Raw genomic sequence first — 72,089 nt, forward strand, 5'->3', positions numbered from 1 at the left:
CCAAATTAAAGTTTTTGGAAAAGAACTAAAGGCGTAATGATATTGAAAGAAGACACACCACGAGCCAGAAACATTTGTTTAGTTTATTCCAGCACATCCTGTCGTGTGGAAATATTAGCTGAAATCAGTGGTGTAACCGTCAGGGCCAGCAAGGCCTTTTCTGCTGGCGTTTACATAATCAGAAATCATGATCATAATTAAAGATAAAAGTCATTTTTTACTTACTTTCCCTAAATATCTAAAAGTATTCATATTCTCTTCATGTCATATTATGCTCCTTCCAGCGCTGTTGTTTTTAGGTTATAGAGTTTTTATAGATGGGCGGTATAGCTCGGTTGGTAGAGTGGCCGTGCCAGCAACTTCAGGGTTCTAGGTTCGATTCCAGCTTCTGCCATCCAAGTCGCTGTCGTTGTGTCCTTGGGCAAGACACTTTACCCACCTGCTCCCAGTGCCACCCACATTGGTTTAAACAGTGACGTGTGGTGAGGTTGATGGCTGGTGAGGCACTGACTTCATCACAGTCAGATTTACAAACATATGAACCCTAAAGAGTATCTTATTCACCATTTGATTGGCAGCAGTTAACGGGTTATGTTTAAAAGCTCATACCAGCATTCTTCCCTGCTTGGCACTCAGCATCAAGGGTTGGAATTGGGGGTTAAATCGCCAAAAAATATTCCCGGGCGTGGCGCCGCTGCTGCCCACTGCTGCCCACTGCTCCCCTCACCTCCCAGGGAGTGATCAAGGGGATGGGTCAAATGCAGAGGACACATTTCATTACACCTAGTGTGTGTGTGACAATCATTGGTACTTTAACTTAACTTTAACTTTACACATACAAACTGTAGCACACAAAAAAGCACATTTAATTTAAAAAACGTTATTATGGTCTTACCTTTACTTATAAGTGCGGGAACAGTGGTGTTCGTGTTGGAGGAGTTGTGAATGAATGAAATATGAAATCCGTGCTGCAGTCTGCAGGTGTACCTAATGTTGTGTCCCTGCAGTCGTTCACGCTTCTCCGGCGCTAGCATTGTTGTTTTTGCACTTTTTGGCTTCTTGTTAAGTGACTTTTTTTGGGTGGATTCGGTCTTGCACGTGGAGGGTTTGGGTGTGGGCTTTGGTTGGGGGTGGCGCTCCCGTCGGGGGGTGCACTCTGCGGCGGGGGTGCATTAACCGGCACCAGGAGGCGGGATTACGCGAGCCTCACACAGTGTGTCTTCGCATTCGCAGCAGTTTTATGATTGCTCAGCACAATAAATATGTTACACACATACAGTTGTTGACAAAATACAGTGTACATTATATACTTCAGCTAACTAAACTATGGAAATGTATAATATAATTCATATAGCAATACGGTCTCACTGCACAGCAGGCCAGCAGTTAGCCGAGTCCGCAATCCATGTTGAGGCACTCAGTGACGTGCCTCGACTGGCTGCTGTTCACCGCACCGTCTCTTCTCAGTATTTGAACGGCAAATGTGAAAAGTCAGCGATTTTGAATTTAAAACTGGTGAAGTTAAATGGAAAATAACTTTATAGTATAATCACTGAATACATATAACAATTTAATAGATTTTTTTTCTTTTTACATTTTTTTTCTTTCCATGATGGCAGGTGAGGCCCTGCCTTACCTGCCTCCAGTGACCGCACGTCACTGGGTTTAAATGTAACTTAGATATTGGGTTTCACTATGTACAGTGCTTTGAGTCACTAGAGAAAAGCGCTACATAAATATAATTCACTTTACTTCACATTTATCCAATCAGAATTCAGCTAGCTTATGTTGCCATGCTGTACCAAATCTGCCCGAGGCCTTCAGAACCAACAATGCGGGCGTCTGTGCACTGTAAGTGAACGGGGACATACAGTTGATAGATAGTTGCGATAGCCAATCAGATCACGAGTTGTTGTCGGTAAGGCCTTCTCGCTGGCCTAAGGCAGATATATATTGTGATGTTATGAGCTAGGTAACATAAGAGCGCCATTACCCAGCATGCCACAGTAGTGAAGAGCATGCGCAGTAGCCCCGTTTAGGTTGAGCTGGATGTGTTTGATGAGCACGCTGTGGAGTAAACTTTAAGAACTCAGCCAACATGCCTCGTCTGCATCTTGTATGATTAGACAAGACAACACATGTATTTGCAAGGCCATTTTCAAGAAGGATATTTAAAGAGAAACTAGATCTTGTGAGACCATGTCGGCCAACCCCGGAAGCTCGAATGGGTGCTACTAATTGTGAGTTCAGGTATTTTATTTATTTATTTTTTCACGTTTAATATGATTTTTGCAATATTAATTTTGACAGTACCACATAAGATATGTTTTAATTGCTGATGCAGGTTTATTGATTTTTAAATGCGCCAGAAAATAACCTGTTTTGTACACTGTTGGTGGTGATCCAATGCCCAGTAGTGCGTAAATGTGTTTCTGTAGAGTATTTCTCCAGCAATGGTCATGTGGGGACATTATTGATGGTATTTTGAGAGGTAATCATTGAAGTCGGACATCACTGAAGGCCGAGGTGGGAAACGCACGGCCCGCTACTGGCTGAAATGCAACCACAGAGCAGAATGGCTGCATTTTGTGTGAACACTATATGGAGCCTCTGAGTTGCTGATATAATGCCAGCTATTATGTTGTCATGTTGTGGCCAGAGAGAGACCAAATGGCCCGAAAATTTGCTCTACACAGGCCGGCTGAACATATTGTTATTCTTACAAGTGATACAAGTTATTACTCCTCACTACTTTACAGATGAACAGTCAGACATTCAGGATTTGACATCACTACATAGAAAAGAGTGTTTATTTTTAGTATAGCTTCTATCTTATTGTTGTAATTGCTTTTATTAATTGGAATTATTATGAATTGAATGTTTTCATAACCAGAGCATAAAAACCTTCAAAAATTCTTTTTTTTTTTTTTTTTTTTTTTTTTTTTATTAATTAATTTATTTATTTATTTATTTATTTATTTTTTAAATATATTTTATTAATATTATTTTTTAATTTTTCCCCTCCCTCAGGGGGGGGGCTCGGCGGGGCGGTTGCTGGTTGTTCCATCTCCATCGTTGGGGTCCCTGCGGGTGGGGTGGGTGGTTCCCGTGGCCCTGTGCCTGGGTGGTCCTGCGGCGGCCGGTTTGGGTGGGGTGGCCGGGGGCTGGCCTCGCCGCGCTCTCCGGGGGTGGGGGGTGGGCTCGTGGGGGCCCGGTTGCCGGTGGGGCGGGGGCGGTCTTCCCGTCCGGTTGCGGGGAGTCTCTGGGTCCTTCGGGCGGGGCGTCTCGCCTTTCTGCCCGTGTGGGGTGTGGTCTCTCGCTGGCTTGGGGTCTGGCTGTCCCCTGCTTTTCTCGTGCCCTGTCCTCCGCCGGGTGCGTCTGTCTGCGGCCTGCTGCTGGCCCTTGTGGGCGGTACGGTGGGTCGGGCTCTGGGGTTCCTGTCGCTGGCCGGCTTGGCTGCGTGGGGGCGGTGGTCCCTGGTTCCCTGGGCACCACGCCTCCTGTTTGTGGGTTGGGCTCTCGGGGGTGATGGGGCCGTGCTCTGGCTCCCACGCACTCTGGGAGTCGAATGTATTGTACATGCAAATTCACGTATGCTCACATACGTACATAGGTACCTACGCTCCCACATACATACACAAATACAGTACATATTTACCTACCTAATGTTCGTACATCCACACGCACATTCAATATACAAACATACACATACACATACTGTACATATACATTCACTGTACAAACACATATACACATTCTGTACATATACATTCATTGTACAAACACATATACACATTCTGTACATATACAAGTACATATGCATACTTACACTCATGCACATAATCACGTTTCATCAAACATATATTAACGTTGTTGCCCTAGGGTAAACTGGGTGTAACACATGGCACACTGACAAAGCTTAACCTATTGTGACTATAACAATCTACAAGGTTAATGTAGGTTGCTTCTCTTTCTCCCCCTCCATTTTTCTGCATTCTTTCGTATCTCAAGTTATCATTACGTATATGTATTGTTGCATTTAAACAACTGTATTGTTGATAATAAAGGTAAATTATTGGTATTGTTCATTATCAATAGCGCTATTTCTATTGGTATTTGTATTGATCCATTTGTAGTGTAATAATGCTCATTGTCATTTCTGTATTATTTTTTATTTTTCGCTAACTGCTTATTTGCTATTACTTTTACCATCATATTTGTACATGTCATATTTGCTGATGTTGCTCTATTGTTGTTGTTGTTGTTGTTTGCTGTTGTTGTTTTTGTCTCTCTGTCTAATCCCCCTCTTGTCCCCACAATTTCCCCCTCTGTCTTCTTTTTTTTTCTCTTTCTATCCCCTCCTGCTCCGGCCCGGCTGCACTAAATGATAATATAAATACATTTAATAAAGTCAAATACAAATAAGGCAACAAGAGAAGTATCCTACACTTCTCTTTTGTAAAGTAAATCTGAACAGCCGACATGGGCATCTACATCAACTATATGATTTGCCTGAGAAGCTGGACAGGACATAAAAAAAGAAAAAAAAAAAAAAAAAAAAAAAAAGAAAAAAAAAAAAAAAAAAAAAAATGTGTGGGGGTTTTTTTACATCATGAGGGCCCTGTAGACATGAAACAACACTCAAATAGTCACCTTTACACTCTTTTAATCCATAAGCCGATTAATGCTGGCTGAGGCTGAGCCAATCAGTGACCACGATGCTGAACAGCGCGCTACGATTGGTTTAGCCTCATCTGGTGGTCAATACTACTGTAGTCAGGGCCCTAAACGCAGAACACGCACTGTGCATAGGGAAGCTCATGGGCAATGTCAATTAATGACAGGGCGCTTCGTAGGAAATGTTATCGCAAGCGTATTCCTAGCAGCTTCCTGTTACTGTTAGTAATGTACAAACCCCGTTTCCATATGAGTTGGGAAATTGTGTTAGATGTAAATATAAACGGAATACAATGATTTGTAAATCCTTTTCAACCCATATTCAATTGAATGCACTACAAAGACAACATATTTGATGTTCAAACTCATAAACTTTATTTTTATTTTTGCAAATAATAATTAACTTAGAATTTCATGGCTGCAACACGTGCCAAAGTAGTTGGGAAAGGGCATGTTCACCACTGTGTTCACCTTTTCTTTTAACAACACTCAATAAACGATTGGGAACTGAGGAAACTAATTGTTGAAGCTTTGAAAATGGAATTCTTTCCCATTCTTGTTTTATGTAGAGCTTCAGTCGTTCAACAGTCCAGGGTCTCCGCTGTCGTATTTTACGCTTCATAATGCGCCACACATTTTCGATGGGAGACAGGTCTGGACTGCAGGCGGACCAGGAAAGTACCCGCACTCTTTTTTTACGAAGCCACGCTGTTGTAACATGTGCTGAATATGGCTTGGCATTGTCTTGCTGAAATAAGCAGGGGCGTCCATGAAAAAGACGGTGCTTAGATGGCAGCATATGTTGTTCCAAAACCTGTAAGTACCTTTCAGCATTAATGGTGCCTTCACAGATGTGTAAGTTACCCCTGTCTTGGGCACTAATACACCCCCATACCATCACAGATGCTGGCTTTTGAACTTTGCGTCGATAACAGTCTGGATGGTTAGCTTCCCCTTTGGTCCGGATGACACGATGTCGAATATTTCCAAAAACAATTTGAAATGTGGACTCGTCAGACCACAGAACACTTTTCCACTTTGCATGAGTCCATCTTAGAGGGCGTTTCTGGATGTTGTTGATAAATGGCTTTAGCTTTGCATAGTAGAGCTTTAACTTGCACTTACAGATGTAGCGACGAACTGTATTTAGTGACAGTGGTTTTCTGAAGTGTTCCCGAGCCCATGTGGTGATATCTTTTAGAGATTGATGTCGGTTTTTGATACAGTGCCGTCTGAGGGATCGAAGGTCACGGTCATTCAATGTTGGTTTCCGGCCATGCCGCTTACGTGGAGTGATTTCTCCAGATTCTCTGAACCTTTTGATGATATTATGGACCGTAGATGTTGAAATCCCTAAATTTCTTGCAATTGCACTTTGAGAAACGTTGTTCTTAAACTGTTTGACTATTTGCTCACGCAGTTGTGGACAAAGGGGTGTACCTCGCCCCATCCTTTCTTGTGAAAGACTGAGCATTTTTTGGGAAGCTGTTTTTATACCCAATCATGGCACCCACCTGTTCCCAATTAGCCTGCACACCTGTGGGATGTTCCAAATAAGTGTTTGATGAGCATTCCTCAACTTTATCAGTATTTATTGCCACCTTTCCCAACTTCTTTGTCACGTGTTGCTGGCATCAAATTCTAAAGTTAATGATTATTTGCAAAAAAAGAAAACTCTATCAGTTTGAACATCAAATATGTTGTCTTTGTAGCATATTCAACTGAATATGGGTTGAAAATGATTTGCAAATCATTGTATTCCATTTATATTTACATCTAACACAGTTTCCCAACTCATATGGAAACGGGGTTTGTACAGGCAAATTTCCTCTCCAAGTAGAAGGGAAAGTCAAACACAAATACAATTAGACAGAGTAGACATTGAAAAGGTAAAAGAAAACACATTTTTGGGTGTAATAATAGACAATGAAATGAACTGGAAATCTCATGTACATGTAATCTCATGTAACATAAAGTAGCAAGAAACATGTCAATAATGAATAAAGCAAAACATGTTCTCGACCAAAAATCACTTGATATTCTTTACTGCTCCCGAGTGTTACCATATCGGAGGTATTGTGTAGAAAATATGGGGAAACAACTACAAATGTGCGCTTCATTCACTAACTGTGTTACAAAAAAGATCAATTAGAATAATACATAATGTTGGATATAGATAACATACAAACCCTTTATTTATTGAATCATACATATTGAAATTCAAGGATTTGGTGCATTTGCAATCAGCTAAAATGATGTATAAAGCAAACTATTACCTGCTACCCAAGAATGTACAACAATTCTTCTCAAGAAAAGAGGAGAAATATAACCTTAGAGAAAAATCTAATTTAAAACATTTGTATGCTCGTACAACACTTAAAACCTTTAGTATATCAGTATGTGGAATTAAACTATGGAATGGATTAACCAAAGAAATTAAACAAAGCACCAATATGATTCAGTTTAAGAGACTGTTCAAACTACAAGTGTTCACAAAGTACACAGAACAAGAATCATGATGAACATCTTGTAGCTGAGATAGGCTCCAGCGCCCCCCAAGACCCCGAAGGGAATAAGCGGTAGAAAATGGATGGATGGATGGATCTTGAACCCTTTTATTTTCTTTCGAGATAATATTATGTATTTAATATTTGTTTACTTACTATGGTATATAGTTAATGTAATATTTATTTATTCACTGTTCTGTTACAGAGAACAAGGAAATGGGATAAAATTGCTGTGGTATGAAAAGGGGTAGGATTAATTGTCATGACTTGGACTGTGGCGTGGTTTGTTCTCCCGAGGTGCAAAAGATTTGGACCAGATATGACTTGAAGGGGAGTACATGATTTATTTTTAACACTCAAAAAAAGAAACAAACAAAAGGCGCTCACAGCGGAGGTACAAAACTTGGCTATAAACACAAAACTTGCACAAAGGCAGAAACTATGAACAATGAAACAAAAACACTAACTGTGGCATTAATAAACAAAAACTTACTTGGCATGGACTATGAAGAAAGCAGCGTGAACTGAGCATTAAGTAGAGTGTCAGGTGTGTGTCAGGGGTATGAATGCGGGATGTCGCCAGAAAGACAAACTGAAAACAATGAACTTAAATACTACAGACGTGATTAGTGAAAACAGGTACGTGACTCAAAACGTGAAACAGTTGCGTGACGTAAACAAACAAAACAAAAACAAACAAAAGTGCACAAAAAGTCCAAAAACAAAACCGAACATGACTAAAACAAAACATGATCAGACAGACATGACATTAAAAAGCTCTGCTTCTTCCTACTCCTTTTCGGACGTGCTGTAATGAAACAACAGGAAATGTGGGATGCATTACATTATATTGTATGTATGTTGGAAATAAACTGGAACTGAACTGAACTGAAACTGAAGTCTCAGTGGCTCTGGTGGCACGCAGCATTAGTGCTCGTCTTATAAGGCAGACAGCACAGGGCTCCTATCCAGGTTAGTGTTAAGGTTGTATGGTTTATCAATTCATGTTCTAATTATGCAACAATTGTTATTTTGCACTGAAAAAAATATCATTGAACATTTTCTTTATAGTTATGTTGTTTAAGTAAAAAAAAAAAATCTAAAAAGTATAAAAGTTGTTTCACATATATGAAAAAGTGAGGTTTGTTTACAATTCTGCATTGGGCCCTAATTGTAGTGTTTGTATTCATAGTTTATTTAGCCATGTTTATACTTGGAAAGGTTAAATTCAGGCCAAAAATAAGTAGAATGTGCTTGAAAAAAGATAAGAAAATTGGCAATGGAGTGCAGCCGCAAACTATGTGAGATTGGAAGCTGCTGACACTTACTGAGATGACAAAGTCTGTTTTTTAGACGTGTGGTGAAGTCTAACATGACCTGAGCTGAACATGAAACTCCTTCACTGTCAGGACTTTGGTTAACTGTAAATGAACTAAATTCAAAATGAAGTCATCATAATATACAAAACCCAAAACCAGTGAAGTTGGCACGTGTGTAATTCGTAAATAAAAACAGAATACGATGATTTGCAAATCCTTTTCAACTTATATTCAATTGAATAGACTGCAAATACAAGATATTTAATGTTCGACCTGAGAAAATTATTATTATTTTTGCAAATAATCATTAACTTAGAATTTAATGGCAGCAACACGTTGCAAAAAAGTTGGCACTTGGGCATTTTTACCACTGTGTTACATGGCCTTTCCTTTTAACAACACTCAGTAAACGTTTGGGAACTGAAGAGAGCAAATTTTGAACCTTTTCAGGTGGAATTATTTTCCATTCTTGCTTGATGTACAGCTTAAGTTGTTCAACAGTCCGGAGGTCTCCGTTGTGGTATTTTAGGCTTTATTATGCGCCACACATTTTCAATGGGAGACCGGTCTGGACTACAGGCAGGCCAGTCTAGTACCCGCACTCTTTTACTATGAAGCCACGCTGTTGTAACACGTGGCTTGGCATTGTCTTGCTGAAATAAGCAGGGGCGTCCATGGTAACGTTGCTTGGATGGTAACATATGTTGCTCCAAAACCTGTATGTACCTTTCAGAAGTAATGGTGCCTTTACAGATGTGTAAGTTACCCATGCCTTGGGCACTAATACACCCCCATACCATCACAGATGCTGGCTTTTCAACTTTGCGCCTATAACAATCCGGATGCTTCTTTTCCTCTTTGGTCCGACGTCCACAGTTTCCAAAAACAATTTGAAATGTGGACTTCGTCAGACCACAAAACACTTTTCCACTTTGCATCAGTCCATCTTAGATGAGCCCGGGCCCAGCAAAGCCGGCGGCGTTTCTGGGTGTTGTTGATAAATGGCTTTCGCTTTCCATAGTAGAGTTTTAACTTGCACTTACAGATGTAGGGACAAACTGTAGTTACTGAGAGTGGTTTTCTTAAGTGTTCCTGGGTGGTATAGCTCGGTTGGTAGAGTGGCTGTACCAGCAACTTCAGGGTTCCAGGTTCGATCCCCACTTCTGCCAACCTAGTCACTGCTGTTGTGTCCTTGGGCAAGACACTTTACCCACCTGCTCCCAGTGCCACCCACACTGGTTTGAAAATGTAACTTAGATATTGGGTTTCACTATGTAAAGCGCTTTGAGTCACTAGAGAAATGCGCTGTATAAATATAATTCACTTCACTGAGCCCATGTGGTGATATCCTTTACACACTGATGTTGCTTTTTGATGCAGTAGCACCTGAGGGATCGAAGGTCCGTAATATCATCGCTTACGTGCAGTGATTTCTCCAGATTCTCTGAACCTTTTGATGATATTACGGACCATGACTTCATTCCTCAACTTTCTCAGTCTTTTTTGCCTCTTGTGCCAGCTTTTTTGACACATGTTGCAGGCCTCAAATTTCAAATGAGCTAATATTTGCAAAAAAATAACAAAGTTTTCCAGTTCGAAACGTTAAGTATCTTGTCTTTGCAGTGTATGAATATAAGCTGAAAAGGACCAAGGCCCCTCAGTGTTGATTTTTCCTTTGTGTGTGTGTGTGTGTGTGTGTGTGTGTGTGTGTGTGTGTGTGTGTGTGTGTGTGTGTGTGTGTGTGTGTGTGGCTATTTTTAGCATACTGTCGCTCATTTTGGGTGGAGTGCAATGTTCCATCCATCCACCCATTTCCTACCGCTTGTCCCTCTCTGTGTCGTGGGGGTGGCTGGAGCCTATCCCAGCTGCACTCGGGCGGAAGGTGGCGTACACCCTGTACATGTCGCCACTTTATCACAGGGCCAACGCAGATAGACAACATTTTTATTTTGGAAAACCGAAAGGGATTCATGGGGACTTTCAACAATACTGTAAGTACTGTGGTCTTACATAACATGTGTATTCTTTACTTGAATAGTACAGACAATAATCTCTGGAAAGTGTGTTTTTAATGATTGGTAGACACTGGCCAACTTTGTCCAAAAAAACCCTAAATCAGTCTGACACCTAAAAATAGCAAAAATAGTCAAACAAGTTTCAACTGCTGAGGTCTTTGATGAGTCCTAGAAGAACAATAGTTTTTTGTAATACTTATTGGAATTCATTGTTTTTGTTTTGATTTCGAATTAAGGAGATTTTGTTTTTGATATGAATTAATTAGGTGTTGCTTAACCAACTACAACAAATGGATCTATAACTCTTAAAAAACAACAACTTTGTGGACCTTTAAATATTGTATTTGAGTACCCATAGTCTTCTACTATGTTGTTTCAGATGGAGGTGTTACAGATTGATGTCTTGATAAATGTTTCTATCATTGTAAAAATAAATGAAGTTATGGTTGGACATACTGTACTTCGGTGGAAAAAATACGACATTGCGGCAGGAAAGTGACAATGTCAAGGGCCGGTGTTTTGGCAGGACGTGCCAACATTGGAATTTGTGCGCGCCTTGCATCTGCACATGTGTATGAATCCAATGCGGACATGTAATTCCGCATTTAAGGGATCTTTACAAACGCTACATTAAACAACAATATATTTTTAGATTTTGTCATTTAACCCTCAGGGGACAAAGACTGACATTTTTGTTTTTTTCAGTAACTTTTTACTGTATTTTGGTCAAATTTGTTGTTGGATTGTTTCACTATATACAAACCCTGTTTCCATATGAGTTGGGAAATTGTGTTAGATGTAAATATAAACGGAATACAATGATTTGCAAATCCTTTTCAACCCATATTCAATTGAATGCACTACAAAGACAAGATATTTGATGTTCAAACTCATAAACTTTTTTTTTTTTTGCAAATAATAATTAAATTAGAATTTCATGGCTGCAACACGTGCCAAAGTAGTTGAGAAAGGGCATGTTCACCACTGTGTTACATGGCCTTTCCTTTTAACAACACTCAGTAAACGTTTGGGAACTGAGGAGACACATTTTTTAAGCTTCTCAGGTGGAATTCTTTCCCATTCTTGCTTGATGTACAGCTTAAGTTGTTCAACAGTCCGGGGGTCTCCGTTGTGGTATTTTAGGCTTCATAATGCGCCACACATTTTCAATGGGAGACCGGTCTGGACTACAGGCAGGCCAGTCTAGTACCCGCACTCTTTTACTATGAAGCCACGTTGATGTAACACGTGGCTTGGCATTGTCTTGCTGAAATAAGCAGGGGCGTCCATGGTAACGTTGCTTGGATGGCAACATATGTTGCTCCAAAACCTGTATGTACCTTTCAGCATTAATGGCGCCTTCACAGATGTGTAAGTTACCCATGTCTTGGGCACTAATACACCCCCATACCATCACAGATGCTGGCTTTTCAACTTTGCGCCTATAACAATGGTTCTTTTCCTCTTTGGTCCGGAGGACACGACATCCGCAGTTTCCAAAAACAATTTGAAATGTGGACTCGTCAAACCACAGAACACTTTTCCACTTTGTATCAGAGCTCAGGCCCAGCGAAGCTGACGGCGTTTCTGGGTGTTGTTGATAAACGGTTTTTGCCTTGCATAGGAGAGTTTTAACTCCCTCACGCATTTGTTGACAAAGTGGTGACCCTCGCCCCATCCTTGTTTGTGAATGACTGAGCATTTCATGGAATCTACTTTTATACCCAATCATGGCACCCACCTGTTCCCAATATGCCTGTTCACCTGTGGGATGTTCCAAATAAGTGTTTGATGAGCATTCCTCAACTTTAGCAGTATTTATTGCCACCTTTCCCAACTTCTTTGTCACGTGTTGCTGGCATCAAATTCTAAAGTTATTGATTATTTGCAAAAAAAAAATTTTTTATCAGTTTGAACATCAAATATGTTGTCTTTGTAGCATATTCAACTGAATATGGGTTGAAAATGATTTGCAAATCATTGTATTCCGTTTATATTTACATCTAACACAATTTCCCAACTCATATGGAAACGCGATTTGTACAATTTTTTAGATTTTTTTTTTTTTTATGTTAAATAAAACATTTCCATGTCCATTCTTACACAGGTGGACGATATACTGGCAGTTGGACAATACCTCAAAGCCAAACAGGACATAAGTCCTCAATTTTTCAAAAAACATTGTATTTTTTTTTTTTTTGCCTAAATCTCTCAATCAACTTCAGTCCTAAACATTTTTAATGTATTTTTTTTTATTTTAATGTCAAGAGTCTTTTTGATCAAATAATGTCACAGTTTTCAATTAGTATACATTTGCAAAACACAAGTTATTTCATTGATTTAAACTTAGATTTAGACTTAGACCAACTTTATTGATCCACAAGGGAAATTGTTCCACACAGTAGCTCAGTTACAAAGGATGGAAAGGGTAAGGATGGAAAGGATAATGCACACAAGGGCACAAAAAGAAGGCGAAAACAAAAGGTATAAAGTACACAAAAAATTGACCATAGTAGCAATATAAAATATAACATATATGTAATACTTACATATTATATATACAGTATATAATATATACTGATATTTTATATTATTATATTATATTATATCTTTATATTATATATACAATATATAACAAATCCCAATTACATGTACAATATTACAACATCTGCAGCAAACTTCTGACATTATCTGATCAAAAAGGCCTTCAAAAGGGGTCAATAAACAAACAAACAAAAACATTACATGCTTGATATTTTTGTCTAGGACAGATGTTTATTGAGAATTTTGAACAAAAAAAATAAAAGCAAGACAAAAAATTTATCCAAAAATGTTTTGAAGCCCTTCAAAGACTGAAGGGTTATATCCTGTTTTACTTCAAAGTGTACTTACAATACATTTTTGCACTCCTTGGCTTTTTGGTTGATATTTATATTTCACACTGCAAACGATCCAATATATGATTTATTAGGTTATAGTTGCTGTTTTTTTCCCTGGGAAACAAAAAGCTCTCCCATCATTACATAAGTCCATAACCTAATAAATCCTTCATTAGATTGTCTTAATAGTGTATTCATGACATGTAATGAAATGTATATTAGATGACAAAATATATATATATATATATATATATATATATATATATATATATATATATATATAGAAACGATTGTACTCACGTGAAAGAGTCCTTCAATGCATAATTACAGTCCCGCATTCCTTGGATTCATACTCATGGCCAGATGCAGAGGTTGCATCAATTCCAGTGGGAATCACGTCTCGCCAGAACACCGGCCTCGTAAACCTCTAAAGGCGTAGTTTAGCTCTTATTTCCAAAATTGTGTACACTACTGAATTGGGGTCTTATGGCCGCTTATGTGGACACTTATACTGCCATCTGGTGGTGTCAGAAGAGTATAACATACAATGGAATCTGGAAGAAAAAAAAGCGTAGAACATGAAGTACACGTTTGTGTACTTATGGACTAAGTACATCATATCAAAATATTATTCTTAGTTTTTATTCTAATTAGGGTCCAATAAGCCCAAATATCAAAAAGAAATAAAAAGAAGCATGTAAACAAACAGCTTGGGCCTTAAAAGGTTAAGAAATGTAGATGACCACACCAGGGAATACAAGTCATTATCTATTTATCTCACTGGTATTGAACACCTAAAATGATGTCCAATTTATTAGCAATGATAACTCTCATTATGGCCTTCATTAATACCCAAACAGTAAGAGCAGGTATTAAGTTGTAAAGCTGCAAAAGAAGAATTTCTTGTTAGTAAAATTATTCCACTGCACCTCCTTACATTAGAAGTATATTTATTAATATTTAAGGGACAGGCTTTTCACAGTATTTCAAAAGCAAAACACTACACAGTGGTACTTCGGTTTTGGAATGATTCGGTTTTTAACTTGAAATTTCCCCCCACTTTTTGTGTACAGTATCAGTTATCGTACGGCCGAACATTGCGAGGAACAAACTTGTCCTAGTGTCATCACTATATCATTATTCAGCACAGTCAAGTTCCCAAACCAAAAATACTCAGTCTTGTGCTTTTTTAACTGAGTGTGGCTGCAAAGTAAATCACCAAGGGGCCAAATAAAGTTGCAAGTGCCAGCACTTTGATAAAGAAGGTAGAAAACACTATTGAACTCAAGAACTCTCTTTGCCAGCAAGAGTCTTCAATAAAGGTAGAAGTGATATTAAATGTTCATTTATCCATTTTATTCTTCATTTCTATGTATTTCACTTTGTTTTCTACGTGTGTCTATAAAATGTGTTTTTTGTTCATTTTTGGGAGGGTGTTAGACTTTGGAAATATAAAACATGTTAGCACTATAAATTGCTGTACAATTTCAACAATTTAATTTTTCTTTATGAATAAAAACGTCATGTTCTGTTTATCCAACAGTAAAGATTACATTGAAATGTGTGCAACACAAATACACACCTGATGTAGTCTATGACAAAATAGGGGCTACTATTTTCACTCAATATAATTATTGAATGCAAACAATAATTGCAATGTTTGGGTCTCAGGGGGACATTGCAGAGTGGTACTCATACAGTATTCATGAGGCCTTGTTGCTGACCTGTCTATTTATAGAAATATATATATATATATATAAATATGTATGGTTAGAAAAATGAGCAAACTGTACTTTGCTTGTATCAAAATATGTTCTTTGTGTGACCTTTCAAAAATAAAACTGCATGAATTCAGAAGTTACCACTTCAGCATAGAATCCTGATAGAGGTCGAAGACAACATGTTCTAGATCAGGGGTGTCCAAACGTTTTATAGCGAGGGCCGTTACATCAAAATTTAAGGATTGATACATTTAGTACATTAATACTATTATAGTAAAACTATACAATATAGGTCAATCAATATATGCTAAACTTAAGGCCTGCCATGACATTTCAATTGGCATCTAAATCATTTATTGTGGCCTGCTACATCATTAAAGTGGAAATATTACAGCACTTTCTGGCTATTTTTTTTAAATTTGTTTGCCAGAATAATGTAGTGTATATGTAATACACTTTAATATTATCTGATCATGCAACAAGATGTTCCAAGCATTTTTTATATATTTTTTTTGGTTATCAAAAATTAATACTAACATTTTTACCAGCCTTGACTTATGGTTCCAAAGCAAGTTATCCATCAATCTGTTAGTGAAACATATAATTGTCTATGCGAGTTATGTAACAAGGCTATTATACCTTTATATTCATATATATTCACTGTTACAAGCACAATTGCAACGTGACCCTCAATAAAATGGAGTTTGACACCCCTGAACTATCTAAACCAGTGGTTCTTAACCTGGGTTCGATCGAACCCTAGGGGTTCGGTGAGTCGGCCTCAGGGGTTCGGCGGAGGTCAAGACACACCCGACTCATCGTGTAAATTCACAACTTCTTATCGGCGTATTACGCATACGGTAACAGCTGACTGGTTTACAGGTGTGTAATTTGTTGTGTTGGTTTTGTTGTTTGAACAAGGTGATGTTCATGCACGGTTCATTTTGTGCACCAGTAAAAAACATGGTAACATTTTAGTATGGGGAACATATTCACCATTAATTAGTTGCTTATTAACATGCAAATCAGTAACATATTGGCTCTTAACTAGTCATTATTAAGTACTTATTAATGCCTTATTCGGCATGGCCTTATTATAACCCTAACCCTCTAACCATAACCAAATAACTCTAAATTAAGTCTTTATTACTTAGAATATGTTCCCCTAGTGTCCAAATAACTCAAAATTAAGTCTTTGTTACTTAGAATATGATCCCCATACTAAAGTGTTACCAAAAACATATAACTTTGTCTTGAATTTGAAAAAAAAAACCATTACATTTTTCACTAAAGAAGGGTTCGGTGAATGCGCATATGAAACTGGTGGGGTTCGCTTCCTCCAACAAGGTTAAGAACCACTGATCTAAACTATCTGAACACCACATCCAAATATTATCTTATTTACCTTCTTGTTATAAGGAACAAAGCAAATATAATACAATATATATTCCAACCCCCTTTTATGATCTATAATCAACAATAATATTCTGTACTATTAGTATTACAATTCCACCAACTGAAACCTTTTTGTGGGCTTTAGCACACTGGAAAACATATCCGAGGGCAGGGGTGTCAAACGTACGGCCCGAGGGCCGGATCAGGCCCGCGAACATGTTTTATTCGGCACGCGGGATGAGTTTGCTAAGTATAAAAATTAACCTGAAATTTTTGAATGAAAGAAACTGCTGTTCTAAATGTGTCCACTGGATGTCGCAATAGCAATTATTTGTATCTTTGTAGATGATGCTACATATGTACAAATTAAACCACATGATGTTAGTGCACCAGTCGAGGAAAATGATCAAACTACATGAATAACATCCTGTAATTTGATTTTGATATCATTTTCTTATCTTGATAGATGAGTTGACTGATGAACATTATCACATAATTCATTCAGAAAGTATAAATAACGACAAATAAAGATAGAATACTATTAACCGCAACATGTAAGTGTAAAAAACAACAACAACATTATGATTGCATATATGTTATATTTTATATTGCTACTACGGTACATTTTTAGTTTACCGTATTTTTCGGAGTATAAGTCGCACCTGCCGAAAATGCATAATAAAGAAGGAAAAAAAACAAAACATATATAAGTCGCACTGGAGTATAAGTCGCATTTTTTGGGGAAATGTATTTTATAAAATCCAACACCAAGAATAGACATTTGAAAGGCAATTTAAAATAAATAAAGAATAGTGAACAACAGGCTGAAGAAGTGTACGTTATATGAGGCGTAAATAACCAACTGAGAACGTGCCTGGTATGTTAACGTAACATATTATGGTAAGAGTCATTCAAATAACTATAACATATAGAACATGCTATATGTTTACCAAACAATCTGTCACTCCTAATCGCTAAATCCCATGAAATCTTATATGTCTAGTCTCTTACGTGAATGAGCTAAATAATATTATTTGATATTTTACGCTAATGTGTTAATAATTTCAAACATAAGTCGCTCCTGAGTATAAGTCGCACCCCCGGCCAAACTATGAAAAAATCTGCGACTTATAGTCCGAAAAACACGGTACTTTATACCTGCATTATCCTTTCCATCCTTACACTTTCCATCTTTTGTAACTGAGCTACTGTGTGGAACAATTTCCCTTGTGGATCATTAAAGTTTGTCTAATGTCTAAAGATTTGTACATTTTCAGAATGTGCTTGTTCTATTTCTGAACAAAGAAAACAATCTGAAGTTGTCTTTATCTTTAAGTTATCGTGCCGTTATTTTACCAGTCCAGCCCACTCGAGAGTAGATTTTTCTCCATGTGGCCCCTGGATCTAAAATGAGTTTGACACCCCTGGTCTAGCTTGTACAGGAACAGTCAATCCTAACAAGACGCACAGAAATCATAAAGAAAAAAATGGAACCGGGACAAATTCTGTTGTTTGTGGAATGTTCTAATCCAGGACGTGCCCATAAAAAAAACGAGCAGGGGGGGCCACAATTGGCCCCGGGGCCTCACTTTGGACTACCCCTGTTCTATATTGTCATTATAGAGTAACGAGCAGGGGGGGCCACAATTGGCCCCGGGGCCGCACTTTGGACTACCCCTGTTCTATATTGTCATTATAGAGTAACGAGCAGGGGGGGCCACAATTGGCCCCGGGGCCGCACTTTGGACTACCCCTGTCCTATATTGTCATTATAGCGTAACGAGCAGGGGGGGCCACAATTGGCCCCGGGGCCGCACTTTGGACTACTCCTGTTCTATATTGTCATTATAGGGTAACGAGCAGGGGGGGCCACAATTGGCCCCGGGGCCGCACTTTGGACTACCCCTGTTCTATATTGTCATTATAGAGTAACGAGCAGGGGCACAATTGGCCCCGGGGCCGCACTTTGGACTACCCCTGTTCTATATTGTCATTATAGAGTAATGAGCAGGGGGGCCACAATTGGCCCCGGGGCCGCACTTTGGACTACCCCTGTTCTATATTGTCATTATAGAGTAACAAGCAGGGGGGGGGGGGGGGGGGGGGGGCACAATTGGCACCGGGGCCGCACTTTGGACTACCCCTGTTCTATATTGTCATTATAGAGTAACGAGCAGGGGGGGCCACAATTGGCACCGGGGCCGCACTTAGGACTACCCCTGTCCTATATTGTCATTATAGAGTAACGAACAGGAGGGGCCACAATTGGACCTGGGGCCGCACTTTGGACTACCCCTGTTCTATATTGGCATTATAGAGTAACGAGCAGGGGGGCCACAATTGGCCCCGGGGCCGCACTTTGGACTACCCCTGTTCTATATTGTCATTATAGAGTAACGAGCAGGGGGGGCCACAATTGGCCCCGGGGCCGCACTTTGTACTACCCCGTTCTATATTGTCATTATAGAGTAACGAGCAGGGGGGCCACAATTGGCACCGGGGCCGCACTTAGGACTACCCCTGTTCTATATTGTCATTATAGAGTAACGAACAGGGGGGCCACAATTGGCCCCGGGGCCGCACTTTGGACTACCCCTGTTCTATATTGTCATTATTGTCATTATAGAGTAACGAGCAGGGGGGCCACAATTGGCCCCGGGGCTGCACTTTGGACTACCCCTGTTCTATATTGTCATTATTGTCATTATAGAGTAACGAGCAGGGGGGGCCACAATTGGCCCCGGGGGCGCACTTTGGACTACCCCTGTTCTATATTGTCATTATAGAGTAACGAGCAGGGGGGCCACAATTTTGGACTACCCCTGTTCTATATTGTCATTAGAGAGTAACGAGCAGGGGGGGGCCACAATTGGCCCCGGGGCTGCACTTTGGACTACCCCTGTTCTATATTGGCATTATAGAGTAACGAGCAGGGGGGCCACAATTGGCCCCGGGGCCGCACTTTGGACTACCCCTGTTCTATATTGTCATTATTGTCATTATAGAGTAACGAGCAGGGGGGCCACAATTGGCCCCGGGGCTGCACTTTGGACTACCCCTGTTCTATATTGTCATTATAGAGTAACGAGCAGGGGGGCCACAATTTTGGACTACCCCTGTTCTATATTGTCATTAGAGAGTAACGAGCAGGGGGGGCCACAATTGGCCCCGGGGCTGCACTTTGGACTACCCCTGTTCTATATTGTCATTATAGAGTACACTAACATGTGGCACTTACGTTGAGCTTATTACTGTGCAAATATTGTCCATAGTTGTAATGCAAGTCAGACCAGAGACTCGCACACAGGCGGGTTGTCCGAGTCCTGACTGTGCATGGAGCTCAGGCCCGTGTCCGAGTCCTCGTCGTTGCAGGTCTTGGACAGACCCCTGGCCTGCTCCACCCACATGCTGCCCTTCTCCCCTGACCCCTCCGGACCTTCATCCGACTTCCTATCGTCGTCATCGTCACAAAACTCCACAGACTCCACTTTGGCCAGCAGCTCCAGCAGTTCTCTCTCCTTGCTCTCCCACTCGCCCAGACTCAGGTCCAGGTCCGCCTGGACGGCGTCCAAGTCCGTCTTCAGTCTCAGGCCGATGTAAAGGCTCGTGTCCAGCTGGGTTTTGACCCGGTCCTCCTCCTGGTCGCCGTGAGACCCACGCTCCTCCGTGACGTCATCTCCCCGCCGTCTCATCCAGCTCCGGTTGAGCTCCTCCTGGATCTCCCCGGTGAGGTCCTCCGCGAGCGCCTCGCGCGCCGCCAGCTCCTCGTGCACGCGCACCACCTCCTCGCACCGACGCGCGTGCTCCTCGAGCGCCTCGCACTGCGCGTCCACGCCCTCGTGCATGTACGTGTCCTGCACGTAGTTAGCGCCGTGTTTCTCCACGCGCTCAGAGTGCACTTTGGCCTCGTAGGACTCGATCTCCCGGTCCAGTTCTTGGATCCTGCGCACCTGCTGGCGGATGGTGTGATCCTGGGAGACCACCAGGTGCACCAAAGTCTCCATCTTGTCCACGGACGTCTGCTCCTTCTTTTGGTTCATTTTGTCCAACTTTCTGAAGGCTTTCCTGACCACGCGCCTCTGCCGTTCCTGGGACATGTTGGGGGTCCTGGCGGGGCCCCGGGTCAGCCAGGTCTCCCGACTCTGGACCACTTTGGCTTCGGCGCTGCGAGGTCCGCTGCTGGGCAGGGACGCGTCGTTCTTGAGCAGGACGAAGCGGACGTTGCCCCGCTCGCTCCCCCACGCGCTCCACAGGCGGAGGATTCTGGTGTTGGTGGGTAGAATCCTCTCGAAGCCTCGCCACTTCTCCGCCACGCAGTAGGACTGGGAAGGTCCGGACAACATGCCCGCCGCGGCCCCTTGTCGCAGGTTCTGGTCCTCCAGCAGGACTCGGACCACATCGGCGCAGGTGGTGCGCTTGGTCATGCCCGAGACCAGCTTCTCTTCCCGGCAGACCCACACCGAGATCTTCCCCTCCTCGGCCTCCATCTCTACTCACTTTAAGTTAGTCGATTTTTTTTTATATTTTTTTTATGTAATCTTCAAAAGTTGAGAGTTCCTTCTAGAAGTAGTCCCATCTTGTCTTCTCGTGGACTTACAGTGTGTCCACGCAGCAGCAGCGCAGTGGATAGGAGAACAGTTGCGTGACTGTGTTGGGACGAGCTGAGCGCGTGGGAGACAACAGGAGGCTGCAGGGAGGTTTGGACACGCCCCCTTCTGTCATCCACCTTCTCTCTCTCTCTCTCTCTCTCTCTCTCTCTCTCTCTCTCTCTCTCTCTCTCTCTCTCTCTCTCTCTCTCTCTCTGACACACGCACACAAAAAAAGCACACACAAAAAACACACAACAAAAACACACACAAAACAACACACATACAAAAACACACAAAGGAACACAAAACCCACGCACACAAAAAACACACACACAAAAACACACGCACACACACACACAAAACAACACACACATAACAACACACATACAAAAACACACCCACAAAAAACACACGCGCGCACATACAAAACACAAACAAAAACACACAAAAACACATTAACACACACACAGACAAAACAACACACTTACAAAAAACACTCACACAAAAACACGCACACAAAAAACACACACACAAAAACACACACACACACACAAAACACACATACAAAACACACACACAAACACACGCGCACACACACACACACACACAAAAACACACACACAAAAAACATGTACACAAAAACACACGCACGCGCACACGCACATACACACACACTCACACAAAAGCACACACACACAAAAAACGCTAAAACCCTTGCACACAAAAAAAACACACACAAAAACACATGCACACACACACAAAACAACACACATACAAAACACACTCACACAAAAACACACACCAAAAAACACACAAAAACACAGACAAAAAACACACAAAAACACACACACAAAAACCCATGCACACAAAACACACAAGCAAAAAACATGTACACAAAAACACACGCGCGCACACACACACACACAAAAAACACAACAAAAACACACACACACAAAACAACACACATACAAAACACACTCACACAAAAACACACAAAAAAACACAAAGACCCACGCACACAATAAACACACACAAAAAAACACAAAGACCCACGCACACAATAAACACACACAAAAACACGCACACACACACAAAACAACAAACAGAAAGCAACACACATACAAAACACACTCACACAAAAACACACGCGCACGCGCACAAAACACACTCACAAACACACACCCACACGCGCGCGCACACACACACACACACAAAAACACACACACAAAAAACATGTACACAAAAACACATGCACGCGCACACGCACATACACACACACACACAACAAAAACACACACGCAAAACAACACACATACAAAACACACACTCACACAAAAGCACACACACAAAAAAACGCTAAAACCATGCACACAAAAAAAACACACAAAAACACATGCACACACACAAAACAACACACATACAAAACACACTCACACAAAAACACACACCAAAAAACACACAAAAAACACACAAAAACACGCACACAAAAACACGCACACAAAAACACATGCACACAAAACACACAAGCAAAAAACATGTACACAAAAACACACGCGCGCACACACACACACAAAAAACACAACAAAAACACACACACACAAAACAACACACATACAAAACACACTCACACAAAAACACACAAAAAAACACAAAGACCCACGCACACAATAAACACACACAAAAAAACACAAAGACCCACGCACACAATAAACACACACAAAAACACGCGCACACACACAAAACAACAAACAGAAAGCAACACACATACAAAACACACTCACACAAAAACACACGCGCACGCGCACAAAACACACTCACACAAAAAACATGTACACAAAAACACACGTGCGCACACACACAAACACACACATTCTTGTATTTGTTACCTTCTTGAGACCTCCAAAAAATGCCTACTTCTTAAGGACTACCCTAGAACATCCCTGAATTGGAATAAAATATATTTAAATGATAACACCTCAGATTTAAGATACACATGCAAAAAAAAAAAATCTCAAAAATGTTTACTGTCATTTTAAGGTTCGCCTCAACATTTATACTTTACGAGTATTTTTATAAGTAACTCTGCTGCATTGCATTTTATACTTTTATTCAAGTATACTGAATCCAATTAAATAGCCTGTGTGTCATCACTATCAAAACAACACAAAAACAACACACACACACACACACGAAAAGCACACACAAAAACACACGCGTGCACACACACACACACAACTATAGCAAACACACACATCCCCACAGTCCCTAATCATATTCATTAATAATCCATGATACTTGTTTATTCACTTCGGGTTATTAAAGAATATGTTTTATTGTTGTTGTTTTTATTGTTTTTGTAAACAACTTGAGTACATTTCTTTGGCTTTTTCATCAATCAGTCAAACTTTATTTATACAGCATATTTCATGCACAGGCTCCTGGCAACACAAAGTGCTTTACAGAACAACAACAAAAAGAAAGAAGAATTGAAAACACACACACTCTCCTCTCTCTCTCTCTCTCTCACACACACACACACACACACACACACACAAACTATAGCAAACACACACTTCCCCACAGTCCCTAATCACATTCATTAATAATACATGATAAGGTTACTCGTTTATTCACTTCGTTTTTATTAAAGATGTAAAGTTGTTGTTTTTTGTTGCTTTTGTAAACAAGTTGGGTGCATTTGTTTAGCTTTTTAATCATTCATCCATCCATCCATTTTCTACCGCTTGTCCCTTTCGAGGTCGCGGGGGGTCGCTGGAGCCTATCTCAGCTGCATTCGGGCGGAAGGCGGGGTACACCCTGGACAAGTCAATCAGTCAAAATGTACAGCACTTTTCATGCACAGCCTCCTGGCAACACAAAGTGCTTTACAGAACAACAAAAAAAGAAAGAAGAGTTGAAAACACACACACACACACACACAACTATAGCAAACACACACTTCCCCACTGTCCCTAATCACATTAATATTAGATGATGTTATTTGTTTATTCACTTAATTTTTATTAAAGATGTTGTATTGTTGTTATTATCGCTTTTGTAAACAACTTGGGTGCATTTCTTTAGCTTTTTACTCAATCAGTCAAACTTTATTCATACAGCACTTTTCTTGCAAAGGCTCGTGGCAACACAAAGTGCTTTACAGAACAACAACAAAAAAAGAGTTGAAAACACACACACACACATATTTGTTACCCTCTTGAGACATACATACATACATCAATCAATCAATCAATCTTTATTTATATAGCCCTAAATCACAAGTGTCTCAAAGGGCTGCACAAGCCACAACGACATCCTCGGTACAAAGCCCACATACGGGCAAGGAAAAACTCACCCCAGTGGGACGTCGATGTGAATGACTATGAGAAACCTTGGAGAGGACCGCATATGTGGGTACCCCCCCCCCCCCCCCCCCTCTAGGGGAGACCGAAAGCAATGGATGTCGAGTGGGTCTGACATAATATTGTGAGAGTCCAGTCCATAGTGGATCCAACATAATAGTAAGAGTCCAGTCCATAATGGGGCCAGCAGGACACCATCCCGAGCGGAGACGGGTCAGCAGCGTAGAGATGTTCCCAGCCGATGCACAGGCGAGCGGTCCACCCCGGGTCCCGACTCTGGACAGCCAGCACTTCATCCATGGCCACCGGACCTGTGCCCCCCCCCTCAAGGAAAAGGGGAGCAGAGGAGAAAAGAAAAGAAACGGCAGATCAACTGGTCTAACAGGGGGGCTATTTAAAGGCTAGAGTATACAAATGAGTTTTAAGATGGGACTTAAATGCTTCTACTGAGGTAGCATCTCTAATTGTTACCGGGAGGGCATTCCATAGTACTGGAGCCCGAATAGAAAACGCTCTATAGCCCGCAGACTTTTTTTGAGCTCTGGGAATCACTAATAAGCCGGAGTTCTTTGAACGCAGATTTCTTGCCGGGACATATGGTACAATGCAATCGACAAGATAGGACGGAGCTAGACCGTGTAGTATTTTATACGTAAGTAGTAAAACCTTAAAGTCACTTCTTAAGTGCACAGGAAGCCAGTATATATATACATACATATACATACATATACATATATACATACATACATACATACATATATATATACATATATATATATATATATATATATATATATATATATATATATATATATATATATATATATATATATATATATATATACAGGTAAAAGCCAGTAAATTAGAATATTTTGAAAAACTTGATTTATTTCAGTAATTGCATTCAAAAGGTGTAACTTGTACATTATATTTATTCATTGCACACAGACTGATGCATTCAAATGTTTATTTCATTTAATTTTGATGATTTGAAGTGGCAACAAATGAAAATCCAAAATTTCGTGTGTCACAAAATTAGAATATTACTTAAGGCTAATACAAAAAAGGGATTTTTAGAAATGTTGGCCAACTGAAAAGTATGAAAATGAAAAATATGAGCATGTACAACACTAAATACTTGGTTGGAGCTCCTTTTGCCTCAATTACTGCGTTAATGCGGCGTGGCATGGAGTCGATGAGTTTCTGGCACTGCTCAGGTGTTATGAGAGCCCAGGTTGCTCTGATAGTGGCCTTCAACTCTTCTGCGTTTTTGGGTCTGGCATTCTGCATCTTCCTTTTCACAATACCCCACATATTTTCTATGGGGCTAAGGTCAGGGGAGTTGGCGGGCCAATTTAAAACAGAAATACCATGGTCCGTAAACCAGGCACGGGTAGATTTTGCGCTGTGTGCAGGCGCCAAGTCCTGTTGGAACTTGAAATCTCCATCTCCATAGAGCAGGTCAGCAGCAGGAAGCATGAAGTGCTCTAAAACTTGCTGGTAGACGGCTGCGTTGACCCTGGATCTCAGGAAACAGAGTGGACCGACACCAGCAGATGACATGGCACCCCAAACCATCACTGATGGTGGAAACTTTACACTAGACTTCAGGCAACGTGGATCCTGTGCCTCTCCTGTCTTCCTCCAGACTCTGGGACCTCGATTTCCAAAGGAAATGCAAAATTTGCATGGCTGGGTGATGGTTTGGGGTGCCATGTCATCTGCTGGTGTCGGTCCACTCTGTTTCCTGAGATCCAGGGTCAACGCAGCCGTCTACCAGCAAGTTTTAGAGCACTTCATGCTTCCTGCTGCTGACCTGCTCTATGGAGATGGAGATTTCAAGTTCCAACAGGACTTGGCGCCTGCACACAGCGCAAATTCTACCCGTGCCTGGTTTACGGACCATGGTATTTCTGTTCTAAATTGGCCCGCCAACTCCCCTGACCTTAGCCCCATAGAAAATATGTGGGGTATTGTGAAAAGGAAGATGCAGAATGCCAGACCCAAAAACGCAGAAGAGTTGAAGGCCACTATCAGAGCAACCTGGGCTCTCATAACACCTGAGCAGTGCCAGAAACTCATCGACTCCATGCCACGCCGCATTAACGCAGTAATTGAGGCAAAAGGAGCTCCAACCAAGTATTGAGTATTGTACATGCTCATATTTTTCATTTTCATACTTTTCAGTTGGCCAACATTTCTAAAAATCCCTTTTTTGTATTAGCCTTAAGTAATATTCTAATTTTGTGACACACGAAATTTTGGATTTTCATTTGTTGCCACTTCAAATCATCAAATTTAAATGAAATAAACATTTGAATGCATCAGTCTGTGTGCAATGAATAAATATAATGTACAAGTTACGCCTTTTGAATGCAATTACTGAAATAAATCAAGTTTTTCAAAATATTCTAATTTACTGGCTTTTACCTGTATATATATATATATATATATACATATATACACACACACACACACAATGCAAATATAAAAAAGCTTTGTGTGAAAAATTAGTTGGAATTTCACAAGAAAAAGGTCAAAATTTTACAAGAAAAACTGAACATGTGTGCAATATTATGATAAAAGTTGGAATTTTACTCAATAATAGTCGCAATTTTACAAGAAAAACTTTCAAATTTTGGCAATATTATATTAATAATCAGAATTTTACTTGGCAAAATTATACTAAAAAATTTTCACTTTTTTACAAGAACAAAAACATTGTGATAACAGTCCAAATTTTGTATGACAAATGTCACCATTTTGCATTAAAAAGTATATATTTTACATTAAAAAAATATATTTTGCATTAAAAAGTAATACTTTTACGAGAAAATATTTCAATATTACAGAAACAAAAAGAATATGAGAAATTGTTCCCAATTTTATGTGAAAAAAGTTGTCACATTGTGAGAAAGACTGCTTTTAGTTTATTTATTTATTTTATTTTTTGTTAGTAATTGGTTTTTAATCTTCATTATTTACTTCAAGTTATTACAGTATGTCTCCATATTCATATTTATTTCATATTTTTTCATTAATTTTGGCCAAAGGGGGCGCATTTCAATTTCTTACACACACTTGTTATTTCATATGTTGACCAGAGGGGGAGCATTATTAAAAGCGACACACAGTCAAATTGAAAAATCCCTCCTTTTTAGGACCACCCTAATTTTGATATATTTCACCACCAGGGGTGCAAATGAGACATTCTCTATTAGATGCAATGTATTGGGACCATGATTTCGGTCCTAACTTGTTCACCGGTCCTCATATGGAAGGTACGTTTCCTTGTTGATGTCTCAAAATGCGTAAAAATACAAGAACACACACGAACACACACGAACGAACACACACACACACACGCACACGCACACGCACACGCACACGAACACGCACACGCACACGTACACACAGAATTACTGAACAACTGTTTGAGAAAAGACAATGGACAAACCATAGCAAGCCACTAAGGAATGAGGAAAATGCAACTTTAATGTGTCCACACTGGAGAATAATTAAGATTAAAGGCCTACTGAAATGTGATTTTCTTATTTAAACGGGGATAGCAGGTCCATTCTATGTGTCATACTTGATCATTTCGCGATATTGCCATATTTTTGCTGAAAGGATTTAGTAGAGAACATCAACGATAAAGTTCGCAACTTTTGGTCGCTGATAAAAAAAAGCCTTGCCTGTACCGGAAGTAGCAGACGAGTAGCGTGACGTCACAGGTTGTGGAGCTCCTCACATCTGCACATTGTTTACAATCATGGCCACCAGCAGCGAGAGCGATTCGGACCGAGAAAGCGACAATTTCCCCATTAATTTGAGCGAGGATGAAAGATTTGTGGATGAGGAAAGTGAGAGTGAAGGACTAGAGGGAAGATGCTGTGAGAGGCGGGTGGGACCTGATATTCAGCTGGGAATGACTAAAACAGTAAATAAACACAAGACATATATATACTCTATTAGCCACAACACAACCAGGCTTATATTTAATATGCCACAAATTAATCCCGCATAACAAACACCTCCCCCCTCCTGTCCGTATAACCCGCCAATACAACTCAAACACCTGCACAACACACTCAATCCCACAGCCCAAAGTAACGTTCACCTCCCCAAAGTTCATACAGCACATATATTTCCCCAAAGTCCCCAAAGTTACGTACGTGACATGCACATAGCGGCACGCACGTACGGGCAAGCGATCAAATGCTTGGAAGCCGCAGCTGCATGCGTACTCACGGTACCGCGTCTGCGCATCCAACTCAAAGTCCTCCTGGTAAGTCTCTGTTGTCCCAGTTCTCCACAGGCCAATGGTAAAGCTTGACTGTCATCTTTCGGGAATATAAACAATGAAACACCGGCTGTGTTCGTGTTGCTGCAGCCGCCCGCAATACACCGCTTCCCACCTACAGCTTTCTTCATTGTTCATTGAACAAATTGCAAAAGATTCACCAACACAGATGTCCAGAATACTGTGGAATTTTGCGATGAAAACAGACGACTTAATAGCTGGCCACCATGCTGTCCCAAAATGTCCTCCACAATCCGTGACATCATGCGCTGACGTCATCATACCGAGACGTTTTCAGCAGGATATTTTGCGCGAAATTTAAAATTGCACTTTAGTAAGCTACCCCGGCTGTATTGGCATGTGTTGCAATGTTAAGATTTCATCATTGATATATAAACTATCAGACTGCGTGGTCGGTAGTAGTGGGTTTCAGTAGGCCTTTAATGCCATTTAAAAATAAATAAATATTACGAAACATATTATAAAATATAGGTAAAAATAAAACATCAATACATTAATAAATTCATAAAAAACATAACATTGAGGAGGAAAATAGTAGTAATAAAAGCAATAAATACATAGAAAATATCCCAATAAAAGTAAAAAATAGGAAGAGTTTACGATTGTTTTGCCTATGTGGAGAAAGCATATTCTGTATCAACATGCCGCAGGACTTTATCTCTTCCTCATTTTACAGTATCGACCTCATATCTTACTCTTAATGAAAAAGTCAAGCGAACAAAACAACTACAGTGGTACTTTAATTTAAAAGCGTTTCAGATAAGTGCTTTTTCTCTGCCCATTTTTCGTTGCAATCCAGAGATGTGACATTAGTCAACGAGTCAAGGCTTTTCAACGGCTCTTATAAGTGAACAAGGAGAACTGATTCGCAGTTGCGAGCCATTATCAAATGCATATTGCCCACTCTGCCTTCATATTCCTGCCACCTAACTGGACCGGAGCCACAACGACACAGAAGGGAAAAAAACTCTAAAAATGAGACAAATTTAAAGAAAAGTGTCACGTTGCAGTCTCACAGAGTTTGGAACATGTCATGTTGGTCTTGACATCGGATGGAGTTCGAAGTTAAGGTAAATGTTATTTAGAAAAACTAGTGCACCAGGGAAGTGCACAAAAAAGCAAAACCAGTAGAGCAAGCAAAACAAAAAGCTATGCTGCATGCAAGTTCCAAGCACAATGATCAAAAGCACCCTGGTTGGCAACCAAGACACACCTGTTCCTGGTTGCCAATCTGGTACAAGTGAGAGAGCAATTGCTTAGGAGAAGAAGAGGCAAAAAGGAGGCATTTTTTTATTTTCGAATTAATTTGTATTATTTATTTATATATATATATATATATATATATGTATATATTATTTATATATATTTATTTATTTATACATGCACCTTATTGCTTTTTTATCCTGCACTACCCATGAGCTTATGTAACGAAATTTCGTTCTTATCTGTGCTGTAAAGTTCAAATTTGAATGACAATAGAAAGGAAGTCTAGTCTAGTATAGCAAACCTGAAGTAGAAGAAAACACCAAAAACTAATAGTAATTCTCATGAAAGATCCTGACAGAAAGGTAGAAACATTTGGATGCATTTCACATTTACATTTTACAGTAAGTTAATGCACTTTTGTATGAGGGGCCGTTAGGGACATTATTCAGAATTACCTCTTACATACACTACTGAAATGCTCTCACATAAAACAACTGGAATCTTTTTCTTTTATACACACTACTGAAACACTCTTATAAACACTACTGAAATGCTCTTACATACACTACTGAAATGCTCTTACATACACTACTGAAATGCTCTCACATAAACAACTGAAATGTTCTTCTTTTATACACACTACTGAAACACTCTTATAAACACTACTGAAATGCTCTTACATACACTACTGAAATGCTCTTTTAAATACTACTGAAACACTCTTATAAACACTACTGAAACACTCTTACATACACTACTGAAACACTCTTATAAACACTACTGAAATGCTCTTACATACACTACTGAAACACTCTTATAAACACTACTGAAATGCTCTTACATACACTACTGAAACACTCTTATAAACACTACTGAAATGCTCTTACATATACTACTGAAACACTCTTATAAACACTACTGAAACACTCTTATAAACACTACTGAAACATTCTTACATACACTACTGAAACACTCTTATAAACACTACTGAAACATTCTTACATACACTACTGAAACACTCTTATAAACACTACTGAAACATTCTTACATACACTACTGAAACACTCTTATAAACACTACTGAAATGTTTTTGTCTCACGCACACACACACACGCACACACACCTGGAATTATTTTTCACTAGTATGTATAAGCGGATTTCACCTGTGTGTGTGTGTGCTTTTTACACGTCCGTGTGAGAGACAACAATTTCAGTAGTATGTGTGCAAAGATTTCAGTTATGTGTATGAGCGCATCTTACCAGTGTGTATGCAAGCATTTCACCAGTGTGTGTAAGAGCATCTTAGCAGTGTGTGTAAGAGCATCTTACTAGTGTGTGTGAGCGATGTTGCATTCCGGTTCCGGTCACCAATAATCCCCGCCCCTTTCCAGACAAGTTTTATTTATTTTTATTTTTTTTTTTTAAAGCCAAGTTGTTGACAAAATGTCTGCCGACAAGTAGCTTAAGCGAGGCGGGAGCTCCACTTCATAATTTGAGGGCTTCAGCGGAGAATATAAGAACACTTTCAATGCAACAAGGGTCGCCCCTGCAGGACGCGGCACCTGAGCGGCCACACAGGTGCCTTTCTCCTCCCGACAGCCAAGCAGCCTGGAGCAAATGTTACCTTGCGAGTTTACACTGCAGCATCATCAAGTGCAACGTTTCAGTTCATGGACATCGAAGCAAGAGGAGGAAAAGGTAATTAGACATTATTTATTTTTAAATGATTGTTGAATCCCTCGAAATGTAAGGCGACATGGCATTGTAGTGCGCTACAATGGTAACATGTCGAAATGTGAGTCACGTCGTGGTACGTCAGTAGCTAATCAAATACTAATGATAATGGATTACAATTATTTAGCGTTTTTCTATCGACTTGATAAGGGGTCCCCAAACTACGGCCCGCGGGCCGGTTACGGTCCACCAAAGTCCAACATCTGGTCCGCTGGGAAAAAAAAAAAGTTGTATTATTATTTTCAATCTGTCTTTTCTAATCCATTTTTTGGTGTCCCCTAGCCGCTCAGGCAAATCATATTGTCTAAAAATGCATTTCCCTGTATGACTTATATCGTCTTGGCTGTTTTCATGTGATCTGATTGTTACATTCTTATTCCAGAGTCACCACACAGCTGCGTGACCTTTTCAACAAGGACAGAATAAACAACCTCTGGATTCATGGAACTTCTCTGCTCTTACACACACTGGTGAAATGCTTGCATACACACTGGTAAGATGCGCTCATACACATAACTGAAATCTTTGCACACATACTACTGAAATTGTTGTCTCTCACACGGACGTGTAAAAAGCACACACACACACAGGTGAAATCCGTTTATACATACTAGTGAAAAATAATTCCAGGTGTGTGTGTGTGCGTGAGACAAAAACATTTCAGTAGTGTTTATAAGAGTGTTTCAGTAGTGTATGTAAGAATGTTTCAGTAGTGTTTATAAGAGTGTTTCAGTAGTGTATGTAAGAATGTTTCAGTAGTGTTTATAAGAGTGTTTCAGTAGTGTATGTAAGAATGTTTCAGTAGTGTTTATAAGAGTGTTTCAGTAGTGTATGTAAGAATGTTTCAGTAGTGTTTATAAGAGTGTTTCAGTAGTGTTTATAAGAGTGTTTCAGTAGTATATGTAAGAGCATTTCAGTAGTGTTTATAAGAGTGTTTCAGTAGTGTATGTAAGAGCATTTCAGTAGTGTTTATAAGAGTGTTTCAGTAGTGTATGTAAGAGCATTTCAGTAGTGTCTATAAGAGTGTTTCAGTAGTGTATGTAAGAGCATTTCAGTAGTGTCTATAAGAGTGTTTCAGTAGTGTATGTAAGAGCATTTCAGTAGTGTTTGTAAGAGTGTTTCAGTAGTGTATGTAAGAGTGTTTCAGTAGTGTATGTAAGAGTGTTTCAGTAGTGTTTATAAGAGTGTTTCAGTAGTATTTATAAGAGCATTTCAGTAGTGTATGTAAGAGCATTTCAGTAGTGTTTATAAGAGTGTTTCAGTAGTGTGTATAAAAGAAGAACATTTCAGTTGTTTATGTGAGAGCATTTCAGTAGTGTATGTAAGAGCATTTCAGTAGTGTTTATAAGAGTGTTTCAGTAGTGTGTATAAAAGAAAAAGATTTCAGTTGTTTATGTGAGAGCATTTCAGTAGTGTATGTAAGAGCATTTCAGTAGTGTTTATAAGAGTGTTTCAGTAGTGTGTATAAAAGAAAAAGATTTCAGTTGTTTATGTGAGAGCATTTCAGTAGTGTATGTAAGAGGTAATTCTGAATAATGTCCCTAACGGCCCCTCATACTTTTGCATTGACACTTATATGGTGTCCTTTTTGTTTCTTTGAACAATTTTAAATATTAATTTATCATTTGAAAACACACGCACACAAAACACATGTACACAAAAACACACACAAACACACTGACACACACAAAAACACAAACACAAAAAACACACACAAAACAACACACATACAAAACACACACTCACAAAAAAACACACAAAAACCCACACACACAAAAAAAGACACGTACACTAAAACACATGCACACACACACACACACACAAAACAACACATACAAAACACACACACAAAAACACATGCGCACACACCCACACGAAACACACACAAAAAACACACACACACAGACAAAACAACACACATACAAAAAACACTCAAACAAAAAAACACACACAAAAAACACACTCACACAAAAACACACGCACACAAAAAACAAAAACAAAAACACACACACATGCACACGCACACACACACAAACAAACACACACACACACACACAAAACAACACATACAAAACACACACACAAAAACACATGCGCACACACCCACACGAAACACACACAAAAAACACACACACACAGACAAAACAACACACATACAAAAAACACTCAAACAAAAAAACACACACAAAAAACACACACTCACACAAAAACACACGCACACAAAAAACAAAAAAAAACACACACACTAAAACACATGCACACACACACACACATGCACACGCACACACACACAAACAAACACACACACACACACACAAAACAACACATACAAAACAACACACATATACGAAACACACTCACGCAAAAACACACACACAAAAACACACGCGCACACGCCCACACGCACGCACACACACACGAAACACACACAAAAAACACACACACACACACAGACAAAACAACACACATACAAAAAACACTCAAACAAAAAAACACACACAAAAAACACACGCACACAAAACACACTCACAAGAAACATGTACACAAAAACACACACACAGACACACACAAAAAGCACACAACAAAAACACACGCACACAAAACACATACAAAAAACACACACTCACACAAAAACACACGCACACAAAAAACAAAAAAAAACACACATACACTAAAACACATGCACACACACACACACACACATGCACACGCACACACACAAACAAACACACACACACAAAACAACACATACAAAACAACACACATACGAAACACACTCACGCAAAAACACACACACAAAAACACACGCGCACACGCCCACACGCACACACACACACATGAAACACACACAAAAAACACACACACACATAGACAAAAAACAACACACATACAAAAAGCTCACACAAAAAACACAACAAAAACACACACACACACACACAACACACACTCACACAAAAACACAAAAACCCACGCACACAAAAAACAAAAAAAACACACGTACACTAAAACACATGCACACACACACACACACACAACTACAAATACAAAACAACACACATACGAAACACACTTACACAAAAACAAAAACACACACGCACACACCCACACACGCGCGCACACACACGAAACACAAAAAACACAGACAAAACAACACACATACAAAAAACACTCACACAAAAACACACACAAACAAAACACTCACAAAAAACCTGTACACAAAAACACACAAAAACACACAAAACACACACTCACACAAAAACACACAAAAAAACACACGTACACTAAAACACATGCACACACACACACACACAAAACTACACATACAAAACAACACACATACGAAACACACTCACACAAAAATACACACACAAAAACACGCGCGCAAACCCACACGCGCACACACACACACACACACACAAAACACACACAAAAAACACACAAACGCACACACATTTGCAGGCTAATTATGTTCTCTATTGTTAGAATGTCCTTGTGTTACAGTGAAATAATATATAGCCTGTGCAGGTTTTATTGTGCCACAAAGTTGTTGTTTTTTTTGGTGAGGAAACGTTGGAAATAAATAAGACGGTCAAAGCATCGACATAAGGTTTCACTTTCTGGGATGTTGACACTGAAAACACAAGCCAAACTAATCAAAATCTTAAATTATATCCCACACAGAGTATAAATTGGTATACATTATTTTAATATATTACTTTAATAACTATTGCACGCAAAAAAACTAGTAACAATCATCCCCACCATTAATTGGTGTCACAGTGAACCCCGTAAGATCCGACCAAAACATCTGATCTTACTCGCTAGCATTAGCTTGTAGCTAGAAAAGGCCATGACTTTGTTTTCCAACCACGGGAAAGTAAGAAAGTAAGTGTGAGGGACAGGGCTGAGAAAAATAAATGGATGATATTCATTGAATTAAAGAAAGAAATCATCAAAAACATGATTGAGTGTGTCGCCAACTTGGCAAAGCAACTCTAGCATATCACTGCCAGTCTGCACCATACTGAAGCAGAATGAGTCTCACGCCAGCCAAGGACGTTCAAATAATATCTCAACGGCGGACATTTATCGATGAGAATATGGAGAAGCTGCTGATGGTGTGTTTGACGGAGAAGCAGCTGGAGGTAGATATATCGTAGAAGTTCACTCTACAAGGTAAATGCGGTACATTATTATTACATTACTTAGTAAAACTACTGTAGTTGTTAGCAGTACATTCTCAAATATGAAAGGGGTGGGTTCTGGAGGGCAGGTGGGGATGGTTCAATTCCAGGGTTAAGAGTGGGAATTGTTAAATACTGACGAGCATATCGATGTGTTCTTTGTATCCTACAATGTATATCCGGAAAGTATTCACAGTGATTCACTTTTTCCACATTTTGTTTAGAGATGTCCGATAATGGCTTTTTTGCCGATATCCGATATTGTCCAACTCTTAATTACAGATTCCGATATCAACCGATACCGATATATACAGTCGTGGAATTAACACATTATTATGCCTAATTTTGTTGTGATGCCCTGCTGGATGCATTAAACAATGTAACAAGGTTTTCCAAAATAAAAATGCCAACATGGCACTGCCATATTTATTATTGAAGTCACAAAGTACTTTTTTTTTTTTTATAACATGCCTCAAAACAGCAGCTTGGAATTTGGGACATGCTCTCCCTGAGAGAACACAAGGAGGTTGAGGTGGGCGGGGTTGGGGGGGGGGGCTGCAAGGGGTTCTGGGTATTTGTTCTGTTGTGTTTATGTTGTGTTACGGTGCGGATGTTCTCCCGAAATGTGTTTGTCATTCTTGTTTGGTGTAGGTTCACAGTGTGGCGCATATTTGTAACAGTGTTAAAGTTGTTTATACGGCCACCCTCAGTGTGACTTGTATGTCTGTTGATCAAGTTTGCCTTGCATTCAATTGTGTGTGTGAAAAGCCGCAGATATTATTTAATTTGGCCGGCACGCAAATGTAGTGCCTTTAAACCCAATATTGTTGTCTGGGTGGAAATCGGGAGAAAATCGGGAGAATGGTTGCCCCGGGAGATTTTCAGGAGGGGCACTGAAATTCGGGAATCTCCCGGGAAAATCGGGAGGGTTGGCAAACATGACTGGGAGACGCAACTGCTCTGTACTTCTCCCTACGTCTGTGTACCACTACGTACAGCGGCTTTTTAAAAAGTCATACATTTTCGTTTTTGAAACCGATACCGATAATTTCCGATATTACATCTTAAAGCATTTATCGGCCGATATTATCGGACATCTCTAATTTTGTTATGTTACAGCCTTATTCCATCCATCCAACCATCTATCCATCTTCTTCCGCTTATCCGAGGTCGGGTCGTGGGGGCTGCAGCCTAAGTAGGTAAGCCCAGACTCCCTCTCCCCAGCTACTCCGTCCAGCTCCTACCAGGGAATCCAGAGGTGTTCCCAGGTAAGTCGGGAGGCATAGTCTTGCCAATGTGTCCTTGGTCTTCCCCGTGCCCTCCTACCAGTCGGACGTGCCCTAAACACCTTCCCAGGGAGGCGCCCGGGGGGCATCCTGACCAGATGCCCGAACCACCTCAACTGGCCCCTCTCGATGTGAAGGAGCAGCAGCTTTACTTTGAGCTCCCCCCGGATGACAGAGCTTCTCACCCTGTCTCTAAGGGAGAGCTCTGCCACCCGACAGACGAAACTAATTTCATCCAATCCAGAGGTATCGTCCCCGATGTCCAAGCAATGTTGCAGAGTCTTGTCAACCAAAACAGCCACACAGCATCCAGAGCTTTAAGGAACTCTGGGCGGATGTCATTCACCCCCGGGGCCTTGCCACCAAGGATTTTGTTGACGACCTCGGCAACGTCAGCCCCAGAAATAGGAGAGCCCACCACAGATTCTCCAGGCTCTGCTTCCTCATAGGAAGACGTGTAGGTGAGATTGAGGAGGTCTTCAAAGTATTCCCTCCACCGATCCACAACATCCGTAGTCGAGGTCAGCAGCACACCATCCTCACCATACACTGTGTTGACAGGGCACGGCTTCCCCCTCCTAAGGCGGAGGATGGTGGTCCAGAATTGCTTCGAAGCCGTCCGGAAGTCGTTTTCTCTGGCTTCGCTGCTCATGTTTTTAGGTGACTTTTATTATGTGAGCATGTGAGTGGTGGAGGGAAAAGGGGGTTTACTGTTTCAACCTGGGATTGAGTGCCAGAAAAACGACTTTTTAAATGTTTTTAAATGGAAAGCACTTTGTGCTATATTTTATATGTGTGAAAAGTGCTACACAAAGTTATAAACTCAATCATCAAAAAAGTGAGCGGTTTCCGATTAAAATCCCTCGCTAAACAGCTCACATGATCTTTTGCGGACTTCAAATGGACAGATAACGGGATTCATTATTTGGGGATCTTTATTACCCCAGCTATGTCTGATATGCTTCGGGCAATTTTTTTTTTTTACCTTTAATTGAAAAGTCGTAGAATAATTCTGCCCACTGGTCTGGATGAAGTGCTGGCTGTCCAGAGTCGGGACCCGGGGTGGACCGCTCGCCTGTGCATCGGTTGGGTACATCTCTGCGCTGCTGACCTGTCTCCGCTCGGGATGGTCTCCATGCTGGCCCCACTATGGACTAGACTCTCACTATTATGTTAGATCCACTATGGACTGGACTTTCAAAATATTATGCTAGACCCACTCGACGTCCATTGCATCCGGTCTCCCCTGGGGGGGGGGGGGTCACCCACATCTGCGGTTTCTCATAGTCATTCACATTGACATCCCATTGGGTTGTGAGTTTTTCCTTGCCCTTATGTGGGCTCTGAATCAAGGATGTCGTTGTGGCTTGTGCAGCCCTTTGAGACACTTGTGATTTAGGGCTATATAAATAAACATTGATTGATTGATTGATGGTCTGCTTTACCAGTATCTCTCGCTGGCCGGGTCAGTCTGATCAAGATGATCACTCTTCCTAAATGTCTTTACCTTTTTCAATATATCTCCATATTTATCACTAAGTCATTTTTCAAGAAATTAGACAAGTCGATATCCAAATTTTTATGGCTGAAATCCTCAAATCGGTCTAACAATCTCCCCAATCTGAGGGAGGGCTTGCACTCCCCAATTTTAGACGATACTATTGTGCAGCTAAAGTGCAGAAACTCATACACTGGATGGATGGAAGCTCTCAGACCCTCCTGGCCTGGGTATTATTTGAAAAGTCAACCCCACACTTCTCATTATGTTCTTGCTTATGCTCATCACTCCCTTTTCCATTGAAACTTGAAGGCGCAAACACCATTGCATCGATCTCCTTGAAAATATGGAACCAGCTCAGGAAACACTTGGATTTGCAGAGCCCTTCTGTATTGACCCCGCTACTTATAAAACAATTATTCAAATCTTCTCGTACTGACCCCTCTATGCAGACAGAGTTTTCTCATCTTTCGCCAAACTCTCTTCCAAATACGACTTGCCGAACTCCCACTTTTTTTGTTTGGGTGGGTGGGTCAAGTGAGTAATTTACCGACTTCAGGATTGTACCAATCCTACTTGCACTCTTTTCTGTCTGTTTGAAAATGTCAATAAAAAGAGTTGAGGGTGCGGGGGGAAAGTGCTACACAAATAAAGTTTGTTTGATTAATTGTTTGACAGATTTTTGGGCAGTTTCGTTCCTTCCTCTTTGCAGCAGATTGGATGGGAAGCGTTGGTTTTCAGGTGACCAAGAACCTGATGGTTCAGCATTTCTCTGCGGAGAGAGGAGAACCGTCCAGAAGGACAACACTGGAAAAACTCACAATTTCACCAAGTATATATTTCTAATTTCAAGTCAAAATGTCTAAACACTGTATTTACTGTACTATATCGTAGACTTTGCATGCAGTTGCACTTCCAAGACGCTGGATGGCAGTAGTGTATAGACCAGTGGTTCTTAACCTGGGTTCGATCGAACCCTAGGGGTTCGGTGAGTAGGTCTGAGGGGTTCGGCGGAGGTCACACACCCGACTCATCGTGTAGATAAAAACTTCTCCCTAACGGCGTATTACGGATACGGCAACAGCAGAAGTCAGACTGATTTGCAGGTGTGTAATTTGTTGTGAGTTTATGCACTGTGTTGGTTTTGTTCTTTGCACGGTTCATTTTGTGCACCAGTAATAAAACATGGTAACACTTTAGTATGGGGAACATATTCATCATTAATTAGTTGCTTATTAACATGCAAATTAGTAACATATTGGCTCTTAACTAGTCATTATTAAGGCCTTAATCGGCATGGCCTTATTATAACCCTAACCCTAATCAAATAACTCTAAATTAAGTCTTTGTTACTTAGAATATGTTCCCCATACTAAAGTGTTACTAAAAACATATAACTTTGTCTTGAATTTGAAAAAAAAAAACATTTTATTTTTCACTAAAGAAGGGTTCGGTGAATGCGCATATGAAACTGGTGGGGTTCGGTACCTTCAACAAGGTTAAGAACCACTGGTATAGACTATAATGCGTTGCCTTCGTCAGGAAGTAATTTTTGCCATCAAGCTGAATGATCCGGTCATTTCTATTGTTGAGCCCTACAAAGTGTTTGTACTGTAAGTATTGTGTTTATCACCCATCGGCTGTTTGATTGTAGCGTGCATCTTAGTCGTCGTTTTAGACCATCAAATCTGGAGGTGTTGAAATTGCTATGTAACATCACTAATGTTAATCGGTAACATGTCTATGGAAAATTAGCCTTGAGCTAACGCATTTTGAAAAGTTGAGCCTCACTGTAATTTTGAGTGCTTTCGTCTTGCTTTGTTGGCATGAGTGTTTAACTGCTTGTTTCCCGGCCAGATGCTTTCAGACGGTGCCCAGGCTTCAACAGGACGTGACGTAACGTTCAACAAAGGTATCAAAATGTGCAACTGTTTGATTTTACGTGAATCTGATTGATTGATTGAAACTTTTTTTAATAGATTGCACAGTTCAGTACATATTCCGTACAATTGACCACTAAATGGTAACACCCGAATAAGTCGGGGTCCACGTAAATCAATTCATGGTAGAATCGGTACTCGGTAGTACATTGACGGACTTTGGTTAGTACTAGGGATGTCCGATAATATCAGCAGGTCGATATTATCGGACATCCCTAGATAAATGCGTTAAAATGTAATATCGGAAATTATCGGTATCGTTTTTTTTATTATCCGTATCGTTTTTTTGGTGTTTTTTTTATATAAAATAAACATACAAAAAAATACCCCGCCTTCCGCCCGATTGTAACTGAGATAGGCTCCAGCGCCCCCCGCGACCCCGAAGGGATTAAGCAGTAGAAAATGGATGGATGGATAAAAAACACAAGATACACTTACAATTAGTGCACCAACCCAAAAAACCTTCCTCCCCCATTCACACTCATTCACACAAAAGGGTTGTTTCTTTCTGTTATTAATATTCTGGTTCCTACATTATATATCAATATATATCAATACAGTCTGCAAGGGATACAGTCCGTAAGCACACATGATTGTGCGTGCTGCTGGTCCACTAATAGTACTAACCTTTAACAGTTAATTTTACTCATTTTCATTAATTACTAGTTTCTATGTAACTCTTTTTATATTGTTTTACTTTGTTTTTTATTCAAGAAAATGTTTTTAATTCATTAATCTTATTTTATTAATTTTTTTTTAAAGTACCTTATCTTCACCATACCTGGTTGTCCAAATTAGGCATAATAATGTGTTAATTCCACGACTGTATGTATCGGTTGATATCGGTATCGGTAATTAAAGAGTTGGACAATGTCGGAATATCGGATATCGGCAAAAAGCCATTATCGGACATCCCTAGTTAGTACCTATAAAAGTACCAACTCGTCACCAGCCTTGTGCACATCTCAGAAAGGATTTTAGTTTGCTCTTCTTTACAGATACCGTATTTTTCGGAGTATAAGTCGCACCGGAGTATAAGTCGCACCTGCCGAAAATGCATAATAAAGAAGGAAAAAAACATATATAAGTTGCAAAGGAGCCCGCCAAACTATGAAAAAAACTGCGACTTTTAGTCTGAAAAATACGGTACTCTCAACTTTTTTTCTTTTTTAGATTTCCATTGGGATTTAGGTACAAAGACTGACTGTAGGCCATTCGACCACATTGCGTTCTCCCAAATCTTCTCAGGTGTTCATTGAAGACCTTCACACAGGTTTGTACATGTGATCTTCCTGGAAGGAGCTTTTGTTGCCACTGCAGGGTCTCCTTCTGTCAGTGTGTGGAAAGTGTGCAACCAATGGCTTTCTTGGGGACTGTGAGATCATCAACCAACCCCAACATTTATTAATGGGCTGATGCCACACCTGTTCCAGTACCTTCTTCACAACGTGAAATCTTGGATGGAGTTCCAGGGCAGGGGAGATTGAACAAGTGCTATGCTTAAGACCCCACGATTCATGGTGGCCCCGCTAAGAATAAAGGATGCACCTCGACGTCACGAGGGGAGGTCTAAATATTTATCTAATTTTGACTGGTAACTTGTATTTCCATCCATTCCTTCATACCCCAATCATTGCACCATTAGGGCTCTCTTTCTCGCCAAGCTTCTTGCTGATGCCTTGTAGTTCATTCAAGTCTTGTGCAAAGTTGTTCTTCATCAACACTCCGGTCTTTCCCATGGTGGTGAAGCAGTTTGAACGAACAGTGGTGTGCAGTCAGGACCAGCAAGGCCTTCTCTGCTAACCACAAATCATGATCATGATTAAAGATAAAAGTAATTTTTTATTTACTTTCCTTAAATATCTAAAAGTTTTCATATTCTCTTCATGTCATATTATGCTCCTTCCAGTGCTGATGTTTTTAGGTTAGAGTTTGTATCCAATCAGAATTCAGCTAGTTTATGTTGCCATGCTGTACCAAATCTGCCCGAAGCCTTCAGAATCAACAATGCGGTCTGTGCACTGTAAGTGAACGGGGACATACAGTTGATAGATCATTTCCATAGCCAATCAGATCTTGAGTTGTTGTCAGTAAGGCCTTCTCGCTGGCCTTACGCTGTGATTGGATACTCACTTAGGAGTCCCAAGTGAGTATCCAATCACAAGTTGCGAAAACAGGAAGTGTCACAGGAGCCATACGAGCCATAGAACGCCACAGAAAAATCACCAGTACTCACAAAGAAGGAGAGCAAAATGTTGATTAGGTGGCAGATATATATTTGCAATGCCATTTTCCAGAAGGATATTTAAAGAGAAACTACATCTTGTGAGACGAGGTCGGCGATGAAGTGGGAAAATGCCCCCCACTTCCACTCGAATCAGCGTCAAATGGGCTCTACAAATTGTGAGTTCAAATATTTTATTTCTTTTTTCACGTTTAATATGTTTTTTGCAATTTTAATTTTGACAGTACCACATAAGATATGTTTTAATTGCTGATGCGGGTTTATTGATTTTTAAGTGCGCCAGAAAATAACCCGTTTTGTACACTGTTGATGTGTTTCAATACCAGGTGGTGCGTAAATGTGTTTCTCTACAGTATTTCTCCAGCAATGGTCATGTGGTGACATAAATGATGGTATTTTGAGAGGTAATCACTGAAGTATTTATTGCCTGAAATAAATAAATTAAAAAATACAAATAAAAAGTCGGAAATCACTGAAGGCCTAGGTGGGAAACGCACGGCCCGCCTCTGTGAGCGAAAGACACCGATTCTGGGTCTTTTATCCACATAACGAGGTGAGATTAGACAATTTTTCGTCATGATCGGGACTAGGGTTGTACGGTATACCGGTATTAGTATAGTACCGCAATACTATTGAATCATATTCGGTACTATACCGCCTCTGAAAAGTACCGGTCCGCCAACCCCCCGCACGCCCGTCATCGTCACGTCATGTAATTGCTGGTTTACGAGCATGTTCGGCAGTGCACAATCACGGAGTACTTACAAGTACACAGTGTGTAGAAAAGGGAGAACGGACGCATTTTGGCTTAACAACTAACGATAAAAGTGAAATTATAACACTGAAACACCCTCAGGAAGAGGTGCTTTAAGACATGGCTAGCTAGCTAGCGGCTAAAGTCCAGCCTCAGTATGCAGTGTTTTAGCTACTTCTAAATCACTAATCCTCGCCTCCATGGCGACAAATAAAGTAAGTTTCTTACAAGTATCATCCGTGCAGGACGAGGAATAGCTAAACATGCTTCACCGTAGCTCACCGGCGTCAAAATGTAAACAAACGCCATTGGTGGATCTACACCTAACATCCACTGTAATTGATACCAAGTACAGGAGTGTATCTAGTCGATACTACTATGATTATGTCGATATTTTTTGGCATCACATCTTCTTTCGTTTAAAAAAAATGTATATTATGTTTATAAACTCAGGAAATATGTCCCTGGACATATGAGGACTTTGAATATGACCAATGTATGATCCTGTAACTACTTGGTGTCGGATTGATACCCAAATTTGTGGTATCATCCAAAACTAATGTAAAGTATCAAACAACAGAAGAATAATTGTTTATTACATTTTAACAGAAGTGTAGATATAACATGTTAAAAGAGAAAGTAAGCAGATATTAACAGTAAATGAACAAGTAGATTAATAATTCATTTTCTACCACTTATTCTTGATAATGTTGACAAAATATTAGAATGATAAATGACACAATATGTTACTGCATGTCAGCAGACTAATTAGGAGCCTTTGTTTGTTTACTTACTAATAAATAACAAGTTGTCTTGTATGTTCACTATTTTATTTAAGGACAAACTTGCAATAAGGAACATATATTTAATGTACCCTAAGATTTTTTGTTAAAATAAAGCCAATAATGCAATTTTTTGTGGTCCCCTTTATTTACAAAAGTATCGAAAATTATCTAAATAATTTTGGTACCAGTACCAAAATTTTGGTATCGGGACAACACGAATCAGGACTAATTTGTGTGTCTGTGGGGGTCAGAACACTTGCTCGTTGGTATAGTTATTTTCCTCAATATTTGATTTTTAATTTATATTAATATTGAATGTCTTTTTTATGGATTTAAAAAAGCCTCTCATTGGTAAAATGAATACACCATAAAAAAATTTGTAAGAGGGTAAACATGCCACAAAAAAATGATATAGCAGGGAATGGCCTTATCTCTTTATTCTCACTGAACACGAAAACAATTTGTCTGCCAGTGTTAGTGTTGCAATAATATGTCTCTCTGCTGCCATTAGTCACTTTTATCTCAACTACAGCTGAGAGTCACGTATGAGCAAGTGTTTGTTGGGAAAATAAGTGCTTAGGGAACATCAACATGCAGACATCATTGGATAAAGAAGATTTGTTAGCACTAATGGTGCATCTGCGCCCAGAGATAACGCCGAATATTTTTCTGATCTCTCGCCTCATTTCCTGTGAGGTCATTATGACCACAGACAGGCCCACCCACACCCACACCCCACACATCTATGTCCTACACACCGCCTGTCCTCACTGGGGCCTATCCCAGCACACACATATTCTTTGGATGGAAATTCTAGCGGTTCACACTAACCCGTAAGGCTTTATAACAAAACTTTGAAATACAAATGTTTTGGAATTGTCTCATGTTAAAAGAGCAGTTTTAGTTGGTTTTATTATAATAAACAGGGATGCATATGAATGAATGCACATGACTAAATGAATATTATTGCCTTTAGAATGTCTTGTCTGTGGCTCCCTCTGGTGTTGAAAAGTGGAACTACACAGTTCACCTTTTAAAATGACTACATTGGTACTGTATGATAAGTAAAGTAAAGTACCAATGATTGTCACACACACTAGGTGTGGCGAAATTATTCTCTGCATTTGACCCGTCACCCTTGATCACCCCCTGGGAGGTGAGCAGTGAGCAGTGAGCAGCAGCGGTGGCCGTGCTCGGGAATCATTTTTGGTGATTTAACCCCCAATTCCAACCCTTGAGGCTGAGTGTCAAGCAGGGAGGTAATGGGTCCCATTTTTATAATCTTTGGTATGACTCGGCCGGGGTTTGAACTCACAACCTACCGCTCAGGGACCAGATGAAGGAAAATGTGTACACACGCGGGCCGGACTATTAAATTCATGGCATTAAAACAAAAAAATAATGAACATTTCAGATTGTTATCTTTGTCTTACTTTGGCCAAAAATAGAAAAAAAACCACATTCTGAAAACATTACAATAAAAATATAGAAAAAAAATACCGGCAGCGGTAAATTTTAGATCAGGGTAGTTAGACGTACGGCCCGCGGGCCGGTTCAGGCCCACGAACAGGTTTTATCAGGCCTGCGTGATGAGTTTGCCAAGTATAAAAATGAGCTGCTTTTTTTTTTAAGAACGAAAAAAACTGCTGTTCTAAATGTGTCCACTGGATGTCACAATATAAATTGTGTTAGGCAAGTTTTGCCTAAGACTCCTGAATTTCAGTGCCTTTCCCAAAAATCTCCCGGGGCAACCATTCTCCCGAATTTCTCCCGATTTCCACCCGGACAACAATATTGGGGGCGTGTGCAACAGGTACGTTAGCTAGTATAGTAGAAGTTCTCAATATTTGGGCTAATCAGAAGTCTAGATTACGACTCGGAGAGAGTAGGACAGACACAATTAAATGCTTTAAATGATACTGGTGTTATTTAAATATGTACAGTGCAACAAATAGTGGACATTGATAGGAACGGCCATTCAAAACAAAATAAAAAAACAGCAAGGGTTCAGGTAATTCATAACAGGTAGTATCAAAAGTTCATAAGAGTCATATGAGACTGATCGCAGTCCATATGCGCATTCACAGCTCATACAGCCACACGGGTTGGGGTTGTGGATATGGCAGTTGGTAGTGAGAGTTCAGTCTATGGGCAGGGTGTGTATGAGGTAGTGCAAAGGGCCGCAGAGCAATGAGGTGCGAGGCAAGGGGTTTCGGCTATAAGCCGCCTACCGGCCCGACCAGAGCAGGTGGAGTTCAGGGGTTGAGAGGTGGAGATCCTTGGGCTCAGGCTCGAGGCCTATCTACAGCTCACCATCCAAGACTTAGGGACCTGGCCTACGTAAGCACAGGACCCGGAGTTCAATCAATGTGCGCACATAAACATCAACATCAAGTCATCTATCGTTCGACCTTCAACAAATAAGTTACACTTATTATTATCATTATTAGCGATGATACTGCTAACATTAACAATATTTAAACAATGCATGTACAAAATAACAAACACGACAGCACACAGTGTTGTCACTATGACGGGTGTAACATTAACAATAGCAGTGACGTCACTATGACGGGTGTAACATTAACAATAACAGTGACGTCACTATGACGGGTGTAACATTAACAATTACAGTGACGTCACTATGACGGGTGTAACATTAACAATAACGTCACTATGACGGGTGTAACATTAACAATAACAGTGACGTCACTATGACGGGTGAAACATTAACAATAGCAGTGACGTCACTATGACGGGTGTAACATTAACAATTACAGTGACGTCACTATGACGGGTGTAACATTAACAATAACAGTGACGTCAGTATGACGGGTGTAACATTAACAATTACAGTGACGTCAGTATGACGGGTGTAACATTAACAATGACAGTGACGTCAGTATGACGGGTGTAACATTAACAATAACAGTGACGTCAGTATGACGGGTGTAACATTAACAATGACAGTGACGTCAGTATGACGGGTGTAACATTAACAATTACAGTGACGTCAGTTTGACGGGTGTAACATTAACAATAGCAGTGACGTCAGTATGACGGGTGTAACATTAACAATGACGTCAGTATGACGGGTGTAACATTAACAATTCCAGTGACGTCAGTTTGACGGGTGTAACATTAACAATAGCAGTGACGTCAGTATGACGGGTGTAACATTAACAATGACAGTGACGTCAGTATGACGGGTGTAACATTAACAATTACAGTGACGTCACTATGACGGGTGTAACATTAACAATTACAATGACGTCACTATGACGGGTGTAACATTAACAATTACAGTGACGTCACTATGACGGGTGTAACATTAACAATAGCAGTGACGTCACTATGATGGGTGTAACATTAACAATAACGTCACTATGACGGGTGTAACATGAACAATTACAGTGACGTCACTATGACGGGTGTAACATTAACAATAGCAGTGACGTCACTATGATGGGTGTAACATTAACAATAACGTCACTATGACGGGTGTAACATGAACAATTACAGTGACGTCACTATGACGGGTGTAACATTAACAATAACAGTGACGTCACTATGACGGGTGCAGTGTTTCCCACAGGACAGGCATCTATTTGTGGTGGTGTGGTCGGGGGGCGGGGCGGGGTGGGGGGGGAGAGGGGGAGGGGTGGGGGTGTTTGGGGGGGGTGGGGGTGGCGGCAGCGGCGATGACCAAGAAGAACGCGGAGTTGGAATATAATTACAACATTTTATGTACATATTTATATACAGATTTGAACAATTAGTTATTCACTGAAATATATTTATTAATTGTGGTTCTTACAAAAAATATATCTTATAAAATATAAAAGCTAAAATGTCTCTTAAAGCTCTGCCCCTTTAATTAGTGAATACTAAATAATTTAACTTTAGCCTACTACTACAACCATATTATTTACCAGCAACATGAAGTGAAACAGAGGCAGAGGTGTCCTGCCACAGTCAGTCAACCTCCTCCTCCTTCTCCTGCTGCTGAACAGATCGCACCTGTGGTCCGGACTGTAGGCCTACCTCCTCTCCAAGTCGAGCCCTTTTCGGCCATTGAAAATATTTTTCTATACTCATCTGTGTGAAGGAGTGAACATCCAACATTAGAATGTATTACTAACGAGCAGAACCGCTCTATGTACAGTGCCGTCTAACCTTAAGCGGCAGCAGCTCAACACATGCAGGGTTCAACGTTAAGGTTTTTTCTACTTGCCTGACTTCTCAAATCTACTTGCCCCAATATTTTTACTTGTCCTGCCTAGGTTTTTTTCTGGCTGTGTAGTGCTCATGGCTTATATCTTACTAAAATCCTTCCCGTTGACTATTTACAACACTACACAGTATTTATTATTATTATTATCTATAATTACATTTAAATGGCATTGCATACATGTAAAATTAAATGCTATTTCACATTATTTGACCAGTAGCAGTTACACTCATCTGAACAGGTCAGCCACCTGTTTAAAGCCCGATCACAGTTGAAATCTTGAAATGAAGGGCCTTTAATGGCCAAAACATTAACCTGGACAACATTTTAACAGCTGGTTGGCTCAGATTTTATTATTTTCATTGCATTCACATGCTGCAGTGGACAATTTAGCTTCAGTCCATGTGTGTTTATTGACAACAGGGCTATAACCTGGACACGTTAGCTCGTCGGTATTGTAACACGTGACTGTTACTACGTGCGTCTGCCCCGGGCCACGAGTCAAACAGCGGCGGTGTTAATGAAGCAGCGTCAGGCTGCTCACCGTCAGTGAAACGCTCGGTGAAATCACAGATTAACGTTAAATATATGACGAGCCGCGAGCAATGCAGCTATAACCTATCTACTAGTGATGGGTTGATGAGGCGTCATGAAGCGTTTCGACTCATTGCAAAACTGTATTGATACTGTGTCGATACTGTGTCACTAAATACTGACATCTGCTGGACATTAAAAATCCCTACAGGCAACCTATGGACCGACTCAACTGACACTGATTTTATGACCTAGTACGGTGGTTCTCAAATGGGGGTACGCGAACCCCTGGGGGTACTTGAAGGTATGCCAAGGGGTACGTGAGATTTTTTTTAAATATTATAAAAATAGCAACAATTCAAAAATCCTTTATAAATATATTTATTGAATAATACTTCAACAAAATATGAATGTAAGTTCATAAACTCAGTGAAGCACAAGCTCAGGTTTGTCACTAAAATGTCTGTCAAAAAGAACTGTGAAAAGAAATGCAACAATGCAATATTCAGTGTTGACAGCTAGATTTTTTGTGGACATGTTCCATAAATATTGATGTTAAAGATTTTTTTTTTTGTGAAGAAATGTTTAGAATTAAGTTCATGAATCCAGATGGATCTCTAATACAATCCCCAAAGAGGGCACTTTAAGTTGATGATTACTTCTATGTGTAGAAATCTTTATTTATAATTGAATCACTTGTTTATTTTTCAACAAGTTTTTAGTTATTTTTATATCTTTTTTTCCAAATAGTTCAAGAAAGACCACTACAAATGAGCAATATTTTGCACTGTTATACAATTTAATAAATCAGAAACTGATGACATAGTGCTGTATTTTACTTCTTTATCTTTTTTTTTTCAACCAAAAATGCTTTGCTCTGATTAGGGGGTACTTGAATTTTAAAAAAAAATCACAGGGGGTACATCACTGAAAAAAGGTTGAGAACCACTAACCTAGTATATACAATAATATAAACCAAGTCATTGTATTTCATTTAGGATTATTTCATAACTTCATTTAAATAAAAATATATTTTTAGTTTTTTAGATACAGTCAATAAATAATGTGAACATGTATCATAACATGGAAATCTAAAAGAACGTGTTGTGAATGAGGATGCTTGTGGACCTGGAAATTATTATTTTATTTTTTTTTACACATTTTTATTTAAAAAAAAAACAGTTTTTCCAACGTATTCAATTTTAGACGATTTCTCTTCTTAGTTATTATTTCTCCGGCTGTAGAAAAGAGCCGCTCACAGGGCACAGAGGAGGCGTCAGTGCGACACAGTTCGCGTATCGGTCACGTGACCAAAACAGCTCATGATCGGTCACGTGACTTTCTAAAAGCGGTACGCGCACCGACACAGGGTTTCGCTCTATGAGCTCGACGCATGCGCCGATGCATCGGTGTTGCCGGACCCATCACTAATATCTACCTATAACACCTGTAAAAATGAAGCAATGCTACCACGCTAGCAAGCGTTAGCTAGCCGGCTATGAGCCACCAAGCTGCTAACTGTCGCCAAAAGGCACCATTTAAGTTTTTTTCCCCATGGCATCCTGGATCAAGGCTTTCAGCAGGTTTTGGACGTTTGAGGTAGAAACGTAGGAAGCGCCATCATTATGAAAAGTAGCCGGCGAGTATTTTGATTCCGTCCGTCCGTCCCTCTTCTTCTTCTTCTTCTTCTTCTTCTGGCCCACCAGGTGAATGACGTGGTATTGGCGGAGTTACAATGCATAGTAGGCTACCGCCACCTACTGCACCGGAGGTGTAACTACAAGCAACATTCACAGACAGTCCCATTGCTTTTATGAGCGGTCGAGTGAGTCAAAAGCCGAAAAATCCATTTGTGGCGGACGTAATTCTTTCGTGGCGGGGCGCCACAAATAAATGAATGTGTGGGAAACACTGCGGGTGTAACATTAACAATAGCAGTGACGTCACTATGACGGGTGTAACATTAACAATAACAGTGACGTCACTATGACGGGTGTAACATTAACAATAGCAGTGATGTCACTATGACGGTGTAACATGAACAATTACAGTGACGTCACTATGAAGGTGTAACATTAATAGCAGTGACGTCACTATGACGGGTGTAACATTAACAATAACAGTGACGTCACTATGACGGGTGTAACATGAACAATTACAGTGACGTCACTATGACGGGTGTAACATTAACAATAACAGTGACGTCACTATGACGGGTGTAACATTAACAATAACAGTGACGTCACTATGACGGGTGTAACATTAACAATAACAGTGACGTCACTATGACGGGCGTAACATTAACAATAACAGTGACGTCACTATGACGGGTGTAACATTAACAATAACAGTGACGGCACTATGACGGGTGTAACATTAACAATAACAGTGACGGCACTATGACGGGTGTAACATTAACAGTAACAGTGACGTCACTATGACGGGTGTAACATGAACAATAACAGTGACGTCACTATGACGGGTGTAACATTAACAATAACAGTGACGTCACTATGACGGGTGTAACATTAACAATAACAGTGACGTCACTATGACGGGCGTAACATTAACAATAACAGTGACGTCACTATGACGGGTGTAACATTAACAATAACAGTGACGGCACTATGACGGGTGTAACATTAACAATAACAGTGACGGCACTATGACGGGTGTAACATTAACAGTAACAGTGACGTCACTATGACGGGTGTAACATGAACAATAACAGTGACGTCACTATGACGGGTGTAACATTAACAATAGCAGTGACGTCACTATGACGGTGTAACATGAACAATTACAGTGACGTCACTATGAAGGTGTAACATTAATAGCAGTGACGTCACTATGACGAGTGTAACATTAACAATAACAGTGACGTCACTATGACGGGTGTAACATGAACAATTACAGTGACGTCACTATGACGGGTGTAACATTAACAATAACAGTGACGTCACTATGACGGGTGTAACATTAACAACAGTGACGTCACTATGACGGGTGTAACATTAACAATAACAGTGACGTCACTATGACGGGTGTAACATTAACAATAACAGTGACGTCACTATGACGGGTGTAACATTAACAATAACAGTGACGTCACTATGACGGGTGTAACCGCGCTCCAGCGGCAGTGTTCATTCATTATCTTTACCGTAGCATAAAAAGTGAAGATGGTCTTAAAACGCCACAACACTCAGTTACCATATGTAAATACCCAAAATAAAGACTCGACGTAAATATAAATTCAATCGGATCAGATTCATTGGAGGAAACGGGATTAAAAGCCGATGCTAACCGCCCATAGACAATACATGGGTACGGCTAGTAGCTACTATTAGCAAACATTCACTTACCAACTCGGCTTAATATCTTAACATCGACATGCTCTCTCGTCACAACTCGGCCCTGATGGTCGGCACCTATAAGTTTACAATTAGTTGTAAAATGTTGGACGGTTGTTTTTACAATATGCAGGCAAACGACAACTTTAACACATACCGGCTTCATATGTCCCCAGGCTTTGCCACCGCACCTGGCAGCCATCTTGGAACGCTGGATTTCATAGAGCGCGATTGGCTGCAGCGGGTCACGTGAGCGTGTGTGTTAAACTCGCGAGATTAAACGTGGACACGGCGCAGGTAATATGAGGAGATGCCATGAGAGGAAATATGGCTAATTTCCCACCCGTGTTACACGTGCCTTAAAGGCACTGCCTTTAGCGTCCTCTCTCACCTGAAAAGGAGACTATTATATATGTGTCCGTTATCCATAGGTTTATATATAACCCATAAAGTAGACAGGCACGGAGCTATTTCTCAGCGTGTGTTTATTCCAGCCGGCACGTTAATACACTGACACACAACATCCGGCTTCCCATCATGCATTGCTTCAAAACCAAGTAGTAATATCCAAAAACATAACAGAGACGAAGCAGAAGAACGAAAAAGAGACATGGCGACGACGAGTAAGAAGAAGAAGTACACTTACAAGTTCCAAAATGATTGGAAAAAATAATTTCAGTTCATCCAGGACAGCTCGAAGGGGAAGGGGTGTGCCTGCACATTTTGTAGATCAGACTTCTCCATTGAACACGGTGGCCGAACACAATTTCATTCATGAACGGATTATTTATATATATATATATATATATATATATATATATATATATATATATAAATAAAGTATATACATACTTGAAAATATATACACCGCTCGCTTGTATCAGTCCATCTTAGATGAGCTCAGGCCCAGCGAAGCCGACGGCGTTTCTGGGTGTTGTTGATAAACGGTTTTCGCCTTGCATAGGAGAGTTTTAACTTGCACTTACAGATGTAGCGACCAACTGTAGTTACTGACAGTGGGTTTCTGAAGTGTTCCTGAGCCCATGTGGTGATGTCCTTTACACACTGATGTCGCTTGTTGATGCAGTACAGCCTGAGGGATCGAAGGTCACGGGCTTAGCTGCTTACGTGCAGTGATTTCTCCAGATTCTCTGAACCCTTTGATGATATTACGGACCGTAGATGGTGAAATCCCTAAATTCCTTGCAATAGCTGGTTGAGAAAGGTTTTTCTTAAACTGTTCAACAATTTGCTCACACATTTGTTGACAAAGTGGTGACCCTCGCCTCATCCTTGTTTGTGAATGACTGAGCATTTCATGGAAGATACTTTTATACCCAATCATGGCACCCACCTGTTCCCAATTTGCCTGTTCACCTGTGGGATATTCCAAATAAGTGTTTTATCAGTATTTATTGCCACCTTTCCCAACTTCTTTGTCACGCGTTGCTGGCATCAAATTCTAAAGTTAATGATTATTTGCAAAAAAAAAATGTTTATCAGTTTGAACATCAAATATGTTGTCTTTGTAGCATATTCAACTGAATATGGGTTGAAAATGATTTGCAAATCATTGTATTTCGTTTATATTTACATCTAACACAATTTCCCAACTCATATGGAAACGGGGTTTGTGTATATATATATATATATATATATATATATATATATATATATATATATATATATATATAAAAACTTGAATTTCAGTGAATTCTAGCTATAAATATACTCCTCCCCCCTTAACCCAGCCTCCCGGTGCGCCCCACCCACTCCGACCCCGCCAACCCCATCTCCCGAATTTGGAGGTCTCAAGGTTGGCAAGTATGGACATGACAAAGGAGGTATTTGATACCTAGAAGAGTTTATGTGTGTTTTTTGTTCATTCCCAGAAATACTGTGACTTAAAGTTTAATCCTGGCTTTGTAGATACACTGAGACGAGGTCTAAGCTCATTGTGTTTTTGAAGCTGCACCAATTTCCTCAGAATTTTCAACAAATTTGAAGTGTTTTGTCCAGAGGATTATTTGTGATTTGTGCCTTTTCAGAATGCGCTTGTTCTATTTTTGGCCAAAGTAAAACAAAAAAAACAACCTGGAGTTGTCTTTATTTGTATGTTATCATGCCATGATTTTACCATTACGGTCCACTTGGGAATAGATTGTCCTCCATGCGGCCCCTGAGCTAAAATGTGTTTGACACCCTTGCATTAGATCCATGAAGGAAAGAAGAAAGTGAATGAATGTTTTTAACTGAATACTAGAGATGTCCAATATTATCGGCCGATAAATGCGTTAAAATGTAATATCGGAAATGATCGGTATCGTTTTTTTTTTGTTTTTTTTATTAAATCAACATAAAAAACACAAGATACACTTACAATTAGTGCACCAACCCAAAAAAAACTTACTCCCCCATTTACACTCATTCACACAAAAGGGTTGTTTCTTTCTGTTATTAATATTCTGGTTCCTACATTATATATCAATATATATCAATACAGTCTGCAAGGGATACAGTCCGTAAGCACACATGATTGTGCGTGCTGCTGGTCCACTAATAGTACTAACCTTTAACAGTTAATTTTACTCATTTTCATTAATTACTAGTTTCAATGTAACTGTTTTTATATTGTTTTACTTTCTTTTTTATTCAAGAAAATGTTTTTAATTTATTTATTTTATTATATTAATTTTTTTTGAAAGTACCTAATCTTCACCATACCTGGTTGTCCAAATTAGACATAATAATGTGTTAATTCTACGGTTGATATCGGTATCGGTAATTAAAGAGTTGGTCAATATCGGATATCGGCAAAAAGCCATTATTGGACATCCCCACTGAATACATTTACATATGCATAAAATTGTGTTTTCTTTTGTATTATTTTTTTTAATGAATAAAGTGACGTTTATGACAACCTTTTTCCAAAACACAATATAGAATGTGGGATATAACTGGATAATGCATACATTTATCATTTGTTTACGAAACGGTTACAAAAAAGTGGGGCCCCGAAAATTTACTGTGGGACCCCATTTTTATGACTTGATGGGGACCCCATTTCTAAAATTCCTAGTGCAAACACTGATGGAGTATTGGTGTGTGCAAAACAGCAGCAGGCGGCTGTGGCCTGCGGGCCGGTTCTAATACTAATCAAATATCATCCCAGAGGCCGTAGATAATTCGGTTCCCGGGCCATGACTTTGACACCACTGATATAATGCATGCAGCTGAATGTAATGAAATTAAGACACATCACCTTTTAGAACTGGCCATTTATTTGAAATTGAATAACATATGCATACAAAGTCTCTACAAAGCTACAAAATATCTAGCATATTCTAGAGCCATGAGGGGAGGAGGGGGGCGGGTTACAAAGCAAAGATCAGACCCTGTGCGGTACCAATAGACACACCACTGGCATTTGGATTTTCTACATTTATTCTCCTGGTCACAAAATAGGATAGATATTAGAATATCAAACATATACACAACATATGTAATAAATGTCATTGTCAACTTTATACAAAGCACCTTAAAAAAAAACAACTCCCAGTCAAGGCCATTAGGAAACTGGTCACAAACAGGATTTCTGTGCCGTGTGCAGCTCTAAAATGTCCAATTTTGCACAAACAAGACAACACTGGCAACACACAACAGTGAAATGAATCAAAAGCTTGACTGTCTTGTCTCAGTGATTGATTCCATCTTCATAGATGACAGGATAACCTGAGAGTGCCTACTAAAACAGCAGAGATAGCCTCTTGAAAAGGAGCAGAAAAGGAACAGTAATGGGAACACAGTGCCAGAATTAAGTGAGTCTAGTCTTGGGTAGGTCTTTAAGTTAAAGGACTCCTAAGGCGGGGGTCGGCAACTCGCATGCGGCTATTTAGCGCCGCCCGAGTGGCTCCCTGGAGCTTTTTCAAAAATGTATGAAAATGGAAAAGATGGTGGAAAAAATATAATTTTTGTTTCAATATATTTTCTGTAGGAGAACAAACATGACACAAACCTTCCTAATTGGTAGAAATCCCACTGTTTATATTAAACATGCTTCACTGATGAGAGGATTTGGCGAGCGCCGTTTTGTCCTACTTATTTCGGCGGTCCTTGAACGCACCGTAGTTTACATGTACAACTTTCTCCAACGCTGCCACAGAAAGACATTTTATGCCACTCCTTCTTGTCTCATTTTGTCCAACAAACGCTTTATGCTGTGCGTGAATGCACAAAGGTGAGCTTTATTTATTTTATTGACTTGTTGGAGTGCTTATCAGGCATATTTAGGCTAGCTGTATGTACATATTGCATCATTATGCCTCATTTGTAGGTATATTTGAGCTAATTTAATATCCTTTACTTATGTCCTCGGTGTATTTAATTTATATTTTTATGTCTCATGACACATTATGTGTATGTAATATTGGCTGCATTTCTGATAGTTGTTTGTGTGCCATGTTGTTCCAGACCACAGCAAACGTTATCCAGCTTGCAAAGATTGTAATAAACCTATTAGAAGAAGACAGCCTGCCATTTCCTTTAACTTGGACACACACATCTACACCGTTGGCCATTCTGAGCCAGTCATTTCCAGGTGTTATCTCAACCTCTTGAGAAGCCTCCGTTTTACTAATGTTTTCCAATGTTACAAACATGTGTAGAATAAATATTACATTTCAACATTTCTATCAACGAAGATTTGCGTCAGCCTGCGAAACATAGCCAGTTTGATAGTTAATAGCTAATATAAACACTTAAACCAAGTGTTGCCTTCATTATAACACTTATATAAGGCTTTTAATTTTTTGCAGCTCCGGAAGGATTTTGTTTTTGTATTTTTGGTCCAATATGGCTCTGTCAACATTTTGTGTTGCCGACCCCTGTCCTAGGGAATAAGTAGACCTTTACTTCACACAAAACTTGAAGCTCCAAAGTAAACAATGATTTCAACTACATTCAAGACAATGTGAGAGGACCTAGAATGTAACGCAAGAATGCATCAATAGAAGTGTATCAGTAGTGGCTCATCTCCAAGAGTTCATACAATTGCGTTATTTTGAATCAGCGACCAGACAATGTTCAGTGGCGCGCACGTACATACACACATAGGCCACAGACTCAAGCACTTGTCATACCGAATAACCGAACACTTCATTTACATTCTGTGGGAACTAAAAAGAGATACAAGACGACGTTGAACATTAAACATGAGTCCAGTATAGGAGCATGTGCAATTAGAAGTTCCTGGTTCTCCAAGTAATGATCAATCCATTCAACAGATCTGATTTTTAGTGAAAGAGAAGAAAAGGGGCAGTGTATTTTTTTTTTTTTGTCGTTGATATTTTTGCACCATGAATAGGGAATTGAAAAACAAAAAACAATTGGTTGAATTAAAGCTGCAAGCAGCGATGGACGTGGCAGACTTTGAGGGCTCATAAAATCCAAACCGGAGCAGTAATTAAAACTCTTGTATCAACTTTTTATCAGAAGGGTTCAATCCCTCTCCTGTGCTAGTTTGAAGCCGACACGACAAACGCACTCAGAGGAGATAATGTTTGAAAAAAGGTGACTGTTTTTACACAACTTTTGTTTTGAAGGGGGAATTGCAAACTTCCTGTTGATTTTTGCTGGGGGTTGTCAGTGTATGAAATATAGGTCTAAGTGAGACCTACATAAAGGTTTTTGTTTAATGTCCCTACGACATTCCTACTGGGAGTTACAGGCAGTTTTGTCTGTGTTTTCTTCCTAGGGAGCGCGAGAGCACAATTTTGAGTTTTGGGGTTTGGTTTTTTGATTAGATCGCAATTTTCGCCAGTCCTGATGTGTGTGTCAATTTGGTGAGTTTTGAAGCATATTAAGGGGGTCAAATTACAGCTCAAACAGGCGGCGGTACAATAATAAAATGCTAGAAATACAATAGGGTCTTCTGTCCCTAAGGGACTTGGTCCCTAATTAAATTTTCTTTTAAAAACAACATTGAAAAAAAAAGGTTTTCTTTTTCAGTGTCGAAGAGCAATAAATAAATCGAAATAACTGTTTGATTTTCATCTTATATGACATGTAACAAAAACGAAAATCAGCAGAAATGAAAATTACAGAAAATGACTACAAAGACAAGACCAAGCTTAAGCCCGGAATAAAACATGATAATAATAAAAAAACAGTGTGGTGTTGTAGAAACCAGTATTCTATGATTCACTGTTGCATTTCAATATTGGTTCACTACCATCGGACCATTGTTGTCTCCTCTCTGAGCTGCCACCTTAACGTGGTAGAGGAGTTTGCGTGTCCCAATGATCCTAGGAGCTATGTTGTCCGGGGGCTTCCATGCCCCCTGGTAGGGTCTCCCAAGACAAACAGGTCCTAGGTGAGGGATCAGACAAAGAGCAGCTCGAAGACTTCTATGGAAATGCAAGAACCGAGACTCAGATTTCCCTCGCCCGGACGCGGGTCACCGGGGCCCCCCTCCGGAGCCAGGCCCGGAGTTGGGGCACGATGGCGAGCGCCTGGTGGCCGGGCCTGTCCCCATGGGGCCCGGCCGGGCACAGCCCGAAGAGGCAACGTGGGTCCCCCCTCCAATGGGCTCACCACCCATAGCAGGGGCCATAGAGGTCGGGTGCAATGTGAGCTGGGCGGTAGCCGAAGGCAGGGCACTTGGCGGTCCGATCCTCGGCTACAGAAGCTAGCTCTTGGGACGTGGAACGTCACCTCGCTGGGGGGGAAGGAGCCTGAGCTAGTGCGCGAGGTAGAGAAGTTCCGGTTGGATATAGTCGGACTCACCTCGACGCACAGCAAGGGCTCTGGAACCAGTTCTCTCGAGAGGGGCTGGACTCTCTTCCACTCTGGCGTTGCCAGCAGTGAGAGGCGACGGGCTGGGGTGGCAATTCTTGTTGCCCCCCGGCTCAGAGCCTGCATGTTGGAGTTCAACCCGGTGGACGAGAGGGTAGCTTCCCTCCGCCTTCGGGTGGGGGGACGGGTCCTGACTGTTGTTTGCGCTTACGCGCCAAACAGCAGCTCAGAGTACCCACCCTTTTTGGATTCACTCGAGGGAGTACTTGAGAGTGCTCCCCCGGGTGATTCCCTCGTTCTACTGGGGGACTTCAACGCTCATATTGGCAACGACAGTGAAACCTGGAGAGGCGTGATTGGGAAGAATGGCCGCCCGGATCTGAACCCAAGTGGTGTTTTGTTATTGGACTTTTGTGCCCGTCACGGATTGTCCATAACGAACACCATGTTCAAGCATAAGGGTGTCCATATGTGCACTTGGCACCAGGACACCCTAGGCCGCAGTTCTATGATCGACTTTGTAGTTGTGTCATCGGATTTGCGGCCTCATGTTTTGGACACTCGGGTGAAGAGAGGGGCGGAGCTTTCTACCGATCACCACCTGGTGGTGAGTTGGCTGCGATGGTGGGGGAGGATGCCGGACAGACCTGGCAGGCCCAAACGCATTGTGAGGGTTTGCTGGGAACGTCTGGCAGAGTCTCCTGTCAGAGAGAGTTTCAATTCCCACCTCCGGAAGAACTTTGAACATGTCACGAGGGAGGTGCTGGACATTGAGTCCGAGTGGACCATGTTCCGCACCTCTATTGTCGAGGCGGCTGATTGGAGCTGTGGCCGCAAGGTAGTTGGTGCCTGTCGTGGCGGTAATCCTAGAACCCGTTGGTGGACACCGGCGGTGAGGGATGCCGTCAAGCTGAAGAAGGAGTCCTATCGGGTTCTTTTGGCTCATGGGACTCCTGAGGCAGCGGACAGGTACCGACAGGCCAAGCGGTGTGCGGCTTCAGCGGTCGCGGAGGCAAAAACTCGGACATGGGAGGAGTTCGGGGAAGCCATGGAAAACGACTTCCGGACAGCTTCGAAGCGATTCTGGACCACCATCCACCGCCTCAGGAAGGGGAAGCAGTGCACTACCAACACCGTGTATGGTGCGGATGGTGTTCTGCTGACCTCGACTGCGGAAGTTGTGGATCGGTGGAGGGAATACTTCGAAGACCTCCTCAATCCCACCAACACGTCTTCCTATGAGGAAGCAGTGCCTGAGGAATCTGTGGTGGGCTCTCCTATTTCTGGGGCTGAGGTTGCTGAGGTAGTTAAAAAGCTCCTCGGTGGCAAGGCCCCGGGGGTGGATGAGATCCGCCCGGAGTTCCTTAAGGCTCTGGATGCTGTAGGGCTGTCTTGGTTGACAAGACTCTGCAGCATCGCGTGGACATCGGGGGCAGTACCTCTGGATTGGCAGACCGGGGTGGTGGTTCCTCTCTTTAAAAAGGGGAACCGGAGGGTGTGTTCTAACTATCGTGGGATCACACTCCTCAGCCTTCCCGGTAAGGTCTATTCAGGTGTACTGGAGAGGAGGCTACGCCGGATAGTCGAACCTCGGATTCAGGAGGAACAGTGTGGTTTTCGTCCTGGTCGTGGAACTGTGGACCAGCTCTATACTCTCGGCAGGGTCCTTGAGGGTGCATGGGAGTTTGCCCAACCAGTCTACATGTGCTTTGTGGACTTGGAGAAGGCATTCGACCGTGTCCCTCGGGAAGTCCTGTGGGGAGTGCTCAGAGAGTATGGGGTTTCGGACTGTCTGATTGTGGCGGTCCGCTCCCTGTATGATCAGTGTCAGAGCTTGGTTCGCATTGCCGGCAGTAAGTCGGACACGTTTCCAGTGAGGGTTGGACTCCGCCAAGGCTGCCCTTTGTCACCGATTCTGTTCATAACTTTTATGGACAGAATTTCTAGGCGCAGTCAAGGCGTTGAGGGGATCCGGTTTGGTGGCTGCAGGATTAGGTCTCTGCTTTTTGCAGATGATTTGGTCCTGATGGCTTCATCTGGCCAGGATCTTCAGCTCTCACTGGATCGGTTCGCAGCTGAGTGTGAAGCGACTGGGATGAGAATCAGCACCTCCAAGTCCGAGTCCATGGTTCTCGCCCGGAAAAGGGTGGAGTGCCATCTCCGGGTTGGGGAGGAGATCTTGCCCCAAGTGGAGGAGTTCAAGTACCTCGGAGTCTTGTTCACGAGTGAGGGAAGAGTGGATCGTGAGATCGACAGGCGGATCGGTGCGGCGTCTTCAGTAATGCGGACGCTGTATCGATCCGTTGTGGTGAAGAAGGAGCTGAGCCAGAAGGCAAAGCTCTCAATTTACCGGTCGATCTACGTTCCCATCCTCACCTATGGTCATGAGCTTTGGGTTATGACCGAAAGGACAAGATCACGGGTACAAGCGGCCGAAATGAGTTTCCTCCGCCGGGTGGCGGGGCTCTCCCTTAGAGATAGGGTGAGAAGCTCTGTCATCCGGGGGGAGCTCAAAGTAAAGCCGCTGCTCCTCCGCATCGAGAGGAGCCAGATGAGGTGGTTCGGGCATCTGGTCAGGATGCCACCCGAGCGCCTCCCTAAGGAGGTGTTTAGGGCATGTCCGACCGGTAGGAGGCCACGAGGAAGACCCAGGACACGTTGGGAAGACTATGTCTCCCGGCTGGCCTGGGAACGCCTCGGGATCCCCCGGGAGGAGCTGGACGAAGTGGCTGGGGAGAGGGAAGTCTGGGCTTCCCTGCTTAGGCTGCTGCCCCCGCGACCCGACCTCGGATAAGCGGAAGAAGATGGATGGATGGATGGATGGGTGTTGTATCTTAAGACTTAGACTTCCTTTATTGTCATTCAAATTTGAACTTTTCAGTACCGATAACAACAAAATGTTGTTGCATTATATATACACGTAAGAGTATATATAAAAAAAGATTGACATGTCTTTCTGACTCAGGACACAACCTCACAATGTTTTTTTGGGGGTTTTTTTAACAACTGGCCGGAGCGCAGTCTGTTTTTAAAAGGTTCCCATGATGAAGTTTGTCCCTGCTGATGTATAAAAGTTGTTACAATGTAGGATACTCCTGTTAAACAATGCCAAAGTATCAAATCATAAGTTTCATGCAAAATAAATCAGCAAAGAATAGCGGACTGATTAAAGGGCTTCAAGATATTAAACAGTGTACTGTATAAGTTTCAAAGGATAAATTACAATACTTTTGGAGAGTGTGGGCATGGTTTCATTTACAAACCCCAAAACCAGTGAAGTTGGCACGTTGTGTAAATGGTAAATAAAAACAGAATACAATGATTTGCAACCGATGTTCAGTTGAATATGCTACAAAGACAAGATATTTAACGTTCAAACTGGTAAACTTTGTTAGTTTTTGCAAATATTAGCTCATTTGGAATTTGATGCCTGCAGCATGTTTCAAAATAGCTGGCACAAGTGGCAAAAAAGAGTGAGAAAGTTGAGGAATGCTCATCAAACACTTATTTAGAAAATCCCACAGGTGAACTGGGAACAGGTGGGCGCCATGATTGGGTATAAAAGTAGATTCCATGAAATGCTCAGTCATTCACAAACAAGGATGGGGCGAGGGTCACCACTTTGTGAACAAATGTGTGAGCAAATTGTCGAACAGTTTAAGAACAACATTTCACAACGAGCTATTGCAAGGAATTTAGGGATTTCACCATCTACGGTCCGTAATATCATCAAAATGTTCAGAGAATCTGGAGAAATCACTGCACGGAAGCGGAAATGCCTGTGACCTTGGATCCCTCCAGCGGTACTGCATCAAAAAGCGACATCGGTGTGTAAAGGATATCACCACATGGGCTCAGGAACACTTCAGAAAAACACTGTCAGTAACTACAGTTGGTCGCTCCATCTGTAAGTGCAAGTTAAAACTACTATGCAAAGCGAAAGTCTTTTATCAACAACACCCAGAAACGCAGCCGGCTTCGCTGGGCCCCGAGTTCATCTAAAATGGACTGATGCAATGTGGAAAAGTGTTCTGTGGTCTGACGAGTCCACATTTCAAATTGTTTTTGGAAACTGTGGACGTCGTGTCCTCCGGACCAAACAGGAAAAGAACCATCCAGACTGTTATAGGCGCAAAGTTGAAAAGCCAGCATCTGTGATGGTATGGGGGTGTATTAGTGCCCAAGGCATGGGTAACTTACACATCTGTGAAGGCGCCATTAATGCTGAAAGGTACATACAGGTTTTGGAGCAACATATGTTGCCATCCAAGCGACGTTATCATGGACGCCCCTGCTTACTTCAGCAAGACAATGCCAAGCGACATGTTACAACAGTGTGGCTTCATAGTAAAATAGTGTAGGTACTGCCTGTAGTCCAGACCTGTCTCCCATTGAAAATGTGTGGCGCATTATGAAGCCTAAAATACCACAACGGAGACCCCCGGACTGTTGAAGAACTTAAGCTGTTCATCAAGCAAGAATGGGAAAAAATTTAACTTGAAAAGCTTCAAAAATTGGTCTTTTCAGTTCCCAAATGTTTACGGAGTATTGTTAAAAGGAAGGGCCATGTAACACAGTGGTAAAAACGCCCCTGTGCCAACTTTTTTGCCATTTGTTGCTGCCATTAAATTGTAAGTTATTATTTGCAAAACAAAATTAAGTTTCTCAGTTGGAACATTAAATATCTTGTCTTTGCAGTCCATTCAATTGAATATAAGTTGAAAAGGATTCGCAAATCATTGTATTCTGTTTTTATTGACCATTTACACAACGTGCCAACTTCACTGGTTTGGGGTTTTGTACAATCTGGGAACGCCTCCAGAATCGATCATCTTGCAGACAGACTCATAGACTTATAAAAAAAAGGACTGTTTAGCAAAATGTACGCCGCAGCATATCCAATACATATGATCTAGAACACATGGAAGAGTTTGACATGTAGATTAAAATCATCATAGGTGTGAAATTCAATTCAAATAAACCAAAAAGTTTTATGTTTTTCAATTCCCACTCATGAAAGGAAAATATCACTGAGCAAAGACACTGACCAAGAAGACACTTGTTGTTTCCAGACAAAAGGCACTTCATGCTGCTAAAGGCATGACATGGACACACCGGCAAACATCACCTGCTACAGTGCACACGCTTTTTTTGGTTTTACTTCATTGATAATGAGAGGAGAGAACACTTGAATCATTTGAATGTGCTCCGGTCAACAAGTAGGAAAGAAAACTGTGATGTTCAAGCTCAAGCAGGCAAGTGGAAGTGGACTTCCTTAGCTAACATTCTCCCCTGCAGTGACTCTTCTAGTTTACTTCAATTCTCAATGCTTCAAAATGTTGCACATAAATGTACCTGAATTGTTTAAATTTGTCGTATAACTTCTTATCAACATACACTTTAGATTGTGTTGCTGGAATTAAAATAGAGGAAATATGCTATTTATATCAAATTTCCAAAATGTAGAGACTAATCTTTTTTTCTTTTGTTGAAGAAACATACACAAATGTTTTAAAATAAATAAATAAAAAAAAGATTTTCTTTGGGACAAACCTTTTTTTGTGCGCAAGACTGCCACTCACACAATTTAGCATTGCTACGTTTAGAAAACCACGTGTTGTGTTATTATATGACAACATAGTGGTATTATTTCATCCAGTGTTATTGATGATACACAGGGTCTGACCTTTAGTGTCCATCTTTGGGGGCAACATTATTGATGGAATTATTATTGTAAATAACAAAAATCATTTGCAAATGCTTATCTCAATCTGTGTGTGATCAGATATAGATGTATGTGTTCTAATTTGTGTGTGTGTGTGCAAAAATAATCTGTGTGTTCATGTAGCAATTTGTGTGTCTTTATTAAGATTTCTGTGTTTGTGTGTACAGAAAATATGTCTTTCCGTGTTGCTTTTTTTTGTGTCTTTGTTTATACTTGTGTGCGCGTACTTGTGTTTCTGTCAGTGTTGTGATTTGAGTGTTTGTGTTTAAATTGGTGTGTGTGTGTGTGTTTGTGTGGGGGCAAAAAAAATGTCTGTCCGTGTTGCGATTTGTGTGTGTAAAAAAATCTGTTTGTGTTGCGATTGTGTGTCTTAGTTTAAACTAGGGATGTCCGATAATGGCTTTTTGCCTATATCCGATATTCCGATATTGTCCAACTCTTTAATTACCGATACCGATATCAACCGATATATACAGTTGTGGAATTAACACATTATTATGCCTAATTTGGACAACCAGGTATGGTGAAGATAAGGTACTTTAAAAAAATAATCATAAAATAAAATAAAATAAATAAATTAAAAACATTTTCTTGAATAAAAAAGAAAGTAAAACAATATAAAAACAGTTACATAGAAACTAGTAATGAATGAAAATGAGTAAAATTAACTGTTAAAGGTTAGTACTATTAGTGGACCAGCAGCGCACACAATCATGTGTGCTTACGGACTGTATCCCTTGCAGACTGTATTGATATATATTGATATATAATGTAGGAACCAGAATATTAATAAATGAAAGAAACAACCCTTTTGTGTGAATGAGTGTGAATGAGTGTGGGAGGTTTTTTTGGGTTGGTGCACTAATTGTAAGTGTATATTGTGTTTTTTATGTTGATTTAATAAAAAAATAAAAAAACTGAAAAAAACAATACCGATAAAAACAAAACCGATATCGATAATTTCCGATATTACATTTAAACGCATTTATCGGCCGATAATATCGGCAGGCCTATATTATCGGACATCTCTAGTTTAGACAAAAAAAATTCTACAAACACACACACAATTCTGTTATCCAAACAAAGACACAGACAGATTACGTTTTTACACACACACACAAATTGCAACACGAACACACATGAATCTTAAAACAGACACGCAGATCTGATTACACACACACACACACACACACACACACACACACACACACACACACACACACACACACACACACACACACACACACACACACACACACACACACACACACACACAGGTTATAATTTGGAATGGGGACCAAGTTTTTGATCATCACTTGTGGGGATGACCCTTTCTACAGGTTGTGGAGGCATAAAAAAAATTAGGTAAAATGGCCACTGCCCAGTTAGCTCATACACATCTTTAAATCTCTGGATTGATGAAGTAATGTGCTGATCATTCTTACTGGGGACCCTGGGGGGAAAAGAGTTAATATGGTTCATGGGGACCAAATTTTAATAATTTTGCATAATTCACACACAATTGTAGTGACTACTGAGGACCATTTAAAAAAAAAAAAATGTGCAAATGTCTCTCACTCAAACTAACCAGTAAACATGTTTTATAGGCCAAAGCTTAAAAATCACTTAGGCATCTTCAGAATGGATTGACTATCATTTAAAAAAGTTTACCTTTAGGGCAGTGGTCCCCAACCTTTTTGTAACTGCAGACCGGTCAACGGAATTTTTTTATTTTGTCATTAAAAAAATACAATCATGCGTGCTTACGGATCCCTGCAGACTGTATTGATATATATTGATATATAATGTAGGAACCAGAATATTAATAACCAAAAGAAACAACCCTTTTGTGTGAATGAGTGTAAATGGGGGAGGGAGGTTTTTTGGGTTGGTGCACTAATTGTAAGTGTATCTTGTGTTTTTTATGTTGATTTAATTTAAAAAAAATAATAAAATAAAAAAGTTTTTATTTTTTTTTATTCTTGTGCGGCCCGGTACCAATCGATCCACGGACCGGTACCGGGCCGCGGCCCGGTTGTTGGGGACTACTGCTTTAAGGTACCTGTTTTTTTGTCCCCATACCGTCAGAGGTCCCCTAAAGGTGACTGTGTAAACAGAGCGATGTCCCCATTAAGTAAGCATTGCCAGAACACACACACACACACACACACACACACACACACACACACACACACACACACACACACACACACACACACACACAGAATGAGATATGACTTTGCAAAAAAAAATTGCTACAATGATACTTCCTTAATTACTTTTACTTTGTTTTGACTTCACAAGTCAAATAACTTGTATTTCTCATCAGTGAAGTAGAAGTGAATGGAGAAGCAATTTGTTGGATGATGAAAATGTTCGGAAAGCCTCAATTTTCATGTAATCAGATGGATTTTGGAGTAGCTCATGAGCCATGTGGTACCTCGGTTTTCGTACAACCCACTTTTGGAAAGATTTGGTTTTAAAAAAACTCGCCCAGGTTTCTGTTTACAGTCTGTTATTGTACGGTACTGCCAAACACTAGTAAGTCATTATTGAGTGCCCACACAAAGAATCCCATGCATTGCTGACTCAGTCTTATTGTGTCTTTATGGAGAATAGCTGAAGAATAAGTCACTATGGGGGCAAGAAAAGTTTCAAGTGCCAGCACTTTGATAAAGAAGATGAGAAACACTATGGAATTCAATAAATAACTCATAGCAAAGTTCTCCCTCCCTCCGTGCTCCTCGCAGTCTTTGTGTATTTTGCATTGTTTTCTGCATGTAAAACTACAAATATTCTCAATAAAATAAGTTTTCTGTTCATTTTTTTTTTTTGAGCGGATTATTAGGATTTACATTATTTCTCATGGGAGAAATGGATTTCGTTTTCAGTCCTTTTTGAAAGGAAAACCAAGGTACCACTGTTTATACACTTTTTGGAATGATTGTGTTGGGGAAACGTTTAAAGATAAATCTGCTATGGATTAAAAAATCAGTGTCATAGTTGTGACCGCGCATCATTTTTTCTTACTAGTGTTGTTGGTTGAAAGACACTTTTACAGAATGTATTTTCAGACATGTCTAAAAAAAAAAGGCCATATGTGTGCGAGTGTGTTATTCCTTGATAAGACGATAGATGTGGTGCTGTGCTCCATGCTCGTTGTTTGACACCTCAAACACACAGGCCATGCAAAGCAACGTCTCCTGAGTGTCTCTGTTGCTCACCACCTGAAATCCCAAAGTATGAACAACCATAAGTGATTCATTTGTGTATTTGACAAAACACACGCACACACACACACACACACACACACACACACACACACACACACACACACACACACACACACACACACACACACACACACACATGTATTTGTAACCTTCTTGAGACCTCCGAAAAATGCCTACCTCTATTATAATAATAGAGTATTATAATAAAATTCATAATTTTACTCAACGCAAGTCAAAATTTTACAAGAAAAACTGAACATTTGTGCAATATTATGATAAAAGTTGGAATTTTACTCAATAGCAGTTGCAATTTTACAAGAAAAGCTTAACATTTTGGCAATTTTATGAAAAGAGTCGTCATTTTATTTGACAAAAGTCACAACTTTAAAATGTTGGCAATATAATAATAATAATCTGAATTTTACTTGGCAAAATTATAACAACAGTCTTAATTTTACTCAAAAAATGTCACTGTTTTATAAGAATAACAAAAAAATGACAATATTGTGATAAATGTCTAAATTGTCCCCATTTGCATTAAAAAGTACTAATTTTACATATAAAAGTAATAATTTTACGAGAAAATATTGCAATATTACAGAAACAGAAAGAATATGGGAAATTGTTCCCAATTTTATAATAAAAAAGTTGACGCATTGTGAGAAAAAGACTGCTTTTAGTTCATTAATTATTATTATTATTTTATTTTGTAATTGTTTTTTAATATTCATTATTTACTTCAAGATGGGTCAAATGCAGAGAATAATTTTGCCGCACCTCGTGTGTGTGTGACAATCATTGGTACTTTAACTTTAACTTACAGTATGTCTCTATATACATTTTTTTTGGGCCAAAGGTGGCGCATTTCAATTTCTTACACACACTTATTACATATGTTGGCCAGAGGGGGAGCACTTTAAATTTTTACACACACTTGTATATATTTTTTTGTGACCACCCTAATTTTGATAGATTTCACCACCACAACACAAATGAGACATTCTTGATTAGATGCAATGGTTTTCTGTATTGGGACCATGATTTATGTCCTAATATGGAAGGTACTTTTCCTTGTTGATGTCTCAAGAAGGGTAGAAATACAAGTACACACACACACACACACACACACACACACACACACACACACACACACACACACACACACACACACACACACACACACACACACACACACACACACACACACACACGCTGTCTGACGTTCTCACCAGCAGAATAGTGAAGTTCTCTAGGACGCTGTTCATCATGTATTTCTCTGGCAGGTGTTTAAGCTTGTGGATGAAGTTGATCATGTATTCACACATTGGAGAGCGACTGATTCTGTAGACAAAACGTCCATTTTCAAACCTGGCATACTCCGTCTAAATGAGAAGAGAAAAGACAGTCATGAGCAAGTCCTTCCACTTCAAATTGTGTCATCGTACTGACAAAAATCCATCCATTGTCCGTACCACTTACCCTCACAAGGGGCATGAGTAAGCTGGAGCCCATCCCAGCTGATATAGACAATACAAGCGTAAGTTAGCTTGTTAGTTTCAGTTTATTTCGAACATGCAATACAATTACGAGGGAGGAAATATTGAACAATAAATCAATGATTGAATTGTCAAACTTGCCATCCAAACAATACCCCGTTTGTTGACAAGAACATGCAGCCATAGAAGCACATTCAATCTATTTATTAAGCAGAGGTAACAAACCAGTGAAAGATTAAAAATAGCTGCCGTCAGACTGCTACTGCTAGCCTGCTAGGCTAACAAAAAGACTACTGAGCATGGACTCACTGATGTCACACGTCACGAGGCAACAGGCACCGCCTTTTAAAATGCACACACACAGACGCACACACTTATCTCAACTGCATTATGTCAGATATTTGATATTGTTTCAAGTAGCGCAATAATTACTTTCCACAGTAATTATTTACATTTATTAAAGAGTAATTCCGTTAGTAAATCAATTACTTTTTTTGGTAAAGTAACAAATAACTAGAATGAATGACCTTTTTAAAGTAATTTTCAGGACATAGCCTGTCACACAGCATCATGGAGCATTTGGCAGGTTGGTGTTCCTGGCTAAAATCTTTGAATGTATGTCCTATATCAATATTTATTGTTACAGGTCAATTATTTTCATGTTGCTGCTGACGTTTAAACATGTCCTCTTAAACCAGGGCACTTCATTTCACATTTTTGTTCCTTTGTGTTTTTGTTAGCTGAAGAATTGAGCATAGCTAAATGTTTTTTAAAGAACATTAAAGATTACATTTTTGCTTACATTATTTCCAAGACTTTTTATTTTTTATTTTCTCAAAACACCTCTTAAGTTGGGATCCTGTAATGCAAAACCTTATATTTGTACTTGTTGGTATCTGTTTTTGTGTATTTGGGATCCCCACGAGTCTCGAAAATTTCAAATCAAGCATTGTAGAGATATTTAGTTATGTCAACGGATATTTCCATTTCTGGGTTAATTTATGGGCCAGACAATATTGGGATATGAGTTTTGGTCCATATCACGCAGCCCTAGACTTGTGTTAGCGACAGTGCTAGCGCAGTTTAGGGATGTTCTCTGTGTTTAATTGAGTGTTACTGTAGGCTTTATGATGGCGTAGTGTTTATATGTATGAGCGCACATGTGTACGATCAGTATTAATATTGAAATTGTCATATTTGAGACATGTCATATTGCTACTAATTTTATGTTCTGTACTACTCTTTTTTTTTTTATTTAGTAGCACCAGTGCGACAAGTGAAAAAGTTAAGCGTACAGCCCTGCCATATACTGATACTATACTTGGTATCGTTACTGTTAATATTTACTTCTGTTTACATGCCGTTTAGCATACGGTGTGTAGTGTAGCATGTTTAGCGTTTCCTTGTCCTGATATAATACCTATAAGATATGTATTATCAGAATGTAACAATACTATTAAAAGCTCTATCGTTGGCCAAATTAATATCATTTACAGCAGTGGTTCTTAACCTGGGTTCGATCAAACCCTAGGGGTTCGGTGAGTCGGGCTCAGGGGTTCGGCGGAGGTAAAGACACAACCGACTCATCGTGTAAATAAAAACTTCTCCCTATCGGCGTATTACGGATACGGCAACAGCAGAAGTCAGACTGATTTGCAGGTGTGTAATTTGTTGTGAGTTTATGCACTGTGTTGGTTTTGTTGTTTGAACAAGGTGATGTTCATGCACGGTTCATTTTATGCACCAGTGAAAAAAACATGGTAACACTTTAGTATGGGGAACATATTCACCATTAATTAGTTGCCTGTTATGCAAATTAGTAAAATATTGTCTCTTAACTAGTCATTATTAAGTACTTATTAATGCCTTATTCGGCATGACCTTATTATAACCCTAACCCTCTAACCCTGGCCCTAACCCGAACCAAATAACTCTAAATTAAGTCTTTGTTACTTAGAATATGTTGCCCTAGTGTCCAAAAAACTCTAAATTAAGTCTTTGTTACTTAGAATATGTTCCCCATACTAAAGTGTTACCAAAAACATTTAATAACTTTGTCTTGAATTTGAAAAAAAAGAAGGGTTCGGTGAATGCGCATATGAAACTGGTGGGGTTCGGTACCTCCAACAAGGTTAAGAACTTCTATATCATGCAACCCGAAACCACAATAACACACATGCTATTATTAAATCAACACCTCTGAATATTATCATATATCTTTTTTCAAAGCACAACTTTTGACCAAACTATAACATAACAACACAACATCAACACAATATAATAAAATATAGTTTGTATAGGGCTT

The 72,089-nt window shown here is 40.3% G+C and overlaps 2 protein-coding genes and 1 long non-coding RNA gene across 3 annotated transcripts in view; all 3 read right to left on the minus strand.

The window, feature by feature from the left end:
* Nucleotides 1–13,694: 13,694 nt before the first annotated feature.
* Nucleotides 13,695–21,212, minus strand: LOC133612412 (ras association domain-containing protein 10-like). Its single transcript, XM_061969802.2, has 2 exons — nt 19,752–21,212; nt 13,695–13,951 (listed from the first exon to the last, which is right to left on the minus strand). Exon 1 carries the CDS (start codon nt 20,998–21,000, stop codon nt 19,798–19,800), a length of 1,203 nt encoding a protein of 400 aa, XP_061825786.2. The 5' UTR covers nt 21,001–21,212; the 3' UTR covers nt 13,695–13,951; nt 19,752–19,797.
* A 3,431-nt stretch (nt 21,213–24,643) lies between these two features.
* Nucleotides 24,644–52,743, minus strand: LOC133612114 (uncharacterized). The gene is made up of 3 exons (XR_009816082.2): nt 52,696–52,743; nt 52,551–52,616; nt 24,644–24,775 (listed from the first exon to the last, which is right to left on the minus strand). It is a non-coding gene; the product is annotated as an uncharacterized lncRNA (long non-coding RNA).
* A 10,009-nt stretch (nt 52,744–62,752) lies between these two features.
* LOC133612411 (transcriptional enhancer factor TEF-1-like) overlaps nt 62,753–72,089 on the minus strand; it is a 146,895-nt gene continuing 137,558 nt past the window's right edge. Inside the window, exons 11-12 of the mRNA XM_061969801.2 lie at nt 69,518–69,670; nt 62,753–68,282 (exon numbers count right to left, since the gene is read on the minus strand). Of these exons, the coding sequence (XP_061825785.1) occupies nt 68,169–68,282; nt 69,518–69,670 (267 nt within the window). The 3' untranslated portion in view covers nt 62,753–68,168. The remainder of the gene's footprint in view (nt 68,283–69,517; nt 69,671–72,089) is intronic.

Source organism: Nerophis lumbriciformis, linkage group LG10 (assembly GCF_033978685.3).
Source record: "Nerophis lumbriciformis linkage group LG10, RoL_Nlum_v2.1, whole genome shotgun sequence".
In the NCBI taxonomy this organism is placed as follows: Eukaryota; Metazoa; Chordata; class Actinopteri; order Syngnathiformes; family Syngnathidae; genus Nerophis; species Nerophis lumbriciformis.

Excerpts from the sequence above, each read along its gene's own strand:
- LOC133612412 (XM_061969802.2), bottom strand. The coding sequence starts at position 21,000 with ATGGAGGCCGAGGAGGGGAAGATCTCGGTGTGGGTCTGCCGGGAAGAG.